The 72,089-nt window shown below is 30.1% G+C and overlaps 2 protein-coding genes, 1 non-coding gene and 1 pseudogene across 5 annotated transcripts; 2 read left to right on the top strand and 2 right to left on the bottom strand.

Moving 5' to 3' along the window:
• Nucleotides 1–55, bottom strand: part of LOC111315199 (uncharacterized) — a 1,459-nt pseudogene extending 1,404 nt beyond the window's left edge.
• Nucleotides 56–13,586: 13,531 nt separating this feature from the next.
• LOC149513198 (small nucleolar RNA R71) lies at nt 13,587–13,693 on the bottom strand. Its single transcript, XR_016330867.1, has one exon. It is a non-coding gene; the product is annotated as a small nucleolar RNA R71 (small nucleolar RNA).
• A 35,257-nt stretch (nt 13,694–48,950) lies between these two features.
• On the top strand, nt 48,951–50,643 carry LOC111315057 (ethylene-responsive transcription factor ERF021-like). Its single transcript, XM_022916676.2, has one exon. The coding sequence runs from the start codon at nt 49,555–49,557 to the stop codon at nt 50,068–50,070; it is 516 nt and encodes a 171-aa protein (XP_022772411.2). The 5' UTR covers nt 48,951–49,554; the 3' UTR covers nt 50,071–50,643.
• A 12,595-nt stretch (nt 50,644–63,238) lies between these two features.
• Nucleotides 63,239–69,310, top strand: LOC111315799 (uncharacterized). 3 transcript variants are annotated; one of them, XR_016330593.1, is made up of 10 exons: nt 63,239–63,337; nt 63,532–63,682; nt 64,798–65,421; nt 66,012–66,494; nt 66,583–66,641; nt 66,730–66,804; nt 66,945–67,035; nt 68,378–68,479; nt 68,669–68,738; nt 68,988–69,051. XR_016330593.1 is itself a non-coding variant. In XM_022917816.2 (10 exons), exons 2-10 carry the CDS (start codon nt 63,596–63,598, stop codon nt 69,013–69,015), a joined length of 1,599 nt encoding a protein of 532 aa, XP_022773551.1. In that variant the 5' UTR covers nt 63,239–63,337; nt 63,532–63,595; the 3' UTR covers nt 69,016–69,310. The 3 variants fall into 3 exon arrangements, 2 of the variants coding, with proteins under 2 accessions (XP_022773551.1, XP_022773552.1); XM_022917816.2 differs by having other exon boundaries at nt 68,689–68,738; nt 68,988–69,310; XM_022917817.2 differs by lacking the exon at nt 68,669–68,738 and having other exon boundaries at nt 68,988–69,310.
• The last annotated feature ends 2,779 nt before the right edge of the window (nt 69,311–72,089 follow it).

Genomic DNA, 72,089 nt, shown 5'->3' with positions numbered 1-72,089 from the left:
TCCAAACATTTGGAGACATCATGAACAAGCCATGATTGCACACTGCTTTCTCCATGTTGAAGCTGGAGGAGCAGTCTCCTAATGCTAGCTGTAGTAGGAGCTCATCCATATTGTGAAGCAGATTTACCACTACTGTTCAAGGTTCAATCGATTATATATTAAAGAGGTTGAAGGTTTTTCTAGTGTTTAGAGAAGGGGCTCGTGAGTCGTGACCATAAGTCCATGCATGAAACAATGTTCTTCTTGGGAAGCACAGTTTTAGATGGTTACCTCCTTAATTTTGAATTCATGATGATTTTGTTGTGATTTATTATTCACCTAATTCACCAAGTCCATTCATATTCTTTAGTGTTCCCTATAAGCTATTTAAAGTTGGTGAGAATCACAACGTTCTACGGAGTTTGATCATTTTATAAGTAGGGAGATAATTGAGTTATTCTTTTTTCTTTAACTTTGAATAACAAAGACAAGACGATTGCTTTCTTTTTATAACAACAATAATGTTTGTATAATATCAATACACTACAAGGGGAACATGCTTTTGTGTAACCTATAAATTGTATTATTTATGAAATTAATATGATATAATTAGTTATGATTTGTCAATAATCACTAATATTTTAAAATTATTCTGCTCTCATATTACGTTGTCATCATTATTAAAACTTAAGTAGTACTATTTTAAATAGACATAAGACAATAGTATACATTAAACTTCATAAATAAATATTCATTTTATTACAATAAATATTGCATTAGGCAGAGCCTCTTCGGGTTAATTTAGTTTATATTTAAAATGAACCAAAACAACTTTAACAGCCAGAATTCTTATTATTAAATTAAAAATAATTATTTTTAATTTTATCTTAAACCTAAAATGTAAATATTATTAGAGATGAGCAATCAGTTTATTTGATTTTGGAAAATCAAAAATCAATTTAATCGATCTTTCTTAAAAAATAATTGAATTAACTGACCTATTTTAAATAATAAGAACTAATCGAACTGATATACAATCAATCGATTCAATAAAAAAAATGAATTTTTTCACTATTTTTTGCACCAAATTATAAACAATAATTGCAATAATTTTATCTAATAAAACTCAGCTACTAATTTTGACTTAATTTCTGAATTTAATTTAATTTAATTCGTAATTCATGATCATCAAATAATGTGGCGGTAAATTAGACAAAACTGTCATGAAAGTGACAATTGAGTGAGGCCAAAAAAGAAAATGGGATTACGGTTGAGTTAGACCTTTCGAATTATGAGAATAGCAATATCATTATCCTAGTTTTTTTTAGTGGGAATCTAAAACTTCTAAAGAAAAAAAAAATAGAGGTAAGATAAATTAAGGGAGTAAAGAAGAGTAATTATCCTCGGATGGAAAGAAACTCTATGACGAGATATTAAATTTATACCGACGCGTGGACATAATAAATTGTCAATATTAATTATTAATATTAACATATATAGGTAAAAACAGTTGAGAAGAGGAGAGTTGGCCAATGAGGTCACATTGTTGCATGGATCTCAATTAATAACGCTTAATCTAATACAAATAAAGAATGTCAATGTTTCTTAAATGCTCGGTGGGCTGTTCATCCTTGGCTGCAATCGTACTCGCTCCCTCCACTTTGTTTGTCTCAAGCTCTGCAATCTTGTTCAACTCCCATTATAACTTCTCCTAGTTTTTTTTTTTTTTTTTCATCATTTCATAGCGACTGGTATTCTTTTACTTTATAATCTTTGCTTAAGCTCGACTAGTATTGATGGTGAGTAGGTTGGATTTGATTTTTGGATGGTCAAGCTATCTTTAGATTTGTGTATCACAATTTTAAAATTAGCGAAAAATAATTATGTTTTTGCTTAAAATGTTGTTACAAAATGAAAGATGAATGCAATGCACGAGTGAAAAAAATGTAAGAATATTTGCCCTTTGACATTTTTCAAAGAAAAAACTTTCATTTATTTCAAAGAAGTCTATTTTACACAAAGTCTAATATTCTTAACTTATAAAAACACTTGATCTATTCATATTGGTCATTTGCCTCCTTGATGAAGTTTAATAAGCTTGTTGTCCTTGATTTCCTATTGCATTCACTACACTCTTAAATGCTTCAGCATCTTCAACCATCTCTCTTGCCTTAATCACCGCCTCATGAATTTGGATTGCCAGATGCTTTATATATCTTTATCTTTTCAAATTTTCTCTTTTACCAAATCAAACTTAGTATGACAAGTCCTTATGCTCCCTAGCGAGAGTAGCAATGTAATTTTTTACTCATTCAATTTCTGCTTTATCTTTTGTATGTGTTCCTTGAGCATGTCATTTTTTATCTAGGCTTGGAAGTGTTCTTCTTCCATTTCTGAATACTCTCTTTTTAGTCATTCATTTTGGCAAGTCAAATTAGTGATGTTTATTTCCTTAGCCTTCACTTTAATACACAATCTCTTGCACTCTTGATGTAGTTCAATCAACTCATTAATAGTTGTGTCACATTTTCTAGTAATCGTTTAGACTTTAACCTCTTGGTTCTCTCACTTAGTGCTTATCCTTTTACATTTCTAATGTAGTTCAGTCAAGTTATTAATAGCCATGTCACACTCCTTAATAATCTTACAAATTTTGACTTCTTGCTTCTCTACTTCATATTTCATTTTTTTTCTTCTTAGAATCTTTGAATTGCCTACTTCATCTTGTCTTTCTCATCTTCAAACTCTTTCCTTGCAAGCTCCAATTCCTAGGGTAATGCTTCCACTTCTTAATTCATTAACTGCCAAGAGTCTTTAAAAATGAACACTACTTCTTTGCCCCTCTCTGCTCTCCATGCTAGATATTCATGAGTGACTTTGTTAATGAAAGGAAAGAGTTTTATTGCAAAGTCTTTGCCCCCTCTTTGCTCTCCATACTAGTTCTTCCATTTTTTAATTCATTAGAGGGCAAGAGTCTTTGAAAGTGAACACAACTTTTTTGCCCCTCTTTGCTTTCCATACTAGATATCCATGAGTGACTTTGTTAGTGAAAGGTCCAAGATTTACTTTTGTGGGTTTCTTCCATGCCTTAATCACGTTATCTACATTTTGTAGCACATTTGGCTCATTGTAAAAAAAGTTTGATTGACTAAGCTTATGTGTCATGGGAATGAATTGCTTACTCCTAAATTGCTTTCTTACCATAAATGGTGCATGGCTTGTTACTCCCCTTAAGCCTAAGAGCATAACCCTAATTTCATCTCCATATTGATATAACATTGGCTAGTGATTCACTTGTGCATATGTAAGACTTTGCAATAAAATCATCCACTTCATTGGACTTTTGCTTCAACCATTCACTTTCACCAAACTCTTTGATTAAAGCACATTTATGAAAATAGAGCTTCAAAAATATATTCTTCTTACACTCAAAATGGCTTTTCATCCATAAATACAACAATGGTACACATCCCACAAAGCAGCTAATTTCCTTTTGGTGACAATAGGTCAAGGATTTGATTGTTTCAACTAGGATTGTAAATGAAGGTTACAATATGCTAAAAGAAGTCAATCACTTCCTTTTCAATGTGAACTAAGACTTTAGGAAAAACCACCATACCACATATGCACAAAGTGAATATATCCATTCCTTGGTGATTATTTAGGTGCTTTGTGATGAAGTCATGAAAAAATTCCAAGGTAAATAGATTATTTGCTTCTTTCTTGTACTTGCACATTTATGACTTCCTTATTGACTCTTTTAAGGTCAGTCAACTTCATGCAAAATGATGGTTTTGCTTTTTGACCTATATCTTATATGGTAACTGAAGATGTACACCCATCAATGTAGAGTATTCTTCTATGGAAGGTGTCATGTCGATTTCATTGAAAATAAAGCATCTATGATCCTAAAACTGAATGACTACTTAGATTAAAGTGTTTTTTACTATCACTAAAAGGAGATGTGCAATATGACTATACTTTTGGCAAAAATCTTATTGTCTTGATGAACTCATATGCTTCCATATGTCCAACAAGTCGTCTAGATCATTTTGCTTGAGACACAAATGGACTTTTTTAGGCAAAGTGGAAACATAGCCAAGTGTTGACAATTCTTTTCTTTTCATTGAGTTCTCTTTAATTCAATCTTCAAATCACTAGGTAACTCACACTTGGTGAATGTCTATGAGGCATAAGCTAGACATTCTGTGGACTCCATGAAAGTTCTTTGTCAAAACTATCTTTAGGAAAAATACTCTTATGCAACTTTATGAATGTTTATGAATCATGGATAAAAACAAAAACAAACAATGAAAAAGGTCAGTTAGCACATAATAGAAAAATTAAAGAAAATAAATTAGTTCACAACATATATAATAAAAAACATGTGTCCTAAACTTTAAGTTAATTCTACAAAAGAGGGACACATGGCTTTACCTATAGGTTAGGTCTTTAAGGTTAACTATGTGTGGTTTGGATTTTTAATCTAAAGGTTCCCAAATTATTCTTCACATCATTGCCCATAATAGACTAGTAAGTTACCCCAATTCTCAACCATCATAAGCTACAAATGGAAAAGATTTAAGTTGAGTGGGAGTATTTCACTAGCCCATGTGGAGGCATAAAATCTCATGAAAATGTAGGCACTTTACTCTTTCCTAGGGATGAAGCCTAGTTATAGAGCTCATATTATGATTATGCACTTGATGACCAAATATTAAATGGTTGAAAATAAATAAAGTGTTTTAAAAGAAAAACTCTTTAAATTTATTAAAATTTATTAAGTTTAGGCTTAGATAAGACAAAATATATTACTAGCCTGATTCTTAGCTATCCTCACTGCAGTCACCAAATTATTATAATGTACAATTTAGAAAATTATTGCTAAACATAACAATACGAGTTGTCACAAATTTTTTTTTATTTAGGTAAGATTGACCACCTAATTAAATCTTTCCATTTTTAAAGAGAAATCCCAAGCTTGACTCAGGTTCCTTAAAAATGCATATTCTAGTCTATGAAACTAGACAGGATTCGAGAGTATGGTTATGTGCAAGGAAGGTTATAGCATCATTGCAATACCCATCCAAATGATGATACCAATCGATTTCATGTTATCCAAAGCCTTAAAAATCCTACCAAGCAATTAATATTGAAAATTATTCTTAAATTATTACAATATTTTGGCAACAGTTTAAGAATATTTCCTTATCTTAGAAGTATTCAACGATATTATTCGTCATGCTTGAATAGGCTTCATTGTTGGATTCATTCATATTTAAGCAAAAAAGCTTTATTCTTGAAAAGTAAATTGTTATGCGAATATTGGAACACTTTTATGAATTCTCCAATATATTGGTAAAATTTAGAAAGAATTTTTCATTTAAAAATGTACATAAAAATTGGTATTTGAAACATTCCATTAATTCCATCATTAAGAGCTTGAAAATTAACTTTTATAAGAATACATAAAATAAATTATCTTTATTTAATTATTCATTTGTAAAAAATCTTTAAATATATTAGTAAGACTTTTTTATATTAAAAAATAACCTTCAATATTTTGATAGTACTTATAAAAATTACTTTTTCCAAACATTTTTAAATTAATAAAAATTTCCACTTTGTTAATAAAATCTTATTTAGGATTTTAAAATCATAAAACCATCAAATACATTTGTAAGGTTGTATTTTTCAAAATCAATTTAGTTTCCAAAAATTTTTTTTTTAAATTTCAAAACCTTCCACTATGTTGTTAAGGTTTTATTTCAAAATCAATTTATTTTTGAAAAATCATTTCTCTTTAATCTTAAGTTCAAGTTGAATACTCTATAGTAGTGTTTTCCCTATATGCAACAGTATTTGCCTTTCTTTAAGAGACTATTCAATGTACTCTTCTGGATCTTCTTCATAATCCATCTCATTATTCTTCTCCTTATGATCTTCCTCATAGGTTTTTACATCTTCAAGGGCCTCCAATGCCATGAGATCAAAACCCTTTAAAATTTATCTCCTAAATCTAAAAAATTCCTCAACTTCTAATATGTCTTCCTTTCCTATAAAATCTACTTCAGGTTATCATACAAAGCTGAGGAGGTTTACTATGGGTTCATTATCCTTCTCATCAAAATCCTCCATCTTAACACCTCTCAAAAAATAAATTGCATTAAATCCCTCTTTGCCTTTTCTTTTTGGATTGGTTTCATTGTTGCTAGGCACGGTACCTACAAGGTGGTTTGCTATGGCTTAGGCAACTTGACCTATTTAGTTTTCTAAGTTTTTGATGGATAAAGCTTGACTTTGGATATCAGCATTGTTAGCTTGCATCAGTTGGGTCAACATGTCCTCAAAAGTTGGTTTTTTCTTAGGGTGGGTTATAGGTAGGTGGATTAGAATGATAGTTATTGTTTTGGTTATTGGTGGGTTAGTGGTCTGGTTGGTTCCAAGAAAAGTTTGAAGGGTTTCGTCATCTAGGATTGTAGGTATTGTTATAGTGATTATTGTTTGGTTTGGTTTGTTGGATATATTAGACTAGTTCTACCTTAAACTAGCATCTTTTTTAGGAATGAGGTCATTCACATATGTCACAGAAGACAAAAGGGCTTTGTATAGCATTCACATGGTTCGCTTAGGATTGGTTTACTAAGGCTTTATTTTTCTTGGTAAGGGCAGCTAGTTAGGAGTTTATAGAAGTAATAATATCAACCGTAAATAAACCAACAAACCTTTTACTAACCTTTTTTTCCATGCCTTACTGGCAATTATTAGTAGCCATCTCTTCAATGAGTTCATTTGTTTCTTTAGGAGTCTTACTCTTAATAGCCCCTACAACAGCTGCATCAAAAATGGTTCTTATAGGTGGTGTAAGACCATTGTAAAAAATTTGGATCAAGAGCCACTGAGGTAGTCCATGAAGTAGGCATTTTCTTAACAGCTCATTGAATCTCTCCTAATGATTGCATCAAAAATTTTAGCTTTTTAATGCTTATTTTTGCTTGTTCTTCAACATTTCTTAACAAACATACTCTTAAAATCACAATTGTCTTATGTGTAGGTAAAAATGGAGAAAATAAGTTATTTTGGTCAATTTAGATACATTTTGGAGGATTTTGGAGCAAATTGTGAAATGGCCAAAAATTAGTGTTATTAAGTTAGATTACTTTTGAGGGAATTACTTTTCATGAATTTTTTAGCATTATTTTTATCATTTTTTTAATGATTTTATTGTTAAATTTGCTCACGGAATACTTGAATTTTGTTTGTAGCAAAAAAATGACAACATACATCCATGTAAAAAGCTTAACAAGGAAAACATAGTGCACTAGTGGCATAGAATACAACCTTCATTTGCATGAGAATTGGGCATCACATTTTGGCATTCAAAGGAAGACTTCAAAAGGTGATGACATGGCATATTGGAGAGCTTTCATTGGTCAAAACTTGGACTTTTTGGAAGTGGAAAAATGAAGAAGGCTTGCAATTGAGAAAGAAAAAGATAAACAACCATGCGTTAAGTGCAGAAGCAAGGAGGAAATAAGTTTCTAAAAGCTCACTCCATTGTAGATATTTTGGAGAGATTTTTTAGAACTTCATCCACCATTCACCTACCTATAAATAGGAGTGGAGCCAGCCATTTTAGAAAACTTTAGCTTAGGATTTTATTTTTCTTATTCTTTAATTTGCTACACTTTCCTTTACTGCATTTTATTTTTTTCGCAACCAAGCAACCTTTGATCTTCATGTGTCTCTATTCATTTTGATTTATGGGAAAATTGCTTAAAATTTGAAAAAAAATTTTGAATTTTCTCAATTTTTGCCTTGAAATTAAGCTTAACTAGTGGTAGCTTGAATCATTATTATACTTTCTTTAACTAGTTCTTCATGAAGCCAATGATAGGTAGTGATTGATAATGAATATAAGCTTGAGAAAAGATTGAATGAGAGTGAAATATGAGATGATGCTTAAGTTTAGTAAATTCTTGAATATGGTATTCATTTGTGAGTTGATACTTTGAACATTGAAATGCATTTTTAATCTAGTATTCATGATGTGAGCATGAGATTGCTTTGGCATTGGTCTTTAAAGCTATGTTTCATGATTCTAGAATTTATTTTGATCATCTCTTGATACAATCCTAGAGGACACATGGTTAGAGAAATAATATAGGCCATCTTTGGATCGATTGAGCCTTTCAAGCCAACCTTGATATAATTCCTCCATAGTTACCCCATTTGAGCCTTATAAAGCCTGTTTTTTGTTTTGAAATCACATTATAAGCCTATAGCCTTATTTTGTATATTTTTTATTTTTTTATCCCTTGCCCTATATGCATTAGGATATTCATGCACTATTTGTGAGCTATGCATTATTAGGGAGGAAAAGTGGAGCTTGGAAAAAAAATTTTAAAAAAAATGAAAAAAAAATCAAGCTAGCTTGCAAAAGAAAAAGAAAAAACCACAAGAAAAAGAAAAGAAAAAGCAAAAGCAATAAAGTAGTGGAAAAGCAAAGAAAAGAATAAAAGAAAGAAAAATGAGCATAATCAAAGTTTATGAGGGTGATTCTTTAGTCAAGCTTACCTTTCTTACCTTGAGAGCTCAATGATGAATGATCCTAGACATGTGATGCATTGCTAAGGTACTTAAGCCTAAATGAATTTTATCATACCTTAACCTTAGCCTTAAATTACAAGCTTATTAAAGTCCAAAATGATCTCTATTCATGTGTTTATCTACATTAGTGGAAAAAGATGTGATAAGCAAACTTATGGAACAAGAGCATGATTTATTGATCATTGTTATAATGTCTCATGAGTTGTATAACAATATTAGATTTCATGCAAGAAGATGCAAAAAGTGTTGCTTGCTTGTGAAACCTTAGTTAGAAATGCTATCAACAGAGGTAGATTCTTGTGTGAAAACACTCATTCATGATTTTACTTTAGTTATATTTATTAATCAATCCATGAGACTATAGTGTTGAATGAAGTATTAGAAGTATAATGTGATTCTTGCTAAATCGTGTTTTGCTTAAGGGCAAGCAAAAGTTCAAGTTTAGGGATTTGATTGCATTAAAAATTTTAGCTTCTTAATGCTTAATTTTAGTGCAATTTAAGTATTATTTTAGCTTATTGTTTAGCATTTCTTAGCAAAAATATTCCTAAAATCACAATCATCTTATGTGTAGGTAAAAATGGAGAAAATAAGGGATTTTGGTCAATTTAGATACATTTTGGAAGATTTTTGGTGCAAATTGTGAAAATGACCTTAAACTAGTGTCATTAAGTTGATTGCTTTTCAGGGAGTTTTCTTGAACCTTTCTCTCATGAATTTTTTTAGCAATATTTTCAGCATTTTTTTAATGATTTTATTGTTAAATTTTCTCATAGAATACTTGAATTCTTATTTAGCAAAAATTGAAAACATCTATGCATGAAGAGGCTTAACAAGGAAAAGATGGTGCACTAGTGGCATGGAATACAACCTTCATTTGCATGAGAATTGGGCATCACATTTTGGCATTCAAAGGAGGACTTTAAGAGTTCATGAGATGGCATATTGGAGAGTTTTCATTGGTCAAAACTTGGACTTTTTGGAAGTGGAAAAATGACGAACTGTTGCAACTGAGGAAGAAAAAGCCATACAACTAAGCACCAAGTGCAAAAGCAAAAAGGAAAGAAGTCTCTAAAAGCTCACCTCATTATAGATATTTTGGAGAGATATTTTAGGGCTCCATTTACTATTCACCTACCTATAAATAGGAGTGGAGCCATCCATTTTATAAAATTTATTTTTCTTGTTATTTAATTTTTGCACTTTCCTTTACTGCATTTTATTTTCTTAGCAACCAAACAACCCTTGATCTTTATATTTTTCTATTGGTTTTAATTGAACTTTTATATTTTCTCAAGTATTTTTCAGTGTTCTTTACGATTTTGGCAATGAAACTTGCAAATTTTATTGATTTCTAGCTTAAATATACTAATTTGTCTCAAATCTATTTTTGAATATGCCAGTTTGACCTACTTGTGGTTTTTCAATGATATCTCTTTCAAATATTACTTGCTTTTGTTCAAATTTTTTTTCATAGTTTCCAAATTCAATTAGCTACAACATATTTAAAATTCAGCCTTAAACTCACACCACTGCACTCTAGATCAACTTGGAAGGTTCATCTAGATGCAGGTGATAAGTGTAGGTCAGATGTGATCAATCAAGTTTGGCATGGAACTACTCTCTCTTGGTGAGTTGTTTGCTTTCTTTTCACTCTAAATCCTTATTTTTACTTGTTTACTTGTTGATTCTTACTTGATTCAGTTTATTTCTTTACATTTCATTATTGTTTGGATCATTTTCTTCGATGATGTTTCGATTTTCTAGATTCTGCACCTATTTTGAAATTGAGTTTGTTGGGCTGATTTCTTTATTGATTTATACTATTTTCTTGTTGATTTAGGTAGTTAATTTATAGATCTAGATTGTTCTAGCTTAGATAAAGTTCATTTTTAGTATATAATTGCATCTTAAATTTTTTTCTTTTGAATTTTCATGCAGTGTAGTACATGCCATTTGCAAGTCAGCTTCTATTAACTATTTGCTTAATTGTTCTTCATATGTTTTGCTGAAATATTGGATTTCATTTAAGCCTTTACTCTTTCATCCATATTCCATATTAGATGTAGTTTCAATTATGCCATGTAGGAGTCTCAACTAAGAAGTATAAAAGTTCATTTACACTTGTGTTTAATTGTTTCTAGTTTGTATTTTCTGTTTAGTTGACTTATCTTTTACATTCATTTTATTGATTATTCTTTAGATCATGCATTTTCATAGGTTGTTTAGTGGTTGGTTAAAATTCAGTTCAAGTTTAGGAAACCTAGCATGTTTAGCTTTGTTTACATGTGCAATTCATAGTCTTATGGTGATGTTCATTGCAGGCATTAATTTTAGCTATAAGTTTACTTCCAATTTTTTCATGTTCATGTCATATTTGTTCATGCATTTTACATTTGATTTTCAATTTTGCATTTAATTTTAGATAGTATTTGTTTTTTCATTTTAGGCTTAGTTTCATTAAAATTGGATACTATGTTAGAAATATGTGCTTGCATTTCATGTCTTGAATAGTATATTTTATTTTTTTTAGCAATAATTCATTGTTTTTTCATGACTTGTTTGTCCTATTTAATTTTAGTTAGTTGCTTGTATTTTTTTTAGTAGAATTTTAATTTTGATATATTCAGTTTTAATTGATTTTAATTATTTTACATGTTATTTTGTTTTCCTTTGTTAATTTTGCCTTAGTTAATTTTTCATGGATATTCTTTAATTGAATCAACTTTCATAAGAGTAGGGTGATAACCGGTAATTAGCTTAAGAAGTTCTATCTAATCCCTGTGGGATCAATATTCCGATCGAAAGGTCACTTTTACTATTTGTCAAGCTTGTTTACTTATAGAGTTTTCCAATCACCCATCAATAATACAAAATTTCACTATTAGATTGCAGAAAAATGGTGATCTCATTCTTTAGCTTTGCTATCTCTGCTGGTGGAAAAAACTTTGCTAAGAACTTTTGCATCGAGTCATCCCAAGTTGTGGTTGAAATAGGTGGTACAGAAGACAACCAAATTTTTGTCTTATCCCTTAGAGAAAAGGAAACAATCTTAGTCTAATATCCTAATCAAAAACACCATTATAGAAAAAAATGTCACAATTCAAGAAAGTTAGAAAGATGGAGATTTGGATTATCTCTTGGTAACCCTCCAAACTGTATAGAAGTTTGGACTATTTGTATAATTGAATGTTTTACCTCAAAATTGTTGGCTCGAATAGCTGGCCTTCTAATAGATGGTTGAAAATTATCTCCACTGGGAACTCTATAGTCCCTTAAAGTTCTTTACGCCTCATTATTTGCATTCGCGTTTAAAGTTGGTGCAATTGGTGTTGATTTCTCTTCCTTCTTCTTTTAAAGGTTCTTTCAATTTCTTGATCAATAAGAGCTAAGTCAACACTTTTAGATTTTGCATGCAAATAAGAAAAGATTAAAGAAAAGCAAAAAAAAAAGTTTAGATTATAAGAGTTTAGTAATTCTTTATCGATATTGTGAACATGCCATAATCCTCACTAACTACACCAAAAATTTGATTAATGCTTTTTGTATATAGCCTACAAGTGCATAGATCAAGTAATAAAGTGGAGTATTCTAATATTGTCTCCTCAATGATTATAGAATGTATTGTTGGGTTGCTCATAAGTGCCAAAGGCGAAACCCTAAAAGCTTATATCTAAAAATGGGATTTCAAGGTTTGGTGGCAGGAAAGGTAAAGATTAAAGAAGATAAAACACTAATGTAAAAACCTAGATCGAATAAAAAAAAGATTTAAAAGATTGCAAAGTAAAGAATGGGAGTAGGCCAAATGCTTAAAGAAATCTTGAAACAAAGATTGCATGAAAAAAACTTTAAAGAACAAGAAAATAAGTGTAGGTCGAATCTTGCAAGAATTAAAAGAAAGCTTGGATTGATCTTGAAAATAAAAAAAGGCTTACTGAATTTAAAGAAAAGAAAAACAAGAATTGAAATTTTAAAACAAGAAAAGAAAGATCTTGAAAATAATGCTTCTTAAATTAAAAGAATTCAAAGAAAACAAAAGTTTTATGGTTCTTGGCCTTCCTATTTATAGTGAAGGGTTTTGCCAAAGGGGAATAAGCTTCACAAGAGTTTGTTTTCAATTCAAATACAACTGGATAAGATTAATCGTGATCTCTAAAGCTTCATAGCTGAATGTGACTCTCCATGGTTGAGTGTTCTTGGCTGAATGTCTTTTAGTGGTTCAATCTTAGCCCTTGTTTGCATCTTGATCAAATCTTCGATAATCACCTCTATTGGATTTGGCTAAGGCTTGGAGTTTCAAAAACAAAATGATTTTTATCCAAGTCTTGAATTTTAAATGGATAAAATTCTACTCCAAGTTAAATTTTGTAAGGTTAAGCAACAAGCTTCATGGTAAGCTTTAAATTCCTTTTGGCCAAATACACCTAGCATTCATTATGTAAAAAATACATGGTAGCTCTTTTGGATTGCCTTGGCTAAACATGATTGAGTTTGAAGAGTCCATGATTGTGCAACTTGATCTTCTCCCTTGCATGGCTGAATAGATAAAGTCTTTTTGCAACATATTTTCTTAATGGCTAAGTAAATGAGTCATACTTGGATCAAACTTTTTTTCTTTGGCCAAACATGATGGAGTCCAAGTAAGCTAAGAATTGCAAACAATCCTTCTTACATGTGGCTGAATACATCATGGGAGAATTCTTATGCAAATGAAACTCTATGTTTGCATGAATATGGAATAAGGTGGATGACATTAAGCTTTCTTTGCATGCTTGCATGCATGGCTTGCATGAAAATGAAGTTCTTGAGTTTCAAAACCTAAAAGCATGAAAATAATATAAAAAGCACTAAAATCATCCAAATTTTAAATTTTAGCACCATTTTTTACATTTAAAAATTCTATATATTTGGGAGATATCACCGTCTAGCTTCATCGCCACATTGGATGATCTAGTATAAAAGTTCTTGCCAAATTCTTTCTACCAGCCAAGACAACTAATATAAGGAACAAAATCACCACATTCTTACAATTTGATGGTGAAACCCTATATAATGTGTGGGATAGATACAAGGAATTTTTATGCAAATATCCATACCATGATCTCCCTCAATGGCTGCAAATTCAAATCTTCTACAATAGGCTAACAGCACAAACATGAATAACCTTAGATTCAATCGTTAAAGGAGCTATAATGGGTAAGTCAATCAAGGAAGCTTATGAGTTAACTGAAAAGATGGCATCCAATAATTATCAATAGGGTACTAAGAGGAAGGTGCACAAGAAAACAACTAAGGTATATGAGTTAAATACATTAACCTCCATCACATCACAACTAGCTAGCCTTATAAGGAAAATTAATGCCTTTGGAACCCAATCCTTAATCGCCTTTGTCCAAGCCATCCAAAGCTCATTCATGACATGTGAAATTTGTGAAGGCCCATACGTTGCCAATAGATGCCAATTTAAGGTAGAATACGTACAATATGCCCAACAAACCAACTATGCTTAAAATCCCTATAGCAATACTTACAACCTAGGTTGGAGAAACCACCCAAACTTTTATTGGAATCAAAACCAACCTATCCACTAAAACACCAACCAAACCTCAAACTTTCATCCAACCTAACAAACCTACAATCCAACTTGAGAAAAGAAATCTGACCTAAAGGAGATGCTTACACAACTCATGCAAACCAAAAATGCCACCATTCAAAGCCAAGCCACCTTCATAAAAAAACTTAAAAACCTAAATAAGCTAACTAACGAATGCCATAGCCAATTGCCTATTAGGATCCCTACCTAGTAATACAAAGTCCAACCTTAAAAAACAAGGCAAAAAGGTGTGCAATGATAATTACTCATATGGTGAAGAAGGGATTTACTTTTCTAATGATGAAGATGAGCTTACGGATGAGCCTAAAGTAGCTAATATTCCAAGTTTTGTGAAAAGGCTTGAGGTGGAGTACATGAAGAAGAATCAATAATAAGGGATGAGGAATTGTTTTGACATGGAAGGGAGATTCTTACTAGTTTTGATCCAATGGCAGGCATTCAAGATAACTTTTTGAAGGATGATAAGCTTAAGAAGATGGATAGAAATTTTTAAATTAAGTGATAGCACCTAAAAATATAGTATTTTTACATGTTAAAATGGTGCAAAAATTTAAAATTTTATTGATTTTTAGTGCTTTAATGCTTTTTTTTATTATTTTTAGTGTTTTAAGCTTATGGATGAGGAAAACATGCAATCCATTCATACAGAGGCATGTTTAACCATGTAAGACCAAGGGTTGGCTGAACCTCATTAGTGTAATTCTTTCAACCATGTAACAAAAGAAGAGTTTTACTTGTACATGGACTTTCTCTTGTATTCGACAAAAGAGATTTAATCCATGAGTGACTTTATTACTTAGCCATGAAGGAATTTTGATTGTAAAGAGACTCCATATGCATTCAACTAACTAAAATTCAAGAAGAGATCAAGTTTTCATGCACCATTTCAAAGAATTTCAAGCTACCATAAACTCTTGCATGATTGGCCAAAGGTATTTCCATCTAAAAAGAACTCTTTTAATTACTTTTAAAATATTTAAACATATACAAGAACTCTACCCATTTGGTCATCTCAAATGCAAAAAAAGATAAAGCTTAGTTTGCAAGCTCAAGACTTTCCAAACCTTATCATATTCAGCCAAGGAGACTTTAAAAGGGACCATGACACTTTGGTTTAGCTTTGAAGAATTTTACTTAAAGGAGGACTTTATTTTTTCAAGAGTTGGATGAAATTCAAATTTTTTCTCTTGAAACTTATTTTAGCCAAATCCAAAGAGAAGATTTATCAAGATTTTATTAAGCATTGATCAAAGGCCAAGATTGTTTCTTAAAGATCCCATTCGACCACACATTCTTAAAAAGAAAGAGTCTTATTCGGTCATGCCTCTTTTAAAGATTAGAATAGCCTTTATCCATTAGCGTTTGAATTTAAATAAAATTCTTGTAACCATATTCCCCTTGGCCAAATCCTTCACTATAAATAGGGAGGTGATTCACTCTATTCCATCATCCTTCACCTTATTATTCTTTTCTCTCTTTAGTTCTAGATACTCCTAGTATCTAACTTGAGTTCACAACTTTACTTGATTTCATATAATCAAGAAGACTTCCATTTGGCATATTAAGATAGATAAAGTGAATTATGGTAAAATCATTTTTGGTCACAAACTTAATATCGAATGATCTCATCTAGATCTTTTATCATGGTGATTCCATTTTAAGATTGGGCTTTCGATCCATAACTTAAAACTAAACTCATCTCCATAGTGCCAAACCTTTAAGGTGATTGTTTGTGTAAGAGGATCAATCATCTATCTAATATATCTTTCAAATCATATTGTATATGTGCATGCATCAAAAAACAAAGTACTAAACTTTAATGAAATTAATTGTATTCAATATAAGTCAACTCAAATGGGAAAATATCATACATTGTTCATATAGAACTATTCAATCAGTACATGTACTTCAACATCTATGCAATCTTAGATATCTTATATGGCTATTAAACACATCCCTAAGTATAGGCCCAATAAAGGGATTTGTAATCATCTTATGTGTAGAAATGTATTGCATGTTGACTTTTTTTTGTACAACTATGTCTCTCACAAAGTAATACTTGGTATCTTTATGTTTGGTCTTAGAATGATATTTAGGATCCTTTATGACTGCAATTGCTACTTGATTATCGTAATTCACCAACATTGAGTTAGACTTATCCTTTTGAAATCCCAAATGATTCAAGAATCTCTTAACCCAAATAGCCTTTTGTATTGTCGTTAAAAATGCTACAAATTTAACTTCCATCATAGATAGTGCTATACAAGTCTATTTTTTATTGTGCCACAATTTAGGCTTACTATTCAATAAGAACATGTAGCCAGAGGTAGAGTTTCTTTCATCTAAATATATTTCCTAATCAACATCCGTATAGTCAACCAAATACAAATCACTTCTTTGATAGCATAATGAATAATCTATCATGGCTTTTAGATATCTCAATATCCTTTTAACAGCTTTATAATGGGATTGACTTGAATTGGATTGATATCTATTTACCATATGTACAGCATAATAGATGTCAAGCCATATGCACATCATAGCACATATAAAGCTTTTAATAGCATTAGAGTAAAGAACTTTTGTCATTTGTTTCTTTTCTTATGGAGTTTTATGACACATTCTTTGGCCAAGGCCTTCATCTTTTGTCATAAGAATATCTATTGGCTTGTAGCTTGCTTATTAAATCATTTTAAAATTTTCTTAATGTATTGCTCTTGTAAAAAAGCTACCAACTTCTTGGAATGATCTCTTATGATTTTTACACCAAATATGTAAGTTGCTTTGCTCATGTCCTTTATTTCAAAATTTAAGGACAACCAGGTTTTCACCTCAGTGATATACTCCTTATTATTGCCAACCAATAATATGTCATCCACATAAAGTGATAAGATTGCAAACTATCACCTATACAATGTTAATATATAAATGATGAAAAACATATGCTCCCCAAGAAAAAATAATAATATTGTAGCATGTGTTTCATACCATTGAGCATTGTTCAACCAATAAGGGTAATAGAAGAATATATCTTTGTTTCTTGTTGTATGAGACCTTTGAGATCAAAGGATCTCATATTTAGTACTGTTAAAGACTTTTGAATGTTTCTTAAAGTTTTAGTTCAATGTTAATTATTTTGGATTGTTGCCAATGGTCATGAATGATTCAATCTAAAGGGATTGTTGCCAATGGTCATGGTGATCTAATGGGACATATCTGGATAGCAATGGAGTTGAAATAAAAAGGTTCTAGAAAAAAGGAAAATCATTCTGGTATCACATTTGGTTATATTCGCAGGTCAACCAATTATGTTTGAAACGTCAAACATAATTGTCAAACATAATTATAAATACACAAGCATATCATGCAATATGATAAAAGAGAGATTGTGAGAAACTTGAAATATGATTGAATGGATCCAGAGTCTTATACTTGAGAGTTACTATACATACCTAATAGTTGTATAACTGACTGGATCTGATTATGAGCTGCTATATACATCTAAAGTTGTATAGCAACTAAGCTCTCGAAGTATACTAATTGCACAACTTATTTCCTTGTTAAAACCTAATGTAAAGAATAAAGAAAACATTTTATAGATCATTAGAGTTTGGCACCCATTCTGTGCGAGTAGGAGATGTTAATAACCGCCCATAATGGATGAGTTAGCATGAAAGTAATTGCAATGGGCAATTAATTTCCATGTCTTAAAACTACCTTGGGCAGTTTATGCTACAATTGCTGCTCATCTCTATACAATAATGGCATTCGACCATTATTAAAATGAAGAAAGGGGGAAGGTTTTATATAACAATAAAAAAAAGGCTTTTAAGGAAAAAAGAGAGAAAGTAATATAGTAGATATTGTATAACTCTCAAGAGGAATTCTTATTTCGGTTTGTTGAAGGACTTACATTATAGATAGAAACAACTTTCATATTGTGATTTATTAAAACAATTAATAATTCAAGTCAGGCTTTCACTTCCACTTCCATTTTCACTTAGTAAGTAAATATATATGATTATGTTTGTATATATATCTTGCATATACTTTATCTTACGCTAACCTTTTGTTGACTCCACCTATTTACAAGCATAATAACTTACCTATCAATAAAACATTCCTCTTAGAATTCTTCTTTTGCAAGTTTTCTTATCCATCAAATAATATCTTGTCAATTTCAAAGAAATTTCCTATAAAATTTGAATTACTATTCCTAACAATCTCTACCTTAACTGAAATTCCATCAAATCATCAATCTTCATGATAAACATGCTTAGCTAAACCTGCAATGGTAGTCTTGTAACAAGCTTTTATGTGTGTTTTCATGCTTCACACAAATCGATCTATCAAAACATGAACTCATACTCTTTTATTGAATCGAGCTTTATTAGGATTACCTTTTTTCATGTCTCGAACATTTGCTTTGATACCAGTTTTAGGCTAAAAAGACTTAATCCAATTAAAGCAAAAGTAAAATCAAAATATTAATTAACCACATAAAAGACAACAATTTAATGTGATTTAGTTCAATAGACCTATGCCCACTGATGAGGAAAATAGATCTATTAGTTATAGAGAATTACAAACAAACATCAAATTAAACACTTACAAACAATACCTATAAAAGCTCTCATTCTCCTCTAGTCGTATAGAGTATTCTTAATCCAAAAAAATATATACTATGTGCACCCATGCATCATACTTGTGTAGACCCTCTCATTCTCTTTTAGTTCACTCAAACATACATATCATAAGAACTTCACAATCTTCTCTAATCTTATGAGGTGTCACTTAATAACCCTACAACTCTTTTATATCTTTTTTTCATATCTAACTTTATGGAGACTCCACTTATTTATAAACATAGTAACTTGCCTACAAATAATACATTTCTTCTTAAAATTCTTCTTTTACAACTCTTCTTATCCATCAATTAATATCTTACCTATCTCAAACAAATCTCTTATAAAATCGGGTTACTATTTATAACATGTTTCTTTTCTATTCAAAAACTATTGGATTTTTATAATCATTATTGTCATCAATAAGCTCCCATTAGTCAAAGTTAATACCCTTATAATTGTTTTATAATTTTCAAATTTATCATTATTTCTATTTAATACTCAAAATATATAACTCTTATTTTGAGAACCTATAAATAAGATCACCCACAGTGTCATGAGCCAACCTTGTATAGGGCCATGACTGGGGCTTAGGTTGTCATGAGCCATCCATGTATAGGGCCATGGCCGGGTAGATATCTTGTGCTAGGAAAAGTGTCCCCATTTCAAACATTATAATGGTTAGTGGTAGCATAGCTCTAAAATCTCTAAGGCTCTTTAGGGGGGTGAGCGGGCAGTGTACTGTTGGTTGTCTCACCAGTCACGATACGACCTAAGCCATCCGCCAAGGGCTGCCCCCTGGCCCTGGCGATGGTGGGAAGTATCGATGTAACATGCTCGATTTTAATGAAATTCACCTCGATTCTAATGTCTCGATTGTTGCCTTGATGTGTTTCTCTTTTGTCGATGTGAATGTGCTTTCTTATGTGTGTGCTTGAGATTGATCTTGACATGAATATGCCTTATTGCGTATGCTAGGGACTAACTGTGGCTAATGGTTATTTGTTCAGATATCAAACTATTGAGGGCTAACTTGGGTGAAAGCATCTATTCAAGTGTCGTACGGACTATTGCTTGTTGAGAGAAAGCCTAGTCCGTGACACGTAGTATCAGAGCCAGGTTAAAAAGTGCTAGAAAATGGAAGAGATGGCCATAAGTGGTGGACCCAATTATCAATAGAGAATTGAGGATCTTGAGGTCGTGATGGCCGTAATGAAAACTCACATGGTGACTAAAGATCGAGTGAGGGAGATCGAGACAACCCAGCAAGAGTTATCCGATACTCTCCACAACGTGAACGAGAAGGCTAGAGATGCTTTGAATATTCTTCAAAAGGAGTTTGAGGAGCTCAGAGCACAAGTGAGCATCTTACAAATGGCTGTGGCTAGATCGGGTTTGAGCTCGACGAAAAGGGGAAAAAGGGCCAAAGTGCCGGAGCCTCAATGCTATGAGGGGGCAAGGGATGCCAAGGAGCTTAAAAACTTTCTGTTTGACATGGAATAGTACTTTTGAGCTATACACATAGATTCAGAGGAAGATAAGGTAGCAATGGCATCAATGTATCTCACAGTGGATGCCAAGCTATAGTGGCGTTCCAAGTTTGTCAATGACAAGTGTCCGATTAAGACTTGGACAGACTTGAAACAAGAATTGAAAAATCAATTTTTTCCTGAGAATATGGAGTATATGGCCCGAAGGAAACTTCGAGAATTAGTGCAAACAGGAACAATGCGAGAGTTTGTAAGGAGCTTTTCTACCCTGATGTTGGATATTCGAAACATGTCCACAAAGGATAAGATATTTTATTTTCTTGAGGGCCTCAAGCCTTGGGCAAGGATAGAACTACAAAGACAAAAAGTGCAAGATGTGGCTATGGCCATGGCTGCTGCTGAATGTCTCCACGATTATAATGATGGCTCTTCAAAATAGAAAAATCCTTCATCAGCTGGCAGTAGCTTCAACTTTGGGAATGGGGGAAAGATGACTAGGTTGGATCAGCCCTTCAATGGGGGATCAGACAGAAAGTCCTTTGGTCGAGATAGCACCGAACCCAAGACAAGCAACTCAATGATTTTCAAGCCTAGGCAACCATTAGCTTACTTTTTCTGTAAGAGGCCACATCAGGTGGCCGAATGCCCACATCGAGGAGCCCTTAATGCCTTAAGAGCCTCATCTTAAGAGTCCGTAAAAGTGTCAGAGAGCGTTGAAGAAGTTGAAGAAGAGCTAGCCAGGATGGGTTCAATAAGGTTCCTCAATACCTTTCACACTCAACTAAACATAATAAAGAAAGAGCAGGGTAGAGGCCTGATGTATGTGAACTTAATGACCAATGAGAAGGCCGCCAAGGCCATGGTAGATACGGATGCAACCGATACCTTCATCACACCAGAAGAAGCAAAAAGGTGTGGTCTCCAGGTTAGTAAGGACTGTGGACGTATAAAGGCGATCAATTCGCCAACCTTTACGATCAATGGAAGCTTCAAGAATGTGATGACCAAATTGGGGCCATGGAAAGGAAAGGTAGATTTTACAGTTTCACCCATGGATGACTTTGATGTTGTTCTCAGATTGGACTTCATGATGTTGGCTCAGGTTATCCCTATCCCCGCCACTAGTTGCTTGTTGTTCATAGGGGAACACCCATGTATGGTGTCAGCCACCATCCTACCAAAGAGTGGAAAGAAAATGATTTTAGCTTTACAGTTCAAGAAAGGGGTAAAGAGAGGGGAACCCTCCTTTGTGTCCATACCGATCTATAAAGAAGGGTTGAGAATGGAATCGATACCCGATGGCATGAAAAAAGTGTTAGAAAAATTCGAAGAGGTGATGCCAGAGATGTTGCCTAAGGTTCTACCTCCTCGACGAGCAGTGGACCATGAAATTGAGCTCCTCTCAAGAGTGAAACCCCCTACTAGAGCCCCTTATTGCATGGCCCCACCAGAGTTAGCCTAACTAAGGAAACAGTTAGATGAACTTCTACAAGTCGGGTTCATTAAACCATGAAAGGCTCATTTCGGAATGCCAGTGCTATTTCAGAAGAAGCATGATGGAAATTTGCGATTATGTGTTGACTATAGGGCCCTGAACAATGTCACCGTGAGAAACAAATATCCCATCCCTCTTATAGCATATTTGTTTGATCAATTGAGCCGGGCCAAGTACTTTTCCAAATTGGACTTGAGATCTGGCTACCATCAGGTCAAAATTGCTAAGGGAGATGAGCCAAAGACTACTTGTGTAACACGGTATGGTGCATTTGAATTTCTTGTTATGCCTTTTGGAGTGACCAATACTTCTACCACATTTTTATACATTGATGAATCAAGTGTTCCATGACTATCTGGACAAATTTGTAGTTATCTATTTAGACGACATAGTGGTATATAGCTTCACTCTGGAAGAACATTAAGAACACTTGCGCCAGGTGCTTCGAAGGTTATAGGACCACCAGTTATATGTGAAAAGGGAGAAATATGCGTTTGCTCAGACCCAAATCCACTTTCTTGGTCACATTATCGAACGTGGCCACATTCGAATGGACATGAAAAAGGTTAGGGCCATCAAAGAGTGGACAACACTAAAGAATGTTAGTGAACTCCGCTCATTTTTGGGACTAGCCAACTATTATAGAAGGTTTGTAAAAAGGTACTCCCGTAAGACCACGGCCCTCACGGAGCTATTAAAAAAAGAATATAAATGGTGTTGGACAAGTGAGTGCCAAGAGGCCTTTAAGGGATTGAAGAATGCTATTATGAAGAATCCTATCTTAGCTCTCCCTAATATTAAAAAGCCTTTCGAAGTTTAGACGAATGCATCTAATTTCGCTATTGGAGAAGTGCTTTTACAACAACATCACCCGATAGCATTTGAAAGTAGGAAGCTAAGCGAAGCTGAGAGGAAATATATGACCTAGAAAAAAGAGCTCCTGGCGGTAGTTCACTGTTTGAGGGCTTGGCGAAATTATTTGTTGGGTTCACACTTTGTCCTGAAGATAAACAATGCAGCCGTTAGCCATTTCCTCACCTAACCAAGACTTACAGCGAAACAAGCTAGGTGGCAAGAATTTTTAGTGGAGTTCGACTTTTATTTTGAGCACACCACTGGAAAGACCAATCAAGTGGCCGATGCATTGAGCAGGCAAACAAAGTTAGTGACCTTTAGAAGAATTACCCCAATGACGGCTAGCAGAGCCATGACAGATATCCACAAATTGATTGAAGATCATTTAAGGAAGGACCCACAAGATAGTGCCATCCTGAAGCTAGTGGAAGAGGGAAAGTCCAAATACTTCTGGAAAGAAAATGGGGTCTTGTGGATCAAGGGACCTCGATTGTTTGTGCCAAGAGTAGGAGGTCTGAGGCAGATGCTGATGAGGGAATGTCATGACACACCATGAGCCAAACATCCGGGCTGGCAACGCACTTTGACGTTATTAAAATAGGGATACACTGGCCTCACATGCGATAAGATGTGATGGACTACACAAAGACTTACCTCATTTGCCAACAAGATAAAGTTGAAAAGAAGAAACCTGCAGGCATACTTGAACCACAATCGGTATCGGCCAGATCATGAGAAAGTATCTCTCTTGATTTCATTTCAAGCCTACCCAAGGTTGGTGATCTTGGAGCTATCTTGGTGGTGATTGACCGGTTCTCTAAGTATGCCACATTGATTCTCACTCACAAGTATTGTACAACGGAAGATATAGCTCAACTATTGTTCAAACATGTGGTCAAATACTAGGGCCTCCCTCAAAACATTGTCAATGATAGAGATCTGAGATTCACGGGGTCTTTCTGGAGAGAACTTTTCAAGATATTAAGGTCCCAACTCAACATCTCCTTAAGCTACCACCCTCAAACCGACGGTCAAATGAAATGGTTCAATGGATTACTAGAGGAGTACTTAAGACACTTTGTTTAAGCCAATCAAAAGAACTAGCCTTCATTATTAGACGTTGCTCAACTTTGCTTTAATTCTAACAAAAGCTCTTCCACTAACAAGAGCCCATTTGAGGTGGTCACCGGATAATTACCAAGGCTACCCCACACTTCTGTGGAATAATATGGAGGGAAGAATCTGAAAGCCTTTAACTTTGGTAAGGAATGGAAACAAAACATAGAGATTGCATAAGTCTACCTAAAGAAAGCATCGAAGCGAATGAAGAAATAGGCAAACAAAGGTCGCAAGTCTCAACAATTTTAAGTTGGTGATTTGGTTCTTGTTTGACTAGTCTTTAAACAAACCAGGTTCTTGAAAAGAGACATCGTAGACTGGTGCGCAAATATGAGGGTCCAATGAAGATCTTTTCCAAAGTGAGGAATGTTTCTTACAAAATAGAACCATAAAAGCGGATGAAGGTGCACCCAGTATTTCATGTGAGCAACCTGAAACTTTTTCATGTAGATCCTACAGATGCTAGCCTAAGAGGGCCAACTAGAGTCACCATCACCATGAAGCCACTCTCAGAGCGTCGAGTCGAAGAGATCTTAGCCGACAGGGAAACCAAGATATCCCGAAGACTAATTCGTGAATACTTAATGAAGTGAGAGGGATTAGGACTAGAAGAAACCAGTTGGGAAAGAGAACACGACCTTCAGAGATTCAAAAGGAAGATTGAAGAATTTTAAGCCAGCAAGTCGACGAGGACGTCGATAGAATAGGTGGGGGATGATGTCATAAGCCAACCTTGTATAGGGCCATGAATGGGGCTTAGGTTGTCATGAGCTACCCATGTACAGGGCCATGGCCGGGTAGATCTCTTGTGCTAAGAAAAGTATCCCCATTTCAAACATTGTAATGGTTAATGGTAACATAGCTCTAAAATCTCTAAGGCTCTTTAGGGGGGTGAGCAGGCAATGTACTGTTGGCTGTCTCACCAATCGCGATGCAGGCTTAGGCCATCTGCCAAGGGCTGCCCCTCTGGCCCTGGCGATGGTGAGAAGTCCTGATGTAACATGCTCGATTGTAATGAAATTCACCTCGATTCTAATGTCTCGATTATTACCTTGATGTGTTTCTCTTTTGTCGATGTGAATGTGCTTTCTTGTGTGTGTGCTTGAGATTAATCTCGATATGAATGTACCTTATTGCGTATGCTAGGGACTAACTGTGGCTAATGGTTATTTGTTCAGATATCGAACTATTAAGGGCTGACTTGGGTGGAAGCGTCCATTCAAGTATCGCACGGGCTATTGCTTGTTGAGAGAAAGCCTAGTCCGTGGCACACAACGTATGCTCATTATATATACTAGATTAATGCCCTTACATTGTTGAGGGTTTCTTAAAAATATTTATAAATCTTTTTATTTAATTAATTTTAAAATATAATTTTAAATTATATTATACTAAATAAAAGTTTTTTAATATTTTTTATTTTTATATATATTTAAATATATGTATTGATATTGGTATAATCATATTTTGTCAATTATGAAAATTATATATATAAATTATTTATTTATAAATTACATAATAAAAATGTATTTGAAATTTTATTTTATATGCATATTTAAAAACTATTTCTATTTTATTTTATATCTTAAATATTTTTATTTATGGTATAAAAATATATTAATTTTTATGTTATCAAATTCTTTTAACAAAAAAGAGTTTTTCTAAATAATTTTTTATCATTTAATTTATTTAATAAATTATTATATTTAGTTTTTATTCTTACCCTTTTCTTTAAAAATTAATTGATAAATTTAATTCATGTAAAAAAAATTAAATAACCAAAAAAAGGACTTGTAATTATATAATTAACTTTTGGATTTAGTCTAACTTTTTAAATACAAATAATAAATGTAAAATATTTTAGGGCATTACTCATAAATAGATCAATCTATTTTTTAAAAATTTTGTTTTAAATTCCCAGTCCATTAATTCTCTTTAAATGGATCAATTTTGCAAAATTTTTTAAAATTTTAATCCAAAAACCATACCCAAAAACTTTTTTTTCTAATTTTCTATGACAAAATGATTGTTTTATAATATTAAACAACTATTAATTATGTATAATTTTGAAGTTGCTTGGTCACTTCCTGGCTTTATTTTGCCTTTCGAGAGTTGTTGGTTTCTCAGGTTGTGTGTTGCATTGTAGTTGATTGCAACAGTTGATTTACTTCTTCAACATTCATCAATTAGTGGTGTGAAAAAGAGTTATTTGATTACTGGTAAAGGTGTCGATGCAATTCATTATGCAAGTTATGAATACAAAGTAAATGAGTTGTCTATTTTGCTGATCTTTCCTTTATTCCAATTTTGGGGCTAACTCTAATAAATTTTTCCATGATGTTTATATATTTCCTCTTCATCGATAACAAGCTCAAAGTTGAAACCCAATGTGAAGAGTTAAAAAGACCTAAGGCATATAGACATCCAAGAATTATAAATTTAATGGAATTTGAGATCCAACAAAAATTTAAAAAAAAAAAAAGCATAAATTTCATCTAAATGAATAAAAAATTGATGATTTAACGGTAAATTGAAATTTAAGGACAACTTATTTATTGTTATTGATTTTGCAAAAATAATTATAAATTATAAACTTAAAGAATAAGGAAAGAAATGTTGAGAAATTATTCTTGAACCAACGAAACAAAAGTAAATTTTTTATTCATAGATAAGAGATAAGACAGGTGTACGGTCAAATTATAACATATATGTGCATACTTCCCAGTTGTATAAAAGAGGTTTTAGAATTGAAGAGATAACCTTTTTATAATTAAATATCATAATATTTAATAAAGTTGATGTGGCGATAAAGTGAGTTGGTTTAGCATATGAAATGAATAGTAAAATTGATGAATTTACATGAAATTAAATAAAAATTGAAGATGGTAGGAGTATTCATTCGGATGATTTGATTAATTTTAAATTGAATTATCAAAAATCGAATTAATTTAATTATATTATTTTATTTTCGTTAGCTAAATCAAAATTATTAATTTTCAAAATTAACCGACCGAATTTAATTTTTTCGATCGATTTAGTTATTTTTTTTGTTAATCAAATAATAAATACATTTAAATTAAATTATATTTTACACTCTTAATTTCTCATATTTTAAACAAATTAAATAAAATTATCTAACAAAATATTCAAATATCAAAGTATTATGTTAAAAACTCTAATAACTTATAAAATAAAATGATCCATTTTGTGTATATTTCATTTCATATTTAGATTTTATTATATTTCAATTAAAATTTTGATTAATTCGGCTTTTGAACGAAATTAATTGAAAACCAAAATTCTTTTAAAATTATTTTCGTTAACCAATCGAAATTAATTTGATAATTGATCAATTAACCGAATTAAATCGATTCGTTAGTTAATTCAGTTAAAATTAAATTAAAAAAATTCCTAAAAAAAGAGATAGCTTTTATATATTGTATACATAGTACAGTATAGAGTATAGATGCCACAATACACTTATATTTTAATTATGATTTAAATTTACGAATGAGTTTAAATGATTGTTGAAATAGCTTTAATATATGTACAATACTTTTTTAGCCCGCTCATAACTAACCTCACATTTAAAATTAACTTCCAAAATCACCCTTTAAATCAAAATTAAAGCCAAATATGATTTGGCTTAAAATTGCAGACAAAATTTTTAGGGGACCACGTATAGATTATAGTTGGCTGCCAAAAACTACATTTTAACAGTCGAATGCACTCCCAAACGAGCCCTTAGTTTCTTTGATATTGTAATTGGAATTAAATTTTATTGGAATTGTTTAATTTGATGACAAATATATATATATATATATATAATAGTGCTGAAAAATTATAATTGGATATTGCTCATAACTTTTTGTTTCAATCGCCAACATAGTCACGATTATGTATATCAACTTAAGGTTTTTACTGAAATTGACCCCTTTCGAGATCATCCAAAATAACAATTTAGATATTTAAAACATTTAAAAAGATCTATAACATATTTTAAATTGATCACCCACTAAAATTAAAGGAAAAAAAAAAGTCCTTGTACCCTCTCAACAAGTGACAATTTTTTTTATTCTATTTTTATTACCTTGACTTAATAAGAACTATCTTGCACAAATGTGGACAATCGAATCGTACCCATCATATATTTTTTAGGTTTTTCTTTTTTTAATGAAGTAAAAATGGTACTCATTGTTGGTTGATGCTTAATTTGATGTTTTGACTAATAATATATTCACAACTCAAGGTTTAAATTTCACTTCCATGTGGTTTGAAATGTTAATGTCATTAGCTTCGTTATGTAAAGCTAAAATCTTTTCTATATAAAGGGTAAACTATATGTTTGGTCACTATTTTTTATTTTGATTACTTTATTATAAAAAAAATTACAATTTGATCAATAATATTTTAAAATTTTAATTTAAATTGTCACTCAATTATTAAAATCTAACTATTGGCTAATGTGGCATCCCATGTCATTTGACATTTGTCGCTAAATGACATTTGTCCCATGGCATTGCTTGACATTTGTTGCTAAATGATATTTGTCTAATTGTTTTGCTTGTTGTCTCATGTATGATATACGTGATATCGTCGATATGACATTACAATCTAAAAATTAATTTTAAATATTATAAAAGAGCAAATTACAAGTTTGATTATTTAATTTTTTGAAAATTTTTATTTTAATCTCTTAATTTTTGAAAAATTACAATTTGATTTTCAACAGTTCTAAAATTTATTAATATTTTGATTTTCATTATCCACATCTCATTGTAAGCATGGCATTAAAATGATTTGCTCACCAACATTTATGAAATTTTAAGATTCGGATCTAATTTGATTATATTTAAATAATATTATTTTATTTTAAAAAATATCTTACAATATTAAATTTTGAAACAATATTTTTCAAACTTTAAAAATAAATAAACAATTTTAACTTTAACTCAATCCTAAAATTGTTTATTTATTATTAAAAATCTCAAAATCATCGATCCAAAGCTCACGTAATTTCTATGTCCTCGTACGTAATGTTGTTTTTAAAAGTCGCACTAAAATTTTTTGGTGAATCTTTCTGAAAAGTGATGGTCCAGTTAGGGGCAATCCAATGAGGCAATCTTGGATTCCTTCATCTATGTACTTCTTATTATTTGTTTAATTTGTTTGCTAGATTTTTTTTGTTGAAATTTATAAAAAATTTATGTTAAACTCACACTTTCAAAGCCTTATTTTGGATTTAACGGGAGCCGTTGTTCAACGAGATTAAGCAGCTTTTGGTGCAATTGCACTGCTACAAGTCCCATTTTGACTGACATTTGGCGAAGAAACATTATAAAAAATTGATATAATGGGGAAAATAAATTCAAAATTCAAACTTTCATTGGATAATACTTGGTTTTAGGAGTATTTTACTGTTTTAGTGGAGATTCTTTTGTTTTGGCTTTATGTTTCCCATTGTACGGTGACTGACATTTGGCTAATGGTCGGTTCGGATAATCTTCATTAATGAAATGGTTTCTTTGACTGAGTAAAAACAAATAAAGCATTTCCATTTCACCCACGTGTCCACTATCATTATATTATTACAAAAGTCAATAGTATACAAATTTCTTAAAAAGTTGGAAGATAATATTAAAGACAAATAATATAGGATGAACAAATAAAAAAAAAAATAATTAAATTTAATTCTTCAAAAATCCAACTACTGCTATTCTTTCTTTATTTTCCTCAAATTTTCTCTTTCTACTCTTATCTCCCCCCACTTTCTCTCTTTCTCTTCCCCCGTCCATCCCTCCCTCTCTGTTTTTTCTTCACCATCTTTTATCACAAATCCAATGAAATTACCAAACATTTATCTCTAACGTAAAATTTGATACAAGTTATCAACCAAACAAATTATGATGATTTATACATAGTAATTAAATTATTATATCTAATATGTACAATAATTTTATATGGTGATAATCATGCATCATTTAGGTAATGTTTAATTTGAGAAAATTTCTAAAAAAAAAGTGATAATCTACTTGTGGTGATTATTACAATTTTTTGTGAGTATTTAGTGATTTTATGTGACGAAGATATTAAATTATTGAGAGCAATCAAATCATTATCTTGAAACGTGATTTATTTTCATTTAAAAAAATGTGAAAGTTTTATCATTGAAGTAGAATGATATATAAAAAATATTAATATTTAATAATACATATTTAATATACGAACCAAAACTTAGTTTTTCTCAAAATTATTATTATTTTATATTGTAAATGTTTATATTTTTAAATTTATATTTATTGTAACAAATTCAAAAATAATTTATATTCTTTATTTTTAATTTTGTTAATATTATATATAATATAATCTTTTTTTGTAATTTTAATAAATTAATTTTATTTTCTAATTTAATTATTTTTTTACATAATTTATACTGTAAAACTCGTTTATCTATCAACAAATATATTTTTAATTTAATTATTTTATTTTATTTTATTATAAAGTAAATAAAATATTACTAATACTTTATAAATTATTATCTTTAAACAATATTAAAATCATTAACTTATGGAACTATTATAATATGCACAATCATTTTGATAATTTTAAAATAAAATAATATTTGATTCTTAATAATACCAAAATAATGTTTGATTATTATCTTTAAAAATAATGTTTAAATTTTAATAACAACAAATACAATAATTTTTAATTCATAAAAATTAAGAATTGTTAACTAAATAAAATAACGCGATTACTTTAATAATAAAATCATCTTAATAATTAAATTATCATAAAAAAACTTTTAAAAAAAATGCTAAACACTGAAATTTTGAATTCACCCCTCACAGAACAAAAAAAAAAAAGTCCACTCATTTCCTTGCCATGTGTCACTTAAATAAGAGCTTGTAACTTATTTTCATATTGTGATAGATGGATATTAAAACATTTATTTACTAGTTAAATATATAATCACAATTTTTTTCACATAAATATATTTAAATAAAAATTTTAAAAATACGTTTTAACTATTGACGTAATAGTTAATTTAGTTAAAGCAGGTACAATTGGTTGGAACGTAAAAAAATTTATTTGACCTAATTTGATTTGACAAAAAAACCAATAACTCAAATATGATCAATCCAAATTAAAAATAATTTTTATTTGAATTATTCAAAAAATTAATTTAAAATAATTTAAATTTAAATAAATTTAATTTTAAAAATAAAAAATTTAAAATCAAAATAATTTTTTCTGATGATCTGAACCTAAGTAATTAGCACATTTCATTCTAATGATGTAAATACAATACAATTTCAAATCTTTTTTCAATACAAAATAACTCGAATCACCCGGTTCAAATTCAAATCAAGCTCATCCAGTAGCAGCCTCTAATTGAATTCCCTATCGAAAAACAGATGCCTTCCTCGAGTTGCTTTTTAAAATTTTTCGTTTATTTGGAGAAAATGAATTTGAATCTTAGTTTTTTAAGCAAGGATTATGCAGCTATCACTTACTGAATTGGAGTTCTTGGCAAACCACCGACCTGACCTACCTTTCCTTGAAATCTTAATCAATTAAAAGATCTTTGGTTAACATTGCACAACAAAGTAGCTTCACTGGATCAGATACGGAATTGCAACTTTAAACATGACAACAATGAAAATTCTATTCAATCTTAAGTTCTAGTGGGTGCAAATCATAATTATCATCCATATTGTCTTTTTTTTTCTCTTTTTCTTTCCATAAAAATTTTTTTTTGGCATGTACATCCCACAAATGAAATCACAGAAAGATTTCTTCCGAAACAAAAGACTCTCTTCTTAGAACATCTTGAGTTCCGAAACAAATATCCTTCATAATTGCACAACAATCCAAAAAGGGATTAAACCATATAACGTGCAGACTATTTTTTCTTTTTAAGATATTTATATATTTTTTTTATTTTATTAACATATGCAATTTAATTATTTTTTTTTCATATAAGAATGTTAATAGATAAGATATGGAGTGAATGGAGTATTCCTCATTTTCATTTTTGGATTTTTATATTATATATTTTCTCGTATCTATACTTGACATGTATTTCAAATTTACATTTTCATCCTCTGTTATTTAATGGGTATGGATAATTCCATACTATAACCCTTTTAAAAAAATAAAGACAAAAATTTAGTTTTTTAGCTTTTTTTTTTATTTTTAACTTGAATATCTAAGTAATTTTTATAAATATATATTAACATTTTTTTCAACAAAATATATTAATTTTAATTAATCTAAAATAATAATTTATATTATTTAATAAAAAATCTATTTATTAATTATATATAAATATATTATGAGATACAGGTACGAAACGTGTGTTATCTTATTCGTCCCCATAATAGTACTCAATAAAAATTTAAAATTATATCCATTTCTATCTCTTTACCCATAATACAATATTTATCTCCATTCCTATTTGAGTAAAAGGTCATATTCCTTATTAAGTATGAATAAGATTGATATTCTTATTTTTATGTTTATTTTCCTCTCTTTTTCAAGGAAAATATTAAGACTGTGCTGGGTATATCTGAAAAGTATAATGTTGGAAAGTGATAATTGAAAAATGAAACGAAAATGGTTTTTAGGACGTTTGGGGTAACAGAAAATAGAAAAGAAAGAAAATTGGAGGGATGATTGTTTTCTTTCCTTACCTATAAATTATAATCCATCCAAATTAGACAAAAGAGGAAAAGGAAAATGTAGTCATGTGAGTATATTTAGTAAAAGAAGTTAAATTACCCCTACTCAATTTGAAAATTTTAAAAAATACCTCGTTGGAAATGAAAATTCAATATATAACAATAATTCTCGATAAATATTTTTATAAGGGGTATGTGGTAAATTTATTTTATTTTTAGTTTTTCTTTTCAATTTTCAACTCTATCAATCAATGAAAAAAAATACATTTTCCATCTAATTTTTCATCTTTCTTATAAACTAGTTTATAAAAAATAAAAAAAATAAAAAAAAAAAAAACATATTTTTGTATCTTTTTATTTTTCTATGCCTCCAATTTTTCATCTCCCAATTTTCCTTTTCCCTCTACCAAGCAAATCCTAAAGCATTTAGTGCTCACGGGCACCAAAACTTTGGATTAGATAGCAATAGGATCTCAAATTTGTTCAGGGAGGAGAAGTAATTATTGAGTGCAAGGAATAATTAAGGTTGGGTGTTTGTGGTCAATACAAGAGGGAAAAAAATCATTGGTCACAGCAGTCAGTTTCTCCAATCCTGGTTTCCAACTCAGTTTCACATACCTAATAATCCCACACTACCATTTTAGGCTAGCTTAGATGATCGCCATTTGACTACTTGTATCTTGTAGCTAGATAGAGACTAACGAGTGTAGAAAACAGCTGGATGTTGCTAAGCTTCAACTATCTTTGCTATTAAAAAAAAAATTGAATATCACATTCAACTATCTTTAAAGAATGGAATAAATACATGTGGTAAGTAAAAATCAAGTGTCAACAAATATAATCGATCACAACAACAATTAATTCAACTGATAAGATCATTTTTTAGGACAGATGAAGGCAAAGTGAGATGCTAATGGATATTACCAACGATTAAAAACTAAAAAATATTTAAAAAGAAAGTTTTCTCTTGAATATCCAAAATTGTTTCCTACAAATCTTAAAAGTGATTAGATAAATTAGTTGAATTAAGCTTTACATTGAAATAATCTTGAAATCTGTATTTCACTGACCACTTATTATATCTTTAAAAATAACAAAATCAATGAAAAACTGTTTTGAGTTGAATGTTGAAGACAAGAAACAAAGACGCATATATAGGATTTCCGCGTTGAGCAGGAGCAGCAGCGGCAAAACCCATCCCATCTTCGCATGATATAGTGTCAAAAGATATTTTTGTTTTGTCAATCCGACATTGAGTTCTGATCACACGTGTTTTCCTTTCCTATGTATCTCAATTTGTGTCTTTTTCTTGGATCCATTTTCAAAGAATTTTCTTTTCCCGTCTCTTTGTTTCTACTTGGTTGTTGGAGCTGCATATATAATACTTGTTAATAAAGGAGTGATGCAAAACATTGGGTTAATTTGAGGTATCAATGGGATATAAAGCTTTTTTCTATTTACAATTGATTTTAAATTAAATATCTTTTTTTAAATTTTAAAATGGTTTACAGAGTTATTCAATTTGGTCATCTTTCCAGGAAAGTTTTGTTATGCCCATATTTGAGACCGACATTCCCAAGATATTTGAGGGATTCAATAAACATAAATATAATGAGACAATCTCATACCTACTGCAAAGTGATTTTAAGCTAGATGTTACTAAATTTTTATTTCTTATAATTAAGCATACAGACATTCAAAGCTGGTCTGACCCACACAATAAAAACTAATCTTTTTTTTTTATCTTATATATTTCATCCTTTCTATCATAAATTCTGAACCTAAGTTCCAAATTCTAACCATATGTGCACACTAAAATAATTATTATGTTGAATTTAAAAAAAAAAATTCAATACCAACTTAATATATACTAATTATATATATACTCTTCATTTGCAGTTACTTTTTTCAATTAAGTTTTAGATAATGAAATATATAATATCGAATATAAAAATGTTTGTTTATATATATATCAACTCAATAAAATTTTTATGCTATTAAAAAATAACTATGCATTTTTAATTAATGAATTTGAAAATTTACTTACATGATTATATTTATAAAGCATGAAATTTAAAAGTTAGATTAAAAGTAAATTGTATAAAAAATATAAAAAAAAAATGTGTAAAACTGGAAAATTGTTTCAATAATTGTTATTTTTTGATATCATAAAATATTTAATAATTTTAAAATATATTTGTCTGTGTGTGTTATAATTGGCCAAAAATGATGAAGAAACTGGATTTGGTCCGGAAAGCCATCTGTGTATGTTATGTTAGGAAAATAATGGTTAATCACAATTATATTTGTGGAGAACAAACCACTACATATAACCATAATTTAAAAAACATGCTTTCATAGGAATGCTATAAAAGCTGATCGTCTACCGACAGAGAACAAAGTTTACTTAAGCAATTTTTATTAAACCTTTAAGTTAATCTGTACAATTTTGTTTTGTATCAAATCAACATGTATAGTCATTCAATGAACAAAGAAGACAATACTTTGTCCACCGACGCTGCTTACTTTATTCAACGTTAATTGTAAAGCATATATCATAAATTTTAGTAACCACAACAAGACAAAGATGTACATATAAGGTCCCAGGGTATGCAAAACATTCCCATGTTTTCTAAATTGAGTTTAGAATCTGTCCTGCTTCATTGGAAAAGAGAAGTGAGATCTAGTTTAATAGATCAAATATTATATTAAAACTTTATTTCAATAATTCTTAGTTATATGGATTAGGATATAAATTTTTTTTGGTCCTTTTTTTGGGTCTCAGACCAAAAAAAAAAAAAAATTACATCCTAATCCATTTAATTAAGAATTATTGAAATCAAGTTTTAATTTAAATAAGGATCTAATTAAAGTAACTGAGAGAGGAAAACAGCTGCATGCCACGCAAAAACAAAGAGGTTACATGAATCTAAGCGTACACTAATAAAGGACAAATATTTTATATAAATATTTCTTATTTTCAAGCGACATTATTGTCCTTTTGACTCGAATTATTATTGGCCAAAAGTGTGGGCATACAGATCTCTAGGATCTTGTGGGACAAGTCATGTTGCAATGCTGGTTGCTGGTGTCATTCTTCCCTTTGACCTTTCCCCAAAGAAAGCATTGGGAGAGTTGCCATACATTGAGAATTTGAGACTACTCCATCTATGTATATTTTAATTTCTAACTGATTAGAGTTGTCCATTTTATTGTTCAGTTTATGTGATGTCGGCACTTGGCATGTATTATATCTTGCTTTTTTTCTTAATACGGAAAAGGTTTTGAAACCTTCAGATTGTAGGGTGAAGTTCCATGTGTGGGCTTAAATTAACTTTGTCTTGGTCTTATTTCGCTTTTTCTTTTTTATTACTTTATGTTTTTTTTAAGTGTACGAATTATTTTTATTATAATGGTTTTAAGGATCATTAGAATTTTAATGAAAAAATAAAAAATAAAGAGAGTTGTCACTTATTTTTTTTAATTAAGTGTGATTGACTACTTAAAATTTTTTTAAAATAAAATCTTAAAATTAATTAAAACTTGTTAAAAAAAATAATTTTTGGATTTATAAAAATAAAATCAGATTTAGAGGTACAGTTATGTGTGAAAAAATATTAATATTTAAAAAGAATTATGCATCAAAATATAGAGTAATAACAACAAAATTTTAAAATTTTTAACTCTCTAAAATCAAAATCAATCAACAAGATCAAATAAACACATCTTTTAGGTTTCGGCCAAAGATGGTTTACCTCTAACATCGAATTTGTTTTGCACCAAATAAGTGATCATCGAATTTCTTTTGCAAGCCAAAAGTTGTCCAATCGTGCAGCCTCTAATGATGATCCACACGAGCAATTATAAAAGAACCTTCTCTAAGCATGCAAGGAACAAAACCGATAACTCTAGCTAGTGAAACCTTTTTTTACTTTTGTTTCAAATTTGTTCTCAACACATGAGATGAAAGTGTGCCTTTTTAGAATTGCTTTTAGCTTGTTTCTTAGCATGTTGCAAAAGGGGTGGCTAATGTTCCTTTTATAGAAGAGGGTTTAGCTAGCTTAGGGTTATGCATAAGTGGCTTAATTCCCAATTAATGCTTATGCATGCCAATTGTACATATCAAGTACATATTGTGTCTTTTGCTTATTTTCTCTATCTTTGGGTCTACCCTAATCAAAATTAAGTCCAACTTAATTTATCCTAAATTTAATCTTTCATAACTATTCTATTGTGTGTAACTTATTAGGTTCTTTAATATGTTAGCAATAAACATAAGCATTGTAATCCTTTATATTCAAACTTAGATGAATCAATCATTTTGACTTCATCACTAATTCTTTAATTATCCAATCTCATATTTATAGATCATGGTCAATGATAGCCATATTGTCATGACCCCCAATTGCTAAAAAAAATCAATTTGGCTTGATAACCTATCCGTGCATGGTCTTAATCTATAATTAATATCCTTTCATCACTAAACATCTTGACTTGAACATTGAGCATAGTTTAGTGTCGACTCAATCTTGTTCAACTATGTTAGGTCATATTCTTGACATTAACTTACAAATAAGTTTTAAAACAATTCTAAACTCTTATTTCACTTTGGTTAAAGATTTCTAGAGTTAATTCAATTAAGACCAATTGAGATACTTTTTTGATCATACAAGGTGATGAATTTCATCTTAATTACTTCATATATCTTCATATGTTCCATGTTATACTCAACTAGAGCATTCTTGGTTAAAACCATAAGTAAAGTCAAAGTATAATACTTATTATATAAGACCATAAGTAATCTTAAGTCAAAGGATCACTTATATGACTATCACATAAGAATATAGCTATAGACACTATGTGAACTACCAAATAGCATTCTCATTTTGGGTATGTTCAATGAACTTGTCCTTGTAATAAGTACCCACATGTTAGCTCAAGTTTTTCCAAACTTTAACCTATGAGAATGGTTGCTTATTTCATAAGTAAGAGCATAATTATGTGCTCGTTTCAACAGCTTTTGTCAAGATCATGTTATTGATATAGTGTCAACTAGGAACTATTTAGGAACAAAATTTTATTTAAATAATTCTTATTTTCAAGCGACATTATTGTATTTTTTTACTCAAATTATTGTTGGCCAAGTGTTGGAATACAAATTTTTAAGATTTTATAAGACAAGTCATGTTACAATGCTAGTTGTTGGTGTCTGATTCTTCCCTTTGTCCTTTCCCCAAAGAAAATGACAAGTACACAACATAAGGAAAGTTGCCACACATTGAGAGTTTAAGACGATTTTATTTGTATATATTTTAATTTCTAACTAACAAGACTAGTCCCCATTTTGTTATTTAGTTTATGTGATGTTAGCACTTAGCAGGTATTATGTATTGCCTTTTTTTTTTATTAATAAGGAAAAGGTTTGGAAATCTTTATATTATAGGGTGAAGTTCAACGTATGGGCTTAAATTAACTTTGTCTTGGTTTTATTTGGCTTTTTTTTATTAGTTTGTATTTTATTTAAGCTTACCAACTTTTTTTTTTATGGAAAATAACAATGTGTATAAGCATAAAATTTTACATTTTAAAATAAATTTTTTAATAAATCAACTTTATTAAAAAAATAAATAAAATTTTGAAAGATTCATACAAGATTTTTGATGGCATATCCATTTGCCAATCGATTGTTCTAGAATCGTGTCCAACAATTTTTTAGCACAAGAGTTGACTTTCAATATTGAGGACTTTGACCAATGTTGATCAACAATCCCAATCAATAATCATGTGTTTTATTCCAAAAAAATTAAAAATTTTGCATTGATTCACTCTTTTAAGAAAATTTTACATATTCAAAATTGGTTGTAGAAACACTTGATTGATCTCCAATTTCATGTATTATACATTATTGAATTATTTAATGTATAAAGTATTTCTTTATCCATAAGTGTCAACTAAATAAATTTGTTATAAATGACTTATGTAGATAAAGCCCTTGGAATTATATCGGCCTTATAAGAGAATTGTATTGTAATACAAGAGAATTGTATTGCAATACAATTGTGAGATCTTTATACATCAAAGCCTTGTTCCTAAAGATGTTTCTAGTCATTGAATTGTTAAGAACAAGGGCATAAACAATCTTTAAAGATTGATACATGCTAAGCCTTTTTACTTATGAAGTAAGTAATTGTTCTCATAAATTGAAATATAGAGATATTTGGGATAGCATGTGGGTGCATCTTAAAAAACAAGTTCAATGAACATGACCTACTATAAGAGTTCCATTTGGTATCTCACTTAAGTGTTTATAGAATATATTCTCATGTGTCAATAATGTAAGTAATCCTTTGACTTGAGATACCAAGTCACCAAGTCACCTTGTATGTGAATTTTCATACTTTGGTTGCATCTGTATAGTTTAGGGTGCCTAATGTTTAAAAAGGGTGTTATTAGGTATTGCATGAAATATATGGAGGTGGATGAGTGATCCAAAAAGGATTCATCACCCTAAGTGATATGAGGGGACATATTTTGTATGTTCTTAACTAATATTAACCATAGGTCATTAGTCGAAGTGATTGTTGCTTTTTATATAGCTTGCAAGTATACAAATCATATCAAGTAATAGTAGTGAGTGAGTAGAGTATCATTCCCACAAGGTTTATGATTTGATTATTGGGTTGCAAATACCTAAGGTGATGTTTTACTGTTCTTGTATTTAAAAAAATGGAAAGAATGGTTGATTGCAAGTAAAAGTAAAATAATGAAAGCAAAAAAAAATGTAAAATGGAATTGTATAGGCCAAGAACCAACTAATTAAATGTCATTTGGTAGTTGAAATAGATGGCTGAATATAACAAATAGCCAAAGAAAACAACAAACTTGTAAAGATTTGAATGTAGGCCAAAAAGTTAAGAAAACATAAAAACATAATCTTGAAAGCTTATAAAGAAAAGAGAGTTGAATGTGTGAAAAGTAAATAAAGAAAGCTTGTATGAAAAAATGTAAATAAAACTTTGTATCGAAAGAATGCTTGAGAAAACAAGATTGTATGGCTAGTCTAACACCTTAGCCAAAATACAAGAAACTAAGAAAACTTTAATAAAACTGAAAAACAAAAAGAAAAGAAAGAAAAGAGAAGAGATGTAAAGTATGAAGTGAGATGTTTTATAAGTGAAGAAAGCCAATGTATTATTTATAGCCATAAGTTCAGCCAAGAGGAGATAGGATTACAAAGTCCTACTCTAATTCTAACTCTTAAAAGATTAAATGTTATCTTAATCTTGGATGGGCTTTGGCCAAATATTAAGTCTTCAATAGTAAGTGTGTTGGCCAAATGGATCTTCTTAATTAGTCTTCATTACTCAATTATTTTGCCATATTGTCTTCATCGTGAATCTTGAATTTTGAATGCGAGTTTTGGCTAAAGTTTAATATCCAAGAGTAATCTTTTAGATGCAATTGAATTAAGTTCAAACTCTTGATATCAAATTTTCAAAAGTCCTTATTGAATAAAAACTCTAGCCTTTATCTTTTTAAAAGTGTCCATTTTGTAATAAAACTATTTCAAACTAATCATAGAGTCTTTGTTCACTTGTAATTTCTTCATAGCTGAATGGTTATAGGAATCCTTGTACAAGTTGGATTATGCTAAACTCTCCTATTGCATGGCCAAATGTTACTTAGATTAGGATTGGCCAAATCTTGCATGGATTTGCATGGCATTGTATAGCTTTCACGTTTTAAAACCTAAAAATTAAAAAATATACACATTAAACATACCAAAATTCAAGCAAATTTTCAAAATTTTAAGATAAAATGGACTTGTAAATCATTAAAAAATTAACAGTTGGCAGACCTTTACTCTTAGCTTTTTGCTTGTCTTCAAGCAAAATCTTTAAATTAACTATAGTAAACAATCAACATAAATGCACACAAAATCAAAGCTTCACAAGTTATCAATCATGCACTACGGTATAATATCAAGATAGTTATGAACATAATTAGATGAGAAATTTATTCAAAAGTAAGCTTTCAACTTCATACCACTTTCATATAAATGTAGTTAATCTATCTCTAATCTAAACATACAATCTAAGCAAAAAGTATGTAACATATGCCATCATATATCAACTTAAAGATAGAGCATACTTTATATGTTTACTTTCCTTATTCATCCTCCACTAATGTAGACTTACATACTTGATTCAAGATCAATAGGTCCTTATAAGCTTGTAATGTAAGGCTTGTGTCAAGGTAGGAAAAAGGAAAATTTTAAGTTAGAACCCTTTGCTTACTTTTAAACTTTTGGACTTGAGAATTTTGAAAATTTTCAAAATTAAGGCATCTTTATTCTTATTTTTTTGGCCATTTTGGCTTTTGATTTGCCTTATGCCTCATTTTCTCCCAAATATAAAGTTGTTCTCTTTATTTTGTCATTTACATGCATAAACAATATGGGTTAGGAAAAAAAAGTGAGATAAATCATAAAGAAAGGCTTGGGCTTATTAATGCGGTTAAATGAACAAAGAATAGGAAATATAAAGGCTTAAAATAAGGTACTAGGGATGCTTTATTATAGGTGAGCTTGAAAAAACTGAAACAGTTTAAGAAATGCCTAAATCACTTTTTAAATCAAGTATAGTCTAGGATTTCACCTCGAGAAATTCTAAAGTTATACTCATGCTTCAAATCTTTATACAATTTTATACTCACAAACTTTTCACAAAAATTGATGCATATTAAAGGTCAAGACTAAATGTAAAAAACATAAAATCGTAATCCAAAAAAAAAAAGGTACTTAAGACTTCATTTCATGGTTCATTACATTCACACTTTTCTTCATAAGTCATTCATGAACAACATATGAACATTTAACTAATATAGCATTATAAAATTTTCAGCATGTTAACTTGTTTAAAAATAAATAATTTTAGGGATGCTTTGAAAAATTTTCAAAAATAATTTTGCCTAAAAGAAATACCTTTCTTACACTTGAATTGCACAATGATTCAATTAAAATATTAAAGGATTTAGGGTAAAGGAAGACTCCCCTACTTTATCTTTCATTAAAGTCAGAAGTTATAACTTGCTTTGGCATCATTACATCTTTTCATTCCTAAAAAAATAGCTTAAGAACAAATAAAAAGATAAAAACCTTCCCTTTCTTAGTAAAATAAAACAATTAACTATGAAATGTCAAACTTGAACATTTAACACTTGGGTTGCCTCCCAAGCAGCGTTAGTTTTGGTCAAGCTTGACTATCTTTAAGAATCTATGACTACCACTTTCCTTTAAAAGGGAGTTTTTCTTGTAATTTGTGTTTAAACTAACTTGGTTTTAAGAGGAAGACTAACTTTCCTAGCAAGGATCTCATAAATAGGGTTAAGGTTCACCATTGGACTTTGTCAATTTGGACTAGTGAAATGGGTCTTAGGCTTGCATAGGCTAGTGAAGTGGGGTCTCAAAAATGGACTATTGCTTTTAGGTTGGTTTTTTTTAATTTGGTTAGACTCCTTAACAATTTTCCTTATCTTTTATTCTAGAACATCTTTTTCATCCCAAAGGATACCATACCCTCTAGTTTTAAAGGTAATCATTTTATCTTTAAATCTTAGTGTTACTTCATAGTTATAAACATCAATTAAAGCTCTAAAGGTCATAAAGAAAGGTTTACTTAAGAGAATTGGGGCCTCACTATCTTTCATATTTAGAACAACAAAATCAACGAAAAAGCGTATTTCTTACTTTAACAAGAACATTCTCTAAAATTCCTTATGGTTTCTTTGCAGATCATCAGCAAATTTAATGCTGAAACTTAGAGGTCTCAATGCACTAGCTCCAAGCTATACAAAAACATTCAAAGGCATTATATTAATACTTGACCCAAATCACATAAAGCTTCATCAAAGTGCAAATGACCAATATAACAAGGTATAGTGAAACACCCTGAGTCATCTTACTTGGCTACAAAAAGCTATTGAAGTATTAGGCTACATTGATTAGCAAGTTTAACCTCCTTTAACTCTTTAAGTAGCTCTCTCAATTTGGGTTTTGGTGTTGATTAGGCTATTTCAAATGTCTTCCTTTAGGTCGACATTCTTGGAGTCATTCTAACCTTTTCTACTTCATGATTTTCTTCTTGCACTTCTTCCTCAAGTTTTATACTCTTCAATAGTGCTCTTCCAACTTGTATGAGTTTTTCATCCTTTTTAGTCAAATCTATGTATTCTTCCTCCACTTAAACTTCCTCTTCCTCAAGGTTCTCCTCAATAATTGCTACTTTTCATATAGCCTATAAGTACACAGATCAAGTAATAATAATGAAAGTATTCCAGTATATCTCTAAAGAGATTATAGATTGTAATGTTAGATTGTTCTTCAAGTACCAATGGTGAAAGCTTAAAATCATATGAAATTATTGCTTGATGAAATCTAATATACCACTACTTAAAAGATTGTTTAAAACCATAAATCAATTTTAACAACTTGCACACTTAGTGCTCTTGACTTTTGTCAATGAAACTTATAAGTTGTTCCATATATATTTCCTCTTTTAGTCCTCTATTTAAAAAGGTAGTTTTCACATCTATTTGATGTAACTCTAAATTTGAATTAACTACAATGGCTAAAATTAAGTAAATCGAGGTAAATGTCAAAATAAGAGAGAAAGTTTTTTCATAATCAATTTTCTCTTGTTGAGTATACCCCTTCGTTACCAGATGGGCCTTATATATTTCAATTGTCCCATTTGACTTATGCTTAACTTTGTGAATCCATTTGTTCCTAATTGCTTTGTGTCTTTTAGGAAGATTAACCAATTTCCAAACACAGTTTGATCTTATAGACTCAATCTCTTTTTCTATTACTTTCATCCATTTTTCTTTTGTAGAAGATAAGAGAGCTTTTTTAACATTTCTTGGATTTTATTCATCTTGAGGGGTTATCAAGAATGCTTTCCCTTCTATGTCAAAACGATATTGAGAAATATTTCCATAATTACTTTGCTTGACTTGTGATTCTTAGGAAACTAATTCACCAATTCATCATCTTTAGTCATGCATTAATTGATTTGGAATTAACAAACATTTGCCTCATCCATCTTGTAAAGAGACATTTCTTGATTTATCTCACTTCTCATTAGAAACTCACTTTCTAGAAAAATGGCATCCTAAGATTTAAATTCACTTACACTTCCACTTGATTGTTTACGCATGAACACATATCCCTTTAAATGCTTGGTGTATCTTACAAATATACTTTTTTTACCTCAATGACCTAGCTCATCAAATGGATGAACAATCTCATGTACATAGGTAACACAACCTTAAGATTTCAAATTATCGAGATTAGATTTTCTCCCAGTCCATAATTTATAGAGGTGGATGTAATTGACTTGGAAGGCACTCTATTGAATACATAGGCAGCAATTAACAAGGCATCACTCTAAAAGGTGATTGGCAAATTTGCTTGGGCATTATAGACCTTACCATTTCTAGAAGAGTTCTATTTCTTCTCTTTGTATTACCATTTTATTGTCAAGTCTTTGAAATGGTCAACTACTTATCAATACCCTTTTCATCACATAATTTTCTAAACTAATTGGACAAATATTCACATTTTCAATCTTTTCTTAATGCCTTAACATTTCTATCTAATTGATTTTCTACTAGTGTCACATACATTTTAAAGCACCTTAATGCTTTAGACTTGTGAGAAATTAAATAAATGAACCAGAAATGTGTGACATCGTCAATGAATGTGATGAAATACTAACATTATTTTCATGACCTAACATTCATTAGGCCACAAATGTCAGAATGTAGCAACTACAATGGAACTTCAACTCTAGTTTTTTCACTAATTGGTTTTCTTATCATTTTTTCTACTAGACAACTTTCACATAATGGTAAATTAACTTTCTCAATATGACTTAGTAATCCTTCTTTTACTAATTTATCCATTCTTTGTTAACCTATATGGCCAAGTCTAAATTGTCAAATATTCACATCAATATTCACATTAAAATCAACCATAAAAGAAAAACTTAGATTATTGTACATAACAATATCTAACATAATAAAACCATTAGACAAATATCCAGATCCATAATAAGTTGTATCCAAATACAAACTCAAACCAATATTATTGAAATTTAAAACAAATCATAAACTAAGAAGAATAGTAACAAAAATCAAATTTCATTGAATATCAAGAGTAAAAAATATATCATGTAGGATAAGGGTTTTTCCATCACGTATGCATAGCTTACAGGTGGCAATTCCCCTTACTTCAATTAATGAATTGTTTCCTACATAAATCAATTTTGTTTTGCATGGAATCTAACAAAAATCCATGAATGCATTCCTGTCTTAAGCTATATGGTTTGTGACCCCTGAGTCTACAATCCACAAATGATGTAATTTAGTCATCATAACAGTACTAAAAACAAATACAATACTTTTAGCATTATGTAAAAATGCTTGAAAGGTTTGTACCTTATTTAGCTCATTTGCAAACACGAGTAAAATGACATTTTTTACCACAATTAAAAGACTTAACTCTCTGCTTGCACTTCTTAATGTGAGCATTAGACCTTGCCCTTTGTTGGTTTGGCCACTTTTTGGCCTATTCGAAGTTTTCTCTTTATTCCCACCTGGCCTATGCTTGAAGCCCAAAGCTTTTTTGAACTAGACGATGCCATATATGCATCAACACTAGGCTTAGATAGTTCCATACGATCTTCCTCCAATTAAAAATGATAAGAAACGTTATCGAGAGTTTTTATACTCTCATTATGGGTAAGGTGCAACTTTATGTGCTCTTAGCTATGTGGCAAATAATGAATAATGGCTTGAACCTGTTGTTCATTTATTAGAGTGTAGCAAGCCTCATTCAGCTCACTTATCATGTTTGACATTTGCCTCACATTTTACCTCATAATCTGATTACGTTGCTTTTATAGGTGTCAAATTTAATAGTAAGCTGCCTTAGTTTGGTAACTGAAGTTGCACCGAACTTTGCTTTCAAGGCACTCCACATCTCTTGGCTATTCCATGAGACTGAAACTAGCGTATAACATTATTTTTCATACTTCTAAGTATCGTAATAAGTGCAGTGAGGTTTTTTTTTTCAAGCCTCATAAGCATTTCAATCTCTCTTGTGCTGGGATGTCTTTCCATCCTCGGGCTCATCAAGGACATTATTTAGAACATTAAAAACCTTTTATTCTTCAAGTACATATTGGATTTTCATACTCCAGAACTCATAATGGTCTGTATTTAGCTTTTCACCCTTATTTAACTCAGGAACAATGTTCTTTGAAGCAAAAGCCATTTCAAAGTATAATTCTACATTCAAGAGACATGCAATAATTAATGCCTAACATTGCACACTGCTCATTTTTCCATAATGTCATAAATAAAATAATGACAATTATTTACATAAAAATGAAACCAAAAGATCACTATATTCGTAATCAAATTTCATTTTTTTTAATGTGTTTGATTATCATTAATTTATTTCATTGTGCAAAATCAATCATTTTAAGATAGAACAACCAATTATCTTACAACTCCCATTAACCATAAGGTTACCAACATATAATCAATTACACATATATTGATTTCACATAAACAAGTTTTACAAAACATAATTTGAATCTATAAACATGTTCATGAAAAAAATATACATACTGAATGTTAATTAAATATATTCCTAATCATTTCGGATGACATGTCTAAAAATAAGCATTGATTTTAAAAACTCTTATGATAGTTTTGAATTCACGTTGTCTATTCATGAAACTCCAAGAATTTTGTGTTTTCTATTATAGAGACTTGGGCATACTGAGATGGTTGCACTCCTATTCGCCCCCATTTTCATATATTCTTTCATGAATCCTTAATTAAAGTTTTATACTTAGGATTACTCTCCAAAAACATCCAAGCATCTTGAATAAGATTCTTTTATCTAAAAGTCAAAAGTGTACCCATCAATTTTCATATTTGATCTGGTTATTCTTAATGTGTATGTAGCTATACCATATCAATTCTTAGATTGTGCCATTGACCTTAATGTTATGCCTCTCAATATCATTATTTGGATCCATTCAATATTATGTCAATTCCACCATTAGGCTTATAGCTCTAAGAAATTACATCTGTGTCCTTATAACAATGGGACAACTCACGAAAATAGTTATATTCTCTATAACAAAGTACGAGAAAAATCATGAATTCATGAGTCAAAACAAGTCAAAAAATGATTAAAACTTGTCTCAAACATTCTTGTGTGATTTGACATCCCAAAGTCAATCAAGGACAATATTTAAATTTTTTTTTAATTTTTTTTGCTTAGGTCATCCGGACGCACCATCTAGAAACTGGAAAAAATATGATATGAAATAGCAAAATATTAATGGTATTTCCTCTCTTTTTTTAATTCCTAGACTTATCGCAACAATATTAATTATATCAAGAATACAAAAAATTATATGAACTTCTGTGGGTGTTTGCAAACATGCAAACACATATTCGGTTTTCGATTATGAAAAACATAGAAATGAATCAGAACATAAGCCAACCTATCTTTGATACCAATGTTAGATAAAGTACATGCAAGATATATATATATGAACATAATCATATATAATTACTTATTAAACGAAAATGTAAGTGAAAGACCAACTTGAATTACATAGATGCACATGGGTATATGTGTTTGTTTGAATTGAAAATACTCAATAGGACTGAAGAAGAATGAGAGAGTCTATGAGTATTAATTATGAGTGTTTGACTTGATTTTTGTTTGTAATTCTCTATAACTAGTGAATTTATTTTTTTTCATCTATGGATGTAGGCGGGTTGTATTAAATAATGTTAAGTTGTTGTCTCTTATATGATTTATTGATTGTTTAGTTTGCTTCTACTTGCTTGGATGGTTAATTGATTGGAAGCTTTTTTGCCTAACAAAACACTCATATTTCAGAGAAAGTTAAGAAGAGACCTTTTAATTATTTATATATCTGATTCACCTAGTTAAGTTATTAAGAACATCCCAACTGTGAAGTTAACCTAAGAAACTTGCCATATTTCAAAAAAAAAATTTTTTTGAAGTTTTTAATCTACCCTTAACCCCTTACCTTAATACTCATATGGTTGAAAAGGACATTATGCGCCCAAACTCTTGTAAATCCGTAACTTCTAAATATAAACTCTAATGACAGGCCAATTGATCCATGGGATAGTCAACATATTCCAAAGTTATTTTTAATTTTTCTATTCAGTGAAATAATATTTGATAAAACAATCTTTGTAAAATAATTCTTAGTGAAGGACTTTTCAGTGAAGGTGCTAGAGTGCTATTCCGTAAAAATGTTGATATGTGGAATAACCTTTAATAAAACAATTTTGTTAGTGTTCTGAATTACTAATAAAATAACTTTTCCATTGAAGCAATCATTATTGAAACAAGTGTGTTTTCAGAATTACTCTCATTATGTATTCGATAATCCGAATTTTGTAAAACATCTTTAGAGAAATTTAAAAAATAAAATATTAATAGTCAATATCAAATATCTACACCAAAAATCCCATACAAGATAGATTTAAAATTAGAACCAGTTTTTGGCGGCAGCAAAATATGAAATACTACAAGAGCACTTTGGCAGGTGCTGCTTTTGATATTGATAATTTATGGTTTGAAGGCAAAATGATCAAATACATCCATACTTCATTTATACGCTGTGCATAAAGCTATTCATTTTTTGACCTTATTTATTTATGTTAAATATATACATTACCATTTTATGATATATTTATGTATTTTGAATTTATAAAGGCAATATAACTATTTCTAGGAACTTTATTTTTTAAGAAAATCTAAAAGTAATATATATATTTATATTACTATTTACTTGGTTGAAAAACACATTATTATGCCCATAAACTTTCTCAAATCTCTAACTTCTAAACACCAACTTTATTAATGTACCAATTGATCTAAAGATTAATCGGCACTTACACATTTTTATAACCTCATTTATTTTTAGATATTTTATCTCTAATAACATTTCTTTATTGTAAAATCAAACACTCAAAAATTTCAAATCATAATTATTCATGATAATTCTCACACCATTTTTCATACACAGTTTTTCAAATTAAATTTTTTTAAAAAATTACAAATAAAAGAAATTTTATAATTATTATAATCAAATATTACATTTGTATGTAAAAAAATTATTTAATTAATCAATAAATTAAAACATAATTAATTAAACAAATCTAACATAAAATTGAGTGAAACCTACGTATAATAAAACTTAAATCTAAGATCCCATAATTTTAAAATTTTCTCTTTGCCTCCAAGGTAAATTCTAAACGCCTCAAATCGGAATTGTTTTTAAACCACAATAGCAATGTCACTTTTCATGGATAAACAAAGTGGGTTATTTTTTTACCCTAGCTCTCTGATTCTGTCGTCAACCAACAAAGATGACGTCAGTTTCATATTTCATTGTGAATTATCTATTATTTAAACAATCTTGTCTCGAAAAAGCAAGCGATGACGCAGTTCGCAGAGCTCAGAGGAAGAAGAAAACCAAAAAGCTAATAACAAACCGCAGGTAAGAATCATACAATATTTCTAGAATGATCGAATTAAGCACAACGATTCATTCAATCAGACTGATTCGTTTTGTTTTGAATGGATCAGTGGGTCCAAAGCCCTCGCCAACGTGGATCAAACCGCGTCTTCCACAGGAAGCTCTCTGTTTTTGTCCATAAAATCTGGGTATTAAAAAAAGAAAAACAAATTCACAAGCTTGTCACCCTTTGATTGGTTCTGTTCACAAAAGAATTTTTTTTTTTTAAATTCCTTTGGATTTCCTAGGTTCTTAACATGCACATTTTCAAAATCCTTTTTACTTTTGCAGTTGCTTGGAAGCTTACATCGTCCAGGATTTTTAGTGCCCTCGTAACAGTAATCCCAGCACTTGTATAAATACCCTTAACTGGATTACACTTTCTCATTCATGAACCAATCAGTTTTCCCCAACAAAAACAAGAAACCAATAAATATATGGAAGGAAAGACTAGCAGCAGTGCGCGGGCCGGCTTGTCTTCAAGCTATAGAGGCGTTCGCAAGAGAAAATGGGGCAAATGGGTGTCTGAAATTCGAGAGCCTGGAAAAAAGACTAGAATCTGGCTAGGAAGCTTTGAGACACCTGAAATGGCAGCCGCTGCTTATGATGTAGCAGCGTTACACTTCAGGGGTCGCGAGGCACGTCTTAACTTCCCTGAGTTGGTGACTTGTCTTCCCAAGCCAGCAGGTTCCAATGCTGAAGATATCAGAATGGCAGCTCACGAGGCGGCCTTGCAGGTAAGGACTAGCGCGGCAGGGTCCGAGGCTGGCAGCTCCAGCGCCAGCGTCGGTCCTGTCACTGTCAGGCTGTCTCAGAGCCAAATTGAGGCTATCAATGAGTGCCCTCTGGACTCTCCCAAAATGTGGATGATGGATGAATCAATGATGTTTTCCAATGAGAATGAGGAGAATGAGTGGGAAGATATGCAAGGTGATTCTCTTTGGGATCCTTAGGTAATGTTTGTTTACTAGTTAGGTAGGACTAATAGCAAATATAGCTATAAAACAAGAGTGATTGCTTTTAATTTGACACTAAGTAAGGCATTTACTACACTTTACAAAGTTGGTTCAACTTCTATGAAAAATATGAGTGCCGATTTATTATTAGTGCATAAAAAATTGAAGTAAAAGTTGAGAGGGTTTTCTGATATTTTGTTTGTTTACTGTTTGATGGAATAGTATGTGTATTTTTGAGGGGCGTGGGGTTGGGGGAGAGATTTCGGAGGGTCCGATTCAAGTTCAATATGAAGGAAATTAAGCAGGCCTTAACAAGCCTTCTTCTAGTGGCTGAGATTTATCTTCTTCAATTTGTGAAAGGACCACCGTCTCACGTGTTGGCTACTTTTTTTATCAGCTGTGGAAGGGTGTGTTGTGATTTATTTTTATTTTATACTACTAAAAAAATAATAAACTCGTGTAATTGACTTCTATTGTCATTGATGACGAAAGAACCAAAAAAAAAAAAAGAACTCTATTTGTCATTTAAATACATGTACCACAAAGTTTGCATATATATTATAAGTGATTAGCGTGTTCAATATCCTATTCTCCTTGGTTTATCAAATCAATATCTAACATCTTACACCTTACACTAAATAGAAGTTAACTACATGATCTATCTATTTGATAAGTGTAGTTGGAATATTTTTTAGATGGATGGGTATTTTTTATATTGCATAGTTAAATGGTTTTTATGCTTTTGAGAAAAATATTAATTTGTTGGGCTAATATAATTTTTGATTTATATATATAAAGTAGTTTGTATTTTTCTGCATGGATTTAAATTTTTTTATAGATTTGATTCTTAAATATCTTTAATAAATTTTTGTGAAAAAGTTAAAATATTATCAAGTATTCATATTAGTTTTATCAATTTATATCTTTAAAAAGAGGCGACAAAATTTTGAATCAAAAGAAAAAAATCTATACAAAAAAAGAAAGATAAGAAGAAAGAAGAATTTAAAATAAATATTATATTTGTAAAAATTCTTTAATTTAAAATAACTATTTTATAATTTTTTAAAATAAAAGACTTTATTAATTTATATTTTTATATTTTTTTAATAAAAGATTCTTTAATACTTCTCTTAACGAAGCAAGAGAGAATTTACTAGTTTTTTTTTTTATGATAATAGTTTTTTGTTTTCGATGGGGATTTGTACTTTTTTCAGCTTCTTATTAAAAATTAATTGCCACATCATTTGTCATTATTTTATAAAAAATTACAAATAGCATTTTTAGCGACGGATTTTCATATTTGATTTTGAAGACCAAACATAATTATACTTTTTCTATTTGAGGTATCCTATTATATTTACTATCTAGATGATATTCTGCACATTACTGTAGATCTAATGTGTTAAATTTTCATGTGTATTTATACTTTTTAATAAATTAAGCACTAAGTATATTCATTCACAATTAATTGAATTTATGAATATCATAGATTCATAAATGATTGTAGACATTAAATTTATCCGGTTTTTAGTCAAGTCTCGTTTTAAAGTTCGTCGCATATCGGGTTTTTAGACTCAGGCCTGATTTCGATTTGATTGGGTTCTAAGCTCGATTTTGACTCAACTGGACTCCAAGCTCGATTTTGATTCAACTGGGTTTCAGGTCCAATCTGATTCAATTGGGCCCAAAGCCCAATCTCTTTATTTAAGCTCAAAACATATTTACATTTTATTTTATTATTTTTGTTACTTTAATATTTATTAATTAAACAAAATATAATAAAATTAAAAAATTAATTAAAAAAAAAGTGGTGGCACTGTCGGCCCCATTTAGCCAACCACCCACCCCATCCAGCCACCAAACCAATCCCATCAGACCAGCCATGCTTGTGACCTAACCAAATCAGCCATCCTTACAGACATCTTCAGCCACACGTTACAGACACCTACAGCCACCCCTATAACCTCTAGACCACCTATTGTCCCAAATATACGTCCGGTCCTATAAAAAACCCAACTTCATTCCCTTCTAGGCTCGGATACACATACACAAACACCCTGCATTCCCAAGAGCACAAAACACCTATATCCTAGCACCCAAACAGAAAAGCAGAAACAAAAACAAAAACAAACAACTAAACAAAAATTAGGCTTATATATAAGAAAAACAAAGCCCAAAATGACGTTGTATTAGACCCAGGAGGATTTGCGTGTCTATCCGAACCTGACCCGAGATCCGCGTAATCGTCCGCTGACCCATTTTCCTCAACTAGCCTTGAACCAGTTCAACTGAACAACGCGTCGAACCGTCATTCAACCGGCTCAACTGAACTGCTTGTCGAACCTCTCTTGTTTTTGGCCCAGCCGAACTATCGTTGACTGGATTGTTGACCGGTCCGATTCAAGTAAAAAAAATTTTTTTTTCAAAAGTTTGTTATTTTTTTATTTATATCATTTTTAACATTATTATTATTGTTATTTATGCATGCTTTAAAATTTTTTAGAGTTTATTAAAATAAATAATTTTTGTTTTATAATAATAATTAACAATAACAATAATAATAATAATAATAATAATAATAATAATAATAATAATAATTAAAAAACAATAACAATAATAAAAATTCAAATGATTTTTTTTTAACTTTTAATTCCTTTTAATTTTTTTAATAATCCAAGTATTAAATAAAAGTAATAAAAATATGCATAAAATAATAATAATAATACATTTCTCTCTGCCTATATGTTGGAGTGAATACAATCGTGTTTTAAATAATGATAATTTCGCCTAAATATTGAGGAATTATTATTAAAAATAATAAATAATATTAAAACTAAATAAATTAATATTAACTCTTCATAATAAAAATTTATTTTCTTAAAAATTATAAAAATTAAACTTGTTCCAAAAGTTCACTTAGATGTTGAAGATTTTCAGAGATGTTCGCGTTTTCTTTAACCTTAAAATCAAAAACTCTAAAATCCAAAATCCCAAGCCTTAAAATCCAAAACACTAAATCCAAAATCTCAAACCCTAAGAGTCTGAACCCAAAGTTAGCATACACCCCCTAATCATTCCCTAAAAATCGTGCACGTCCTAAACCTATACCCTAAATCTACTTCGAAACTTTAAGAATACGTGTGAAAATCTCACATGAAACGATTTGTTCCTGAATGCTGCCTAGATGATGGGGTATTTAGGAAACTTTATTTCATTAAGTTTTTTAACATGAATTATTAATTCGCATTAATAAGGGGATTATTAAATAAAAAGTACTAGTAAATTGGGATCTTAAATATAAACAGTTACACTTAAGCTCTGCCTAGATGTTGAAGAGTCGAGATGGTCTCATTATACTTAAAAGTACAACTTTAAAATTGCATTTCATCTTGCATAATATCCATTGGCATATATATACATAATTATATTATTGTTGACACTCATTTCGCATTCCCCTATCTTTGATCTTTATTTATTACCTAATAATACCATTATTTACTTTCTCGTATAAAATGTTTCATAAAACAAAAATTGATGTATAAATAAAACAGAAATAACATTCCGAAGAAAATAATTCTTGGTATTCTACCTAGATGTTGGGGAGTCACCAACAATTATCTTTCACAAAGAGTGTTATTTTTTTATTTTAAGGAATATCATATTAAATCTTAAAGGAAAAGAGTTATTTTAAATTCTACCTAGATGTTGGAGAATTTTAAGATAATTCTTTAACTTTTTCTTTAATATTCCTAAAAAAGGAATTTTAACCAAAATTTTTTTAAGTAAAGGGAATTAGTGTTAAATTTCAAATTGAAACCATTTTTATCCAACACCGAAAATAGCGCATAATTAAATGGTACCAATTTATGGGCGCTGTGGGGGTGCTAATCTTTCTCCACGTGTAACTGACTCCAGAGCCTAACTTGGTTTTTCATAGACCAAAATTTATCTTTTTGATAAACTTTAAACCCGCTTTTATGATTTTACTAAAAAAATAAAGTTTTTGGTGGCCAATCATACTATAAAACAAATTGATGGCGATTCTCCTTTTATTTTTCTCGATTTTAAAATACTTTACGTCTAGTAGTTCCAAAATCATTATGATAGCTTGGCGACTCCATTGGGGACTTTTGAGAGTCAAGCCAAAATTTTTAATTATGTACTATTAGAATTGTTGGATTTAATTGGTTTTATTTTACATTTAATTTAATCCTTTTTTCAAGAAAATTATATATGTACACGTTAATGAATAAGATAAATTGTATGTTAGTTGTTATTTTATTTTTTTGATTTTACGTTTATGATATTTTGATTAATACGTCACTTTACACATTTTAGCATATTCATTCACATGCATGAGCTCTAGACCCAGGCTCTATTCCTTTTAGAAGAAAGTGAAGTAGCTACACTATCATGAGGTGATAACCTCTACATTTGCTAGCGAAATACTTTCACTTAAATTAAACCCTTTCTGTTAGTAACCTATAATAGGTGAAGATCGGGGAGCCGTACTAGTCTATAACAGACAATAGTTTGAGAAATAATCTAGGAACCTTTAGATATGTAAATCTTAACTCGGCATATAGTGAGCCGTAAGGCCTAACCTTAGAATAGAGCCATGCTGTCCTTCTTTAGAAAATTACCTAAAATTAGGACATTGTATATTCTATTCTGTCACATACTTGTTTGTTTACTTATTTACTTATTTGTTTTATTTACATTATTGATTTGTTTAATTTGTTGCATATAATTTTGTTGCATGCATCATATAGGTATCATATTTCTTAAAAGGATATTGTTTTGGATCAATTTTCAACAAAAAAAAACTTTTAGGAAACCTACAGGATGTCATCCATGTGTAAGAGCTACTTAGAGGTTAAAAGCCAATCAGAAAGTATTCAGGAGAAAAAAAGAGATTGTTTAATAGATGGTCATATCCTGTCACTACCACGTTAGTGTACGTGGATCTCAATCAAAATGACACATCAGAATTGGATGCTATCTGGAAACAGTGGGGAACAAAAAGAAAGGAATCATTTTTTCAAAAAATATGAGGATGTGACACTACTCATGTCAGTAAAGATTGATGAACAGCTGATTAAAGTAGCAGTACAATTATGGGATCCATCTTATCAATGCTTTGTGTTCAACTAAGAAGACTTGACCCCCACGATTGAAGAATATTCATCCTTACTCCGGATAGAGTCTACAAATTAAGATAAGATCTATTGAAAGGAGCATAAGACTACTAGATATAGAAAGAAGTTAGCCAAGATCATGCAAGTAAGGGTTGAGGAGATAGACAAGCACAAGAAAGAAAAAAATAAGGTTGAGACTATTACATCAGCTTTTCTACTTGAGAATATAAAAAAATATATTGATACTAATTAGGGATTGGATGTGTTTGCTTTGGCCATGTATGGATTGATGATATTCTCTAAGGTGTTAGGACATATAGAAGCATCAGTGATTGACTTTTTTGAGCAATTGGATAAAAGTATAAACTTTTCATTGACTATTTTAGAAGAGACTGTTAGATCACTTAATTTTTATAGAAAGAAGGGTGATGGGCGATTTATATGTTGTGCTCAGTTATTTTTAGTTTGGCTCAGAAGTCATTTTTGAGGAAAAGAAAAGATATTATTTTGGCCATTCTCCATTCATTTCGTTCCCATCAAGGAGTTTATTGCTAAAGAATGGAGAAGGGATTAGACAAAAGGTTAATGGATGTTGTTCTTTCTAGAACTCACTAGTGAGGATGTAACATAAAGGGCATCATAGATGCTTCCTATGGCCATCTTGTATAATTGTGGAGACGAGTCATGGATACCCTTGTTAGGAATATAAGGGGCAGTGAGTTATGCACCTCTTATGGTTCAAAAACAATATGACTCATGGCAGTTCATTCCTATGACTCATAGTCTTAGTTTACTCGAGTTTGATTATGGGGCACTTGGTTATGTGAAAGAGGTTCGTGAAATCATCAAAGCATGAAAGCAAGTCAATGAATGAGCACAGCTAGATTTGTAGATAATGTTGCAGAAGGTTACCTTGCGTGGAGGATAAAAAGGGTTAATAAAATTAGGCCTTTACCAATTGATATTTCAAAAAAGTTATCAACTCCTATTTTAGTACCGATATTGTCAACTTTTAAGATTGTCCAATGAGAGTTTGAGATTGAAAGGAAAAAGTTAGAGAAAGAGAAGATGGCTATGATGAATCAGGTTAACCAACTGAGATATGATTTGATGATAAAAGATGATGCAATATAAAAGTTGATCAAGGAATGAAAGGTATTGAAGGAAGATGTACAAAATTTGCATAAAAAAATAAGAAATTAATATTGGACAGTAGACCTTTGAGTTTTTGGTGCCAATTAAACTAGGCATACAAGATTCTGTGCTAGTTAAGTTGGGATTAAAACTCAACTAATGCCAACATAACTATACTTAAACCTTTATGCCAGTTAGATTAGGCTTAAAACTCAACTGATGCCAACTTCATTGGGCTTAACCTCTATGCAAACTATATTGGGCTTAGGACTCAACTAATTCCAATAAAATTGGGCTAAAACCTCTATGCCAGCTAGATTGGATGCAAACTTAATTAGTCTTAAACCTTTATGCCAATTAGATTAGGCTTAAAACTCAAGTAATGCTAATTTAACTAGGCTTAAATCTCTATGCCAACTAGATTAGGCTTGGAATTCAACTAATGAAATCATCTAGTGCCAATATCATTGAATTTAAACTTCTGTGCTAACTAGGTTAGGCTTAAAAACTCATCTTAACTAAATATCATCTAATGCCAATTTTAAGGCTCAAACCTATATGCCAACTAAGTTGGGCTTAAAAACTTATTTTAACTGAATATCATCTAGAAAATCTCAAATTTTCAACTCTCTTTAACATTTTCTCTTTCTAAGAAAAACTTTCCTTATCATATATCCTTTTCATCATTTCTTATAAACTTTTCTTTCTTTTTTTTCTCTTCCTTTTTTTTCATACTCTTTCCCTCCATCCTTTTTCCTAGGTGATTGAGAATTTGATAGTGCATAGAATCATACAATTAGTAAATAAAAATCATTCTCACAGAGATTAAAAATATGAGTGTAACATGTATCAAAATTGTTTCATCCTTACTTATAGTTGGAAAAATCAATAAAATATGCAAAACAGATTATGCAAATAAACTTAAAACATACAACTAATATGAACCAATATGAAATTAACCCTAAACAACAAATGAATAAAAGAAACAATATGCAATTAACTTGAATTAAGCAAAACCAAAACTTAAGTAATTCTAAAATACTAAATCGAAAGTAATGAATGCCAAATTAAACTAATAGCATGCCAATAACTTGTTTTGAACTAAAATTAACCTAAGAACATGCAATAAAATCGAAAAAAAATCAAATCAATTCCAAGATTAAACCAATAAGCAAGAATCAAAAACTGTTTTTAAGAATAAAACATGCTTAATCGAAATGTACATGTAATAGATCATGCGATTTAACTAATTAAAACCCTAAACATGCAAACCATGCAAGAATGCAATAATATGAACCAAATCTAACCCAAAAAACAATAATTGAATGCTTTATAATAAATGAAACATGCAATAAAAAGAATGAGATGAAAATGGAATACAAACCACAACAATTAAACCAAAACTAAGCAAGATCGCAAGTTGAATTAATCAAGAAACAAAACCGAATAGGAAGAACTATAAAGCAAAACTGAATTGCAATAAATCTATAAAACCGAATTGAATTAGCTTGAAATAAAATTTTATTAACTTGAAACTTGAAAAGAAAGTTGAATAACTGAAAGTTAAAATAACAAAAAAAGCTTAAAACAAAATAAAAATAAATAAAAATGCTAAACTAAGGTTGGTTTATCACCCTAACCACTTACATCTTTTTCCTAAGACTTAAACAAGGTATTTATAGATAAAGAAAGCCTAAAAGTATTTGGCTGAATTAGATCTTTTATTGGCAGCACACTTTGTTTCAATTGGACTAAAACTCTTGAATTTAAGAATGCTTCTTGAAGTTGAATGAAAGTTAAACTCTTCAAAAAAACTTATAGACCAATTCTTGTCTTCTAAATCATAAATATCTTCTAGCAACTTCTTTTCTTGATAGGTATCAACTTTTAGAATGGATAAAAAAAGTAAAAAATGAATCTTGCAAAACTAAAATGTAGGTTTGGCTTTAAGGTGTACTAACCTTCTAGAAAGACTTGAACTTTGCATAATCTTGAAACCTTTCTTGTATGTCACAACTTGGCCTTCTTTCTTAAAGAAAATTTAGAGTTTTTCTTCAACAAAAAGTCATGTTTTGCCACCCCTCTTAGCACTCCTTTTATATCATGCAAATATTACCCCAAATAGAAATAGGAATACAATTCTACTTAGAATAGGAAATACAAATCCAAATCCAAATCCAAATAGCAAAAATCAAGGGGTGTTTAGTCTTTTCCCATATAAATAGAATTACCACCTCATCATGCCACATAACATCCAAGTCATCTTTTTTTAACCAATAAGAAAAGACATTTTACCATGTCATCAATTAGTAATCCCATGTACCTACATAAGCTACCATGGACTTGCATTCACTTGAAATTATAATTTTACCCATCTTTATAGCCGAAAATGCTTAGCTTGATTCTCGCATGAATTTTCTCAACTTTTCATCAAGATTGAACAATTCCAACTCCTTTAAATTTGGCTAAACCAATCTTGAACAATTTTTCACTTCAAGATTTTCAAGAAATTCAAAATTCACCAAGTACATTCCAATACATCAAGAATCATTCAAGATTGATAAAAAATGACCAAAATTCTTCAAGATTCAACAAAATTCAATCTTTCATTCAAGATTTCCTACAAAATAGAAAATTAAGCCCATTAGAAGAAAAAATAACCTTATTTACCTAAGAACTAAGCAAAAATTAATCATTTAAGCACTAAGAACTAGTCTAAATAACTTTATTGCATAGAGTTATCACTTAGCAAACACATCCTTTTTCATCTTTTAAACTGAGAGTTTCTTTTCCCCCTTTTTTTATTTTTCTTTGATAGACTTTCCTCTCTTTTTTTTGGACTATTTCCTTTTTTTTCCTTTTTTTTTTTTTTGTAATGATGCAAATGCAATGCTTTTTTTTTTCATGATGCAAATGCTCAATGCAAAGATGTAAATACAAAAATCTCTTACCAATGAATTTGTTTTGACAAAAGTATGTGACTTTTATCAAAATACAACTTTTGTGGCTACCCTTACTATGGTAGATGCAAGAATTCTCAAAGAATATGCAACGTGTAAATATTTGCTCTAAGGATGCACAACGCAAGCACTTATCCAAACATGTGAATGCATATCCTAACTTTGATAATGTGAAAGCATTGATCCTTACAACCATCAAAATGCAAACAAAAAACCTTATTCCAAGAAAGCAATCATAAATGATCAACTATCATGATGTGAAATGCCAATGACCTTTATCATGATGCAATTGCAAGTGTCTTTATGTAAATATAGATATGTTTTCCAACATGTACATGCAAAGATGAACATGCGAAGATCTTGACTAATGATGGAAATAACATTCCCTTTCTATGATGCAAATGCCTTTACAAGGATACAAATGCGAATACTTATCCCAACAATGAAAATGTTTCCTTTAAGGCTACTCATATAAATTCCTAACTACTAGTGCAAATGCCTTCTAACTAAAATGCAAATGCAAATATTTATTCTCACATTCCAACTATTTTTTTGCATAGGTGCAGATGCAAGTTTCTATCCTAACAATGCAAATTCCTTCTAATTAAAGTGCAAATGCTTATTTTGGTGATGCAATTACCTTTTTCTATGATGAAGATGCATGCTAAAAAATGTAAGTGCTAGAAAATTTTCTTTTTCCTTTTCATTTTTTAACTTTGCTTGTTTCCCCGTTCATCTCATTAGTTATTCAATTTCTCCATAATGGATTTGCTTTTAATTTCTTTTTGCCATTCTCTTCATTCTTTCATCTATCTTCCTTGTGGTCTCTTTACCAACTTCTATTCTATTTTCTTCTCAAATAAGGTTTCTTGGTTTTTCCTTCCTTTTTACTACAAATTTCTTTTCCCTTTTTGCTTCCATCATTAATTCCAACATAGCACATACGTATGATCGCCATCAACTTAATGTATGTATTATGTAAAAGTCAAAAAGAAAACAATTGTGTTCCTCCTACTCTTTGAGTGCATGAAAGAATCTATTTTTCTTATTTCAAGGTTTTTTTTTTCCTTTAATGGAAACCATAGTTTTATTTATACCTAGTTTAAATGATTTCTTTATTCATTACAAAAATACCTAACTGTCATTCAAAATGTTTCAAAATAACCAACAAAATTGCCCCATATAATTAAATTCCATAACCAAAGATAATGAAGTAACTAGGTTCAAAACAAATAGGCATGCTCTTTTATTTGTACACTAGTCATGGTGTTGGTCTGAAGTAGCTAAGTAAAGACTTGATATATCCTAGATAAGGTTTAAAGATTTGATTCCTCTAATATCCTATTTACTATCTTTAAACCAAGTTTTTTGGTAAAGACAAGATTGTGACCATGAAATCGACACCGATTCTTAGAATATAAATAAGTGGCAACTCCTAATCAAGCTTTAAATGTCAACATTGAAATGAGTGTTAAGGGGCAAAACTCAAACCACTCATAATAATAAAATAAATCGAATTAAACTTTCATAAAAATAAAAATAAGATAAATCTGATGATGAAATTCTAAGAAATCAAGAATGGTAATTTTCTTAGAAAATTTTAGGTGAAAAAATATTTTTAAATATTTTCAAAATGGTGAAAATTTTTAATATATTTTTAACAAAATAAATGAATTATAATAAAAATTAGAAAAGAAATTAAATAAATAAAATGTTTAATAAATTCGATGATAAAGTCTCTTTAAGTGAACGAATGAGTTCTCTAAATACTTTCAAGTTGAGAAAAATTTTTAAAAATTTCACAGAATGGTAAGGAAGACCTAAAATTTTTTCCAATATTTAAATGATAGACCTTAAATTAAACAAACAGACCATTTTAACCATGATAATTTTGAGGATAATTTAAAATTAGTTATTACTAGTTTATTTAGATGTTGTGAAGTGCTAATACCTTTTTTACACATAAGAACTTTCGAACCTAATTTTGATAAATAGGTTGAAATCTTTTTTTTCAAAGAACTTGAGTCAAGTTTAGGATTTTTTTAAAGAGTTTAAATTCACTTAGATAACCAGTTACACTAAAAAAAAAAGTGACGACTCATAATTTTATGTTTAGCGATTGAATTTACGAATTTGTATATTATAACAGTTTAGCTACTCTACTAAAGTCATTCAAGAGTTAAGTCATTGACTAAATTTAGAATATCTTTTTTTGTCACTTTATTTATTTATTTATTTTTATAATTATTGGACAGTTTCTTAAAATTTGTTTTTTCACACACACGTCCCATAACATATCTTATCCACCGTTGCTTTCATAAGTCTATTACCTAATCTCATCCATCCATTTTTTCTTCTATCTCCAAATTGATTGTGTTTTTTGTTGTTTGTATTGATTTTTCCTTTTGTAATTGATTATTTGGATTTTTTTAATTTTAAAGTTGTACATATAATGAAAGTTGTTTGTAATGGTGTAACTTTTTTTTTTTTTAATCAAATTTTGTATAACCTAAATACATATGACTTGCCCACTTCATTTTAGAATAAAAAATGTTTAATGTGAGATGAATACCTTCTGTACCACATGGGTATATTTTGTCTAAGTTATTACTATTATTGATCTATGTTGTTATTAATATTTTGACAAGATTATTGATATGGATTAGGCATATACTTGAATCAAATTGTTTATCATTTTCCTTAATACTTAAATTGTTATATTTCTTTAATACACTTTAAATTTTGCTAATGTATGGTATGCAGTACTGGCTTCTCATATTGCCATGTGTCGTTTTTTTTTTATATTTTTTTAATTTAAAAAAGATTTAATAAATATGCTTTCAAAATATAAAAAATTTTATATTTTAATATTTTTATGTGTAGAATCCATTTATATTAATTTTTCTTTTTTTTTCCTTTTTAACTTTTTTCTTTTAAAAAATTTAATAAATATTTTTAAAATTATAAAAAAATATATTTTAAAGATTTTATTTTTGTAGGACTCACTAATACCAAAGTTTTTCTTTTCTTTTTTTATCCTTTTTAACTTTTTTATTTTGTAAAAAAATATTAAATTATATTTTTTAAATACTAAAAAATATATATATTTTTAAAGATTTTATTTTTCATGAGTGGAATCTGCTTATAATAAACTTTTTTCACTTTTTAAAATTCTTTTTAATATTTTACCTTCTTAAACAACTGTTTTAAAAAAAATTTCTTTAGATTTTTAAAAATTATAAAAATATATATTTTTAAAAGATTTTATTTTTTATGGGACCCACTTATATAAAAAAAATTTACTTTTTCTTTCTGATCTTTTTAATTTTTTCCTTTTTAAAAAATATTTAATAAATATTTCCTAAAATTAGAAAATATATATTTTTTAAGATTTTATTTAGTATGTGTAGCTCTAATTAAAATATACACATTCCATCCCCGTTTGTTTATTTGTTTCCTTCATTTTTAAATTTTATAAATTTTACAAAAAGATAAAAGATGAATAGATCAAAACAAAAAAAAAAATATTAGATTAAATCAAATAATTCAGAACGTAACGTGATATAATATAAAAATAATATTGATTAAAATTTTAACAAAAAATATATATTTATATTTTTTATTAATACAAATTATAATAAATAACTTTTATATAATAAATATATAAATATTTATTATTTTATATAAAACAAATATATAAATTATTAAATTTACTTAACACGACATGTGAACATCTTTTTAATGACTAACAAATAATTTTCTTCTTAATTAATTAAGAAAAAAATAACCAATGCACGTAAGGCCACGTGGCAGAAAAAGCATGGAGATAAAAAACAATGGGCAATTAGTGACACGAGTCGCAACAAAGCAAAGCCACGTCAACCCATGATTTTCCCACTTTGTCGGCGATGCTGAAGCAACTTCATGAAAAGGGAGAGATGCAAACAAACCCAACCTTCTAAAAACAACATTCTAAAAACGGGAAAAAATAATAAAGAAAAGGATAGCTTCTTTCTTCTTTTTGTTGTTCTGGTAAGTTCATTATTATTTCTTCTTTCTGTCTTTTCGAATTTTTGGTGGTTAGTTTCTTCATGTTTTTTAAGGAAGATTGTTTTTGGGGTAATCGATGTTTCCAATTGTGGGACTGTTAGGTCCTTTCTTAACGGAATTACGTTTTTGTTTTTGTTTTATGGGTTTTTTAATATTATTATTCAATTGTTTTGCAGGGCATTATCATGAAAATGGGATTTTCATGGATGTGAATTTTGGGTGCAAAGAGCCATTAAAAAAATGGCTGCTGAGATTGAAACTCGTCACAGCTTTTGCAGCAACAACAACAACAACAACACTTGTTCTTCATATCACCATCTCTTGGAGGTCTGCTTTATGTGTAACAAGAACATTCTTGTTTGTCTTATTGGAATGAATTGATTTTACTTTTAAAAAGCAACCTTTTTCTATTATTCAAACACATGCAAGGCATGACATTTGATCAACAATTACATTTTGGACTCTTCCTTCTAATATCTGCTGAGAGCATTGGATGGTTGCAATGAAGCCCACTTCCTGTAACATTTTATCTTTTGGTTGAATAAAGCTGTTGCTTGTATGGCTTAAAAATTTAATGTCAATTGTATGTTATAGAAGAGGCTTTCTTCATTTATAGAAGAGGACATGGATGGACTTAGATAAATGTTTTGGATACAGCATTTTTTAATAATTTTGTTGAGATTATTTGGGTCTTTGAGATAGATGTTTGACTCAATTAAGCCAAAAACAACTGCTTGGCCTTGTTATATGAGTTTTATTTATTTATTATTTTGGTAAAATCAAATGTATTATTTGGAATTGTTTTCCCTAATTATGTTTCTTTTTGAACTGTTAAAATTTAAATATAGAAGTTGAGCACTTTCCTATTAGCTTAAGCTTTTGAGGTAGTTTATTGCTTAACTATCAAAGCAGAGTTCTGATAATGGGGTCTTGGTAATCTTCCCTTTGTTTTAATAATTTTTCACCCATTGTTGATGATAAAATTGATAAAAAATTATCAAATGTTTTGGAGAAAAACAATAAGCATCGTTTATCTAATTGTCTTTTTATTAGGCCTAAACATTTGTAAAAGTTTTAGCAGTTGAAATTGGTATCTAGCAATGTATTTTCTTCTATTTAGATGCTAAGTAACCAAAAAAGTTTGATTTTTCAATTCGAAAGTGGTTACATCAGGGAGGGGCTGGATATCTGTACTCAAATGAAAAGAAGAAAATAAACCAGAGAAACTCAGTTGCCTTAATGTTGTCCTTTCTTGTTCAGTTTCAGTTGGGAATTCTGTTGCTTCAACCCCTAAGTGTGGCCAAAAGCCCTCCTTCTTAAATTTCTTGTTCTTCATTATTGATTGGAATTACATTAATTTAATATTTAAACTGTGTGGAAGATGTTTCCTCAGCTTCCTTCTGTTATGCTTTATGTGACTTGGCTGGCATTTTCATTTGCAGGAATTATCTACTATACTGGATCATGGTTCAATTTCTTTCGGAAGATATGCTGGTGACTCAATTGCATGGGAAAAATGGTCAGTTTTCACTCACAATAGATGTCAAGAGGAACTAGAGAAATTCAAGGCCCCCGGATTAGTTGCTCAAAAGAAGGCCTACTTTGAAGAATACTACAAATATGTTAGAGCTATGAAAGAATTACCAGCTCATCAACAAGAAACCTGCAGATCTGATCCTAGTCAAGAGACACAGGAGAACACAACACTTATAGGAAATGGTATTGATGCTGCTGTCGCAGAAAAGGAAGATAAACTGAGTAATGTTAGTCAAATTCAGATCTTAGACAATGCTAAGGCTATTCACCTGAATCCAAACAACTTGAAACCATCTTGCAAAGAAGCGGAAAGTTGCTCTAGTGGAAACAATCATGCTACCATAAAGGAAGGACCAAATGTCTCCACAAATATTGTTGAAGCAGAAAATTATTTTGGAGAGGCTTCTGTCCCTTGCTCTCCGCTGCTTGATGGAAATTCCGAAAGTGTTCAGCAAAACAGCATTGCCTTCGGCAAAATGAGTCAAACTATCAACGAACCGAGAAAGCATGGCACTCTTCTGGAGGATAAGGTAAAGAAGCAGAGTCTAATTTGCAATTGAAATTAACTCTGTTTTGAAGCTGACTCTTTTTAGATATTCTTCTGCTTGTCCAAAATAGTTTTGGAAAGCAGAGAGATAGAGAGAGGATGTAACCAGCTCAGTAGATTAAAATCTATCTTTTGAAGGTCTTTCTTTTCAGTCTAGTGCTGCTTCTGGTTTCCCTCCTTTAGCTTATGATAAAACTTAATCTTGCGATATTGGTTGATGGCATCAGCAACGCACCTTAAGATCAATGATTTTCAGAACTATGTGTACCCAAAGTTGCAAGGCCAAATTCACAATCTGGTTATACCGTGTAACTTGCATTTATGTCAATTTTAACGTCATGGTATATATAGCCTCTTGTCTTTTTATCTAATCGTCATGATAAATAATTGTCTTTTTATTAAGCCTAAACATTTCAGAACTATATATACCATATTATTGTAATACTCTCCATCCACATATGTCATACGCTTTTATTTCCATTTCTTTCTTTCAGAACCCGTAGTTTTAATTTGCACAATCAAATGCTTAAGGTAGCTGATGTTCTTAATTTTTGGTTTTTAATTCTAAATCAGGGAACTGTTGCTTTTGTGATAAACAAAGCAAAGGTAAGCAGCATAACTACAAAAGATGCTGTTATGAAATCCAAGCCAAAGCCATGTTTTCAGCAGCAAGCTACTGTTAAGGTCAATAAAAGTGTCCCTTCAAGAAAAAAAAGCACTTCGAATGCTGTAGGAAATATTAACAGACAAATTACTGAACCACACTCCAGTTTCCCTAGATTGTGTGTGTTGTCGGCAAGGGGTAGGGTGGTGTCATCTTCTTCTAGCTCTAGCATTAGAAAAGCGGAGGCCAAGCCAAGTTCAAATTCTCAACATTCAAGAACCAAACTAGAAACAAAGTTGCTAATTCAAATTCCCAATGTTCAAGTAACAAGGCTGGCGTCATCTACTTCTACCTCTAGCATTAGAAAAGCTGAATCCAAGCCAAGTTCAAATTCTCAACATTCAAGAAACAAACTAGAAACAAGGTTGCCAGTTCTTTCCAGATCTGCTAAGGTTGATCAACCTGCTCATTTCTGTTTATTACTTTTAGTTATCCTTTCTCCTAAGGGCTTCCTGACTGGTACACGACATACTTTCGCAGAGCATTTCCGAAAACATTGCTCTAACTGATGGTCTCAGAAACATGGCTCATGACGGGAGGTCAAGTTTCGTACACTGTTAACCTCCTCTCACTCGATTTTTCGCTTACTAAATTATTAACATTCTGGGGTAATTGTATTCTTAATAGGAAGTCGTCAGAGTGGAGTAAATGCCATATGAGATCAGGGGTTGAAGAATCTACCAGCCAGAGATCAAAAGTGAAGTAGGCATCTCTGTTCGTTGATAAAAGAGATCTGTACTTTTGCATTACTTACTGAGTTTTTTGTGCTTTTCTTTTCCTTAAAGATTAGATCTAGTGCATGATTTTGGAAGTCTTATTTTTCATCATGTTAAAATCAACAGATTCAGAAACCTCTATGCTCAAGAAAAGTCAAATAACAGCATTGGAGTTGAACGGTTCAGGAGTTATAACAAAGAGCTAAAACAGGAAGAGGTATGCTTTAACCTGATATAAATAGAAATAATATGGATGCAGGGGTAATCTAAACTTTGAATTTCTTTTTCGTGGAAAAATCAACTTTAAGAGCAATGGGGATTTAAAATCAGCTACTATGTTAAATGAAACTTTCAAGAAATAATTTAGGAACACATTTAGTTCATTTAGGACAGAGTAATAGTTTTATCCCAAAGTTATTGAAATGATATCTTTATCATTTCAGTGGAGATGGATGGGGAAGCTGTTCAGTCTTAGCTATTAACATCCCGAACAAGTCATTAATACCCATTACATATTTGATATAGGTAGTCGTTAAAGCATTTTTTGGAATTTTCAAACATTTGGAGAGCTTTTGGACAACACTGTTCCTGAGATTACAACTAGGATCCTAATTTCATTACGTTACCAAAATATTCTTACATGAATCTATATAAACAAGCCAGGTAGATTTTCTAGTTTATAAATAAGATAAAGTTTGTTTTCTGAGAAGAGTTAGGCAAGACCATATCTTTGGTTTTTCAATTCTGAAATTCCTTGTTTTATAATAAATTGTTATGTTTATCCCTATTATTATTGTGAGCTCCTCTTCTGTTGCAGAATTATTGATGACAATGAGCTGGTTCTTTTCAGTTTTATAGTGGATATTTGATAGAGCTTTAGTATTAGTGTGAATCTCAAACCAGTTATCATATAAATATTTTGATTCCTAAGTAATTTTACTACCTAGTAGCATACTCAGACTATGTATCTTGGGGTTTAGAATTTGTCAAGGTCTTGCATTCAAAATAATCATACAATTCCATGTTTAAATTATTTGATTTTGCAGAATTACTTTTTGGGAAAGCTAAGAGTCTTTCTGAATTCTCTCTATGATATTGTTCAATATTTGGAAAAATAAATAATATTGAGATTATATTCAATTTATGTGAGATGGGATTATATAAATAATTGACCAAGCTAATGAATTAATTTCAAAATGGAAGCTACTTTATCTTGGTGGGTTTATTGTTTTGTGATTACGAGCAAGAAGTGGATGATAATTAAGTTGCAAGGGATAGGGCCATAGGGGGTTGAGGTGACCATTGAAGAAGTTCAGATTCTTGTGTATGTTTTTGCTAATAACTGCTTCCCAATTTGATGGTAAGGATCTGCTTCCTTATTGTATTTGATTAGCATTTGAATTTGATGCATTTTATCATTTAAAGATGTGATGAAGGATCTTTAGTTTCAAAAGCCATCTAGTATCTTATTTTATGACTTTTTAGTTACAAACTTTGTGTTCAATTAATTTGATTACTTGAGAGTGCAAATCAAGAGCACATTGTGTATTTGTGTGTAGGGAAAGGACAAGATTCACGTGGGACTCAGAAGAGATGCAAAACACACGTCAACCCTGTTGTCTCGAACTAACAGGGTTTCAGTCCAAAAGCTTGCTCACAAGGTCTTTCCTAGCTTACTCTAATTCTCAATATCTGTACACATTTGGAGTGTATGTGTTAATTTCCATTCCTTGAAACAGTTGAGCTGGTTATATTTTGTTTTACCTAGAAATTGTGATATTGTCATTATTCATAATTAAATATTTCAAATGATCTATTTATTTTATCCTTGGTTTGTGTATGATATGAAGTGATGTGGTTATGCTTTCAGATTGTACCTCTGGAGTCTGTAAAACTTAAGTGTGATGTAGCAGAACAAAGGTATGGCATCTCTATTTGGCTTTTTCGGTTCCCATGTCCTGTTTGTGACCATTTTTGCTACAGCTCCAACTCCTCTTCAAGGGTTGGGAAACTTCTTTCAGAGTGATCTGCGATGATCATGTTGTGTAGTTGTTTTAGATATGCATTTCTATGCATTTATATATCAACACTTGTAAATATATTTCACTTATTCCAATCACTTTTTTTTTTTTTACGCATTTTCATTTTTGACTAACCCACATTATACAGGCAGAAGAGGCCAATCTGGCGGTGGTGAAAGTGAGACGAGGGATATTGAGGGTCTCTGCCTTATTCCAAGCATGTTGAATCAGTAAAGGTTTTCTAGGATGCAAGAGAATGGAATGATAACTTGTATATATATGTTGATAATTTTAAATACATATTTTTCTTAACCTGTAAATGCTGAGAACAAATGTATTCATTGTGCAAATGTGCCATTGGAATTAATCAGTAGTCATGTTTGTGTCACATAACCATTATTCTCTCTTTTCAAAATTGACTTATCAGGGTGTATAGTACTAATGTTTTTATATCTCATGATCCCTCTTTCATGTGCGATGTGAGATTGGAATATTTTGTCTATTCTCCTTTGGAGGGTTTGAGATGACATTTTTCCTCATTTAATCTCGTGACGTCATCATTGCAGAGATTGATCACTGTCAACCTCATTTTGAGGGATTTGGTGTGGGTCGAACAGTTTAAGATTTGCTCTGATATTATTTGTTATGTGATCAATATTTTTTTTTTTTTTAAATTGACTTATCAAGGTGTGCAATGTCAATATTTTTGTGTTTTAGTGATTTCTTTTCCATATTCGATGTAAGATTTGAATATCCTACCTATTTTCTTTAGAGCACTTGACTTGACATTTGATCACCATCGATGAATGATCGTTTGAAGTGTTAGATAATGAATCGTTTCAAGTTTAAGATGACCTGAAATGCTATCTAATCTAATATAGTTGGCCTTATTCCGGGCCCTCTTTCTTTGTCATCGATTAATAGGCTGACAACTTTTTCAATATTATTAGTTATTAGGGAATCTTCCGGTTTTTTAAATAAGAGAATTCAAAAGTAGTAGAAGTAAAAGTAGGGTGATTATTTTTTATTAACACATAATATATTGTTCACTTTTGGAAGTTTGATTTAAATCGGAATTGATCTTTTTAAGAAATTGAATCAATCTTTTTAAGAGATCGAAATTTATTTATTTGATTTGATTTATCAATTTTTAAAAAATATATTTTAAAAATTGTTGTTGTTATTTTTGTTATTATTTTTAATATATTTAAATAGATATAGATATAGATATAGATATAAAATGATTATTTAAATTTTATAAAAATTTAAAATTTAAAGAAAAACTAATAAAAACAGGATTCAATTTAGTTTATATATTTTCATATTTTTAATTTCATAATGTGAAAATTGATTTGAACCAAACTAAAATATTTAATTTCCAATCAAGATCGAACTGAATGAAAAAAAAAAAAAAAACTCAATCCAGATTGAATAAAAAATAACAATTTTGAATCATTTATCTTTTTTTTTTTTTTTTTTTCTCAGTCCTAGCCCTAACTAAGAGAGTGGTTGGATTATACTTAAATAACATTCACTAAAGATTTATATGAGTGGTTTGTGAACTATATTTAAATATCACTAGTATCTTACTTGCGCTTTGCTGGAGGATTTACTTACTTTGTTTTAATTTTTTTTTTGTTATTTTTAATGTAAGTATAATCTACAAAACATAAAAAAAGTAAAAATTTACACATATGAGATCTTGATCTTCAATAAAATATCAAAGATAAATATGATGATAGGATATAGCTATAATTCGAAACTAAGAAATTAAAATGATTAAATTGTAAAGATATACTAAATATCATATCTAGAAAAAGAATAAAGGAATAATACCTATTAACCATAAGCAATTAGCCAAGAGTTTCTTTTTTTTGCCCTATTAAAGAAAGAATGGAGCTTAAGGAATGCAAACATTTTTATGAGTCTCATCATACACTTTACTTTGGATTTTTATCGTTATAAATAAATTTTAAAAGCAACCATGGCAAAGCTAGTAATTAAGTACTATAAATAAACTTAAATTAAGTATCTTAAACATCATTTAAGACATGTAGGTCATGTTTGATACATATGATTATTAATAGGATAGGATAATAATTATCATATATCATGTTTAATTTGTATCTAAAGAGAATGATAGGGATTGTAAGGAGGATAATATCCTCTTGGTATAGGATTATTCAATCCTCCCCAAGTGGAGAGAATTATTTTTAATCTATGGGATTAAACTTACATGTCTAATTATACTCTTAAAAATTATATCAATAATTTAAATTGTATAAACTTTGAAGAAGGATAATTTTGACAAATAAATAAATTATCTTATCCTAATCCTTGTATACATCAAACACAAAATAAAATGACATTGTTTAGTCTAATCTTATTTATAATATTATCTTATCTTATCTTGTTATATCTTATGTATCAAACATGACCATAATCTATTTTGTGATAAAAAAAACTCTTACCATTTAAGGCATATAATAAATTTAACAATGAATTGAGTATACCAACTCAATTATTGAGAGGTCATGTAGCATTAAACCTTAAACAAAATTTTAATACATAAGTGAACATGTAAACTTAAGCTAAAAATTGAATAATTGAAAAAATTACTCATTTTTATGATATACAATCAATCAAAAAAAGTAAAGACTAAATAACCATAACAAAAACAAGTTTAATTAAAAAAAAAAAAAGAGCTTACCTTTTGGGTGATGAGCTTACCATAAGTAAAGCCCCTAATATCATTAACTTTAACAATTCATTTTTAGTTGATGCTATAACCTGCCATTTCATTAATGTTTTTTTAAAATATTACTATTAATAAGGAAAAAAGTAGAACCAAAAAGGAAGTATAAGTCAATCTCCAATAAACAAAAAAAATTAAAAAGTTCCTACCTTTATAATTAAATATGTTGTCAATCCAGATGATGTTCATGCAAACATCAAAAAAGTGCACTCTTTGCCATTTTATCCAATGGCCAAACATATTGCAATCACATAATTTTACTTTGATGGTAATTAGCATTGTGCTGATAAAGGAGCTCATGAGGTACCGCATTCTTGAAGAGACTTAATTCACAACTCTATAATGATTGGTTGTTAAATTTGCTAAATGATAATCCTAATTTACGTTTTGATTAGAGCTAGGTTAAACTTTTTCTATGAACAATGCAAAGCAAAAGAGAAAATAATAAGATAAACACAACCATAAATATAAGAGATGGTCTAATCTGTTGCATAA

This window comes from Durio zibethinus, chromosome 20 (genome assembly GCF_047325235.1).
Source record: "Durio zibethinus cultivar Kanyao isolate XHJ-2024 chromosome 20, ASM4732523v1, whole genome shotgun sequence".
Classification (NCBI taxonomy): Eukaryota; Viridiplantae; Streptophyta; class Magnoliopsida; order Malvales; family Malvaceae; genus Durio; species Durio zibethinus.
This window is presented reverse-complemented; position numbering and strand designations above follow the sequence as displayed.

Excerpts from the sequence above, each read along its gene's own strand:
- LOC111315057 (XM_022916676.2), top strand. The coding sequence starts at position 49,555 with ATGGAAGGAAAGACTAGCAGCAGTGCGCGGGCCGGCTTGTCTTCAAGC.
- LOC111315799 (XM_022917817.2), top strand. The coding sequence starts at position 63,596 with ATGGCTGCTGAGATTGAAACTCGTCACAGCTTTTGCAGCAACAACAAC. Across the intron at positions 65,422-66,011 it reads GCACTCTTCTGGAGGATAAG|GGAACTGTTGCTTTTGTGAT; the intron begins GTAAAGAAGCAG and ends ATTCTAAATCAG. Across the intron at positions 66,805-66,944 it reads AGCCAGAGATCAAAAGTGAA|ATTCAGAAACCTCTATGCTC; the intron begins GTAGGCATCTCT and ends TAAAATCAACAG.